This window comes from Glycine max, chromosome 1, assembly GCF_000004515.6.
Source record: "Glycine max cultivar Williams 82 chromosome 1, Glycine_max_v4.0, whole genome shotgun sequence".
NCBI classification, from domain to species: domain Eukaryota; kingdom Viridiplantae; phylum Streptophyta; class Magnoliopsida; order Fabales; family Fabaceae; genus Glycine; species Glycine max.
This window is the reverse complement of record NC_016088.4, coordinates 2,948,400-3,020,222: the sequence shown is the minus strand read 5'-3', so window position 1 is coordinate 3,020,222 and position 71,823 is coordinate 2,948,400. Positions and strand designations below refer to the sequence as shown.

The following is a 71,823-nucleotide window of genomic DNA, read 5'->3' as shown; positions in this document are numbered from 1 at the left end:
GGTCATCATTTCTCTGTTGGAGCACACAGTAGTCAGGAATTTTCCCCCCCCAAGGAATTCACATCTTAAATGCTTGGTTCAATTCATGTTTGTTACACTGTCAAAGTTAATTGACCCACTCCTCCTAACGTTGTGCTATGTTGCTTCCGATGGACTTCTGTGTATTTTTTACCTTTCAACATGCTGCATTGTTTCTTGATTGTTTTTATTATTCTCCAACTACTTTAAGCTTATTAAAAGCAAATGTAAGACTTATCATGATGAAATGAAGTATGACTACAAGATGTTTTCCCTACTGGTGACTTTTTTGCAACATGAACAACAAAAATTGTCATAATACTGTTCTTGCTTGGAAAAAATGTTGGAAATCTTAGTTGTAAAATTTAATTTGGTATTATGCAAAATACTTGATTAGTGTTCTAGAAGATAAAATTTGATAGAGAACAGTGCCGCTTGTGGTATAACTATATGTAATTCAGAACATAAGGATCACCTTCTTTGAAGGGGAGAGGCCAGCGGAGAAGTACACATTGGCTAATTGTGTGCATTTTATATTTGAACTCAAAATATAATTATAAATCTACTCCCCCTATCTGCTCTAAGCATATGTTGTATTCCTGTACCAATATATCATGCACTCTATACTTGTTTGTGTGTTTTTGTATGCGTATTCAGTAAATTTTCGTTATTCGGCAGAACATTATGATCCAGAGGTGCGTCTTGGTCATTTAAAAAGGTTCTCATTCAAAGAGCTTCGAGCTGCAACAGACCATTTCAACTCGAAGAACATTCTAGGAAGAGGTGGCTTTGGAATAGTTTACAAGGCATGCTTGAATGATGGGTCTGTTGTGGCTGTCAAAAGGTTAAAGGACTATAATGCAGCTGGTGGTGAGATCCAATTTCAGACAGAAGTTGAGACCATAAGTTTGGCTGTCCACCGGAATCTTCTGCGGCTTTCGGGGTTTTGCAGTACTCAGCATGAAAGACTCCTTGTTTATCCCTATATGTCTAATGGCAGTGTAGCCTCTAGATTAAAAGGTTAGCTCATTGAACTTCTCATTAAGCTGCTCATGATTGAGGTTGATATTTATACTCTAAATCCTCAAGATCATTTTAAACTCTACCTTATTTGTCTTTGGTTTTGGATTTATATACCAGATCATATTCATGGTCGGCCAGCTTTAGATTGGACGAGGCGAAAGAGAATAGCTTTAGGTACTGCAAGAGGGTTGGTTTACTTGCATGAGCAATGTGACCCTAAAATTATTCACCGTGATGTCAAAGCAGCCAACATATTGCTAGATGAAGACTTTGAAGCTGTTGTTGGTGATTTTGGTTTAGCTAAGCTTTTGGATCATAGAGATTCACATGTGACCACTGCTGTGCGTGGCACGGTTGGCCACATTGCTCCAGAGTACCTATCCACAGGCCAATCATCAGAAAAAACTGATGTGTTTGGGTTCGGAATCTTGCTGCTTGAACTGATCACAGGCCATAAGGCTCTAGATTTTGGGCGAGCAGCAAACCAGAAAGGTGTAATGCTTGATTGGGTAAGCTCTCCAGACTTTCACTTTTTTCAACATGTCTTTTCTCCTTTGGTTAGCATATCAAGCTTTTTACAAGTTCTAGCAATATTTTTATTTCCAAAACTTACAATGAATGATTTGTTGGCACTAAGAACAACTTTCTTCTTATATGCAAAACTTGTCTTCCTTGAATTTTATGGAAAGAGAGTACTAGAGTAATTTCTCTTCTTAACAGGAGCTGGTATTAATAAAACAGTTTTTTTAACATTAACTAGGTCTGATTCTTAGCAACTAAAATTGGAAGGTTTTTATTAAATAACATTTATATTATACTTTTGTATTTGTTATGTAATAAATGATTTCTTTAACATTTATATTACTCCCTCTATCCCAAAATGACTGCAGTTTTAATCTTTGAATTTTTTTTTCAAATTGATTGCTGTTCTCACTTTTCAATGAGATATTCAAATATTTATTCCAATTTTATCTTGTAATAAATAGTGCCGTCTTGAAAGATTTAATAATACATTTATTGAAATGAAGAGAGAGAATAAGGACATTTTAGTAAAATTATTCCCTAATAAATGTTAATTCTCTTGAAATACTTGTTTTCTTGATCTATGTGGAAAAACCTTAAACATGAGTCATTTTGGGGAATTTGGCTTCTCTGCTGTCCCTGCTGCCCCCATCAAAATAACAATGCATAACTGTATTAATATTTAATGGTGATATTTAATTTTAAAAATCATGAAAACTGTACGATTTTGAAGGAACAGAGACAACATGGGAAGGAACAGTAGAGAAGCCAAATCCCATTTTGGGATGGTGGGAGTATACTTTTGTATATGTTATGTAATAAATGATTTCTGATTTCTTTCCCAATAAAACCTTACATTTTTAGCTTAACTGGTAATCTTGAATTCGAATTCTAGGGAATACAACAGGATTAAAAAAATTCCGTTGGAAGATTTTTGTTGTCCTCAGTAATCCTAAATTGACTTGAGCCCCGGATAGGGTGGGTTAAACCTCCAAAAAAATCATAAGGGTTGAATGATTGATGATAACAAAAATGTTTAAACTTCAAAGAATTGGCCACTTCAGCTGCAATTTAGTTTTTCTTGCTCTAGTAATTGGTTCTAAGATTAATTTTCTCTCTTCAATCACCATTCTCTTTTTCAATGTGAATCAAACAACTTTCAGGTTAAGAAGCTCCACCAGGATGGAAGATTGAGTCAAATGGTAGACAAAGATCTAAAGGGCAACTTTGATCTGATTGAATTAGAAGAAATGGTTCAGGTTGCACTCTTGTGTACACAATTCAATCCTTCACACCGCCCCAAGATGTCAGAAGTATTAAAGATGTTGGAAGGGGACGGCTTAGCTGAGAGATGGGAGGCCTCACAGAGGATTGAAACACCAAGGTTTCGGTCTTGTGAGCCTCAAAGATATTCAGATTTAATAGAGGAATCTTCACTCATAGTTGAAGCCATGGAGCTTTCTGGCCCTAGGTGACAAGCATCTTGGTTTTCCACTATAGCTCCTTGTTTAAAAGGTGTAGTTTACATGTTAAAAATGACAGTGTCATTAGTGTCAATAGCTATGTAATGCTCGTATTCATCTGTAAAAAGAAAAAAAAGGAAAGTCATGTATAAGTATCTTCTTTGTTGGAATGTTGATTTAGTTGCTTCAGAAATTTTTTGAATCAATGTTAGAAAATTGTATGTAGTTGCACTTAACATGTTCTTGCTGTTGGTTTTGGTGGCTAAGCAATGTCATAGAGCCAGTTGAGTAAAATTTTCTTTAGCTCATCTTCATCCTAAACTCTAATATATATTTCATTGGTAGGTTACCATAAGACTTGTGGCATGCCTTTGGAATAATCAACTTGTAAAAAAAAGGAAAAGACAAATGCAAGTGAGGAATGATGAGGAAATTATAATAGGTGTTAAATTTAAAATACTGTTTAACTTGAGAAAAAAGAAAGAAAAAAAATCTGTTACAAGGGGACTTATTTGTGCTACTTTTTAATTTGCAACTTATAATTTGTCGAAATTAAATTACGTAATTCATGGCTTTTTACAATCTTTACTTATTTTTTTATACTGTTTTAGGTTAAGGGGGAAACTCTATTATCTTCATAAAGTAGCTCAATAAGGCATCGAATATATAAAAGTCGATATTAAAGATTGACAGGCGTTACAAATGTGAAACTTTAATTTTGTTAGAAGAATTACTCTATTAAAGCATTTATAGTATACCTAAATTTTGTCCTTGCTATAATTAATTGCTAAAATTTATTTTTAAAATTATTCAATATTATTTTAAAATAAATTTAAATTTAGGAGGAAAAAAACTATATTTTCATCATCTAAGTTTAATTTAGTTTCCAACCTTTTTTTAATATTTTTAATTTACTTTTAATCTTAAGTTTCCATTCCAACTATTTATTTATTAGACAATTTTGTTCATTGAATTTCAACATGTTATTTGAACTAAGGTTCATTCTTACACCAAGGAAGGTCCAATAATTCAATGGATTAAACTCGATTGACAACACATTAAATTTATGAAAATATCGTGTTTGATTTTTTAAGAGCCAAAAATTCTAATTACAGTTTTCATTCTTCTTTTTCATCATTCTTTGTCTTCTTCCCATATCACCACCATTGTTTCTCTTTTTTCTCACTGTTGCCGCTACAATTGTGGAACCTCCATCTACCCTTATTCTTGCTAGATTTGTCATTTGAATGCTATTTTTGTCAAATTTTGTCTAACCCTAAACTCCTTTTTCGATCATCATGAAACATGTGAACCTCCTTAATCATAACTATGCTGAACCACCAACCTCCATGCAACTTGATTGTCTTCCCTTGTGCTAAACCAACCTACGCACTCAAATAGATTCCTAACCCAACTCAACCACTAAACAACCTTAATCAATAAATAACATAAGCACCATAAACATGTGCCTCCACACGCTCTATGCCCCATTCATTTATGCCCAAACAGAACCTTCATCACTTAGCTTGAAACCATCACCCAAATCTTAATTCTTAAACAGCATAACTGCAAAGGGCATTATTTAATAATGGTTTACGGATGAGGTTATGTGGGGGTGAAAAATGAAAGGCGGCAGTAACAATTGGAAAATGGAAACAAGGAACTTTAATAAATAAATAATTAAGAGTATGTTTAGATAAATTTCTCCAAAGATACTTATAGGAGAAAAAAATAAAAAGAAAAAATTAAATAAACTTTTCTATAAGTAAAATTAGTTCATACATAAATTAATATATAGAAATTCTCATATTAGTATTTTTAAAAGTCAAACTTTAACTTCTATACAAACTAGTTTGAGTTTATGGAAAAATGTATTTCATAACTTTTTTTCAACAAGTATTTTTAAAAAATTTTATCCAAACATGTACTCATTAGTCTGCTTAATGATCTAAGTTCAAGTAGTTTGTATGACCTTTTTATGTAAACTTTATTGCTATTATTGAAAGAAAAAAAAAACAACGTTTTGCGACTCAATTAATCGTGTTAAACAATATATATCTCTGCTAGCTTGAAAGACAAAGGTAACACTGAGGAAAACATTGAAGAAAAATAAATAAATTAGAGGATAAAAATGACATCTAAATCAAACTTAGTTGACGAAAATACTATTTTTGTTATATTTAAATTAAGGAAAAATCGATTTTAAAATATTCAGTCTAAGATAATCTAAGTTTTAATACAAGTTAATTAAATAATTTATTTATAATTAATAATTAGACTTTAACTGTATACATAAACGAAGAAAATACAAATCAGTAGATCTGGCCGAGTAACTAGCATATTGTATAGGATGGGCTAACAATTTATAAATTGAAAGGCAACTGTTACGGGCACTATTGGGTACTTTTTGCCCATATTCTAAATCTGCCCCCTCAAAAATTGTACAAGAAAATATGTTTTTTTTTTTATCACGGGTGAAAAAAATGCACAACAGAGGTATATTTTTGTTGTGTAAGTGCATAATGAAAACATATTTTTTTATTGCATACACATTTTTATAACGAAAACACATTTTGTTGTTAACTATCCATGTATAATGAAAACATGTTTCGGTTGTACAATGCTCTCAAACAAAATGAAAATATTTTTTTGTTGTATACCTGCACAATGGGAATATGTTTTCGTTTTATAAGTTATTTTTGCAAAAAATAAAATAAAAATAATGGAACCATGTTTTTGTTGTTATTTTTGTCTATCAACCACAATTTATGCTAAATTGTTATCGACCTCATTAAAAGACTTGTAACACATTATGCATGGCGTGCAACAATTACCAAACACAATTAGCAAAGTTTATAATCCATGTTAACTGAATAAAAACATTAGCTAGAGTTTTATCAAGTGTCAAAATGAATACACATAACAATACTTAATACAAGAGGAGTTAACTAAAACAACTAATCCTTAGTGATCTCTACTACATGTTGAGATCCTATAGTTGAATGAAACATCAATGAGTTAAATTCTTGTATGCGTTACAGGTACGGTCTCTGTCATGAACGAGCTTCACATGTGTAGTAGTGATTCTCTTTAACAAATCCAATTATAACAAGGCGTTGTTGTGTCACAGATGGTGTCGAACTCCCAAGCGAAGAAAAGTCCAATTTTGGAGCATAGATAAGGGGACCAAGAAAACATTATATTGACTAATAATGGCATCATCCATGTTATAAGTGATTATCCTCTTGTCAACAGATGCTATTAGGCCGGGTTGGACATACAAAAAATATAACAATTTAACCAATCTGTCCTGTGTGCCAAACGACTTAACGTATTAAGAATTCCATGTTTGAAGTTCCAGAATCAAGTCCTATCAAACTAGAGTCCATGATTCCTCATTCTAACCTAGTCAGGTTGCAATTGTTTTGTAACCACAATTTCCATTAGGTCTCACGTCAATAATTTTTACAATGAATTGTTGCAACGGATCGAGAAATTCATTCATATAAGAGATTTTTTGTCCATTTTTTGTTATTGACATCTTTGCGAGCCACACTTAAAGTTCCCAAATTACCAACCAATGTGTTCATTTCATCAACTTGCTCCGACATTGAAGGTGCACATTTAGTAGATTTCACAAACTTCGGTGCACTCTTTGTTCTTATTTTTTTTGGAGGGGGACACATTAAAGTGGTATTCAGAATCCAAGTTCATGGACCTTATTCTTCAATGTCATTTTCTTGTCCACGTCAAGTTGTGAAAATCTCTTTAACAATGTATCAATCTCAGGTTAGAGGAGGGGGGGGGGGGGGTCAATGTCCAACCCATTGTTAGGATCTTCAGGCATTTTATTTGATTGATTTGTATGCATTTAATTTAATAGATTGGGACAATAAAAATTATTTTGGCTATCATCATACATGTTTCCAAAAGCCAAGGCATTATAACTTTTTCAGAAAAAGAATGTATTCCAATCCATGTATTCTCTACAAAGTACCATTCATGAAAAATCAAAATTACAAAAAATAAAACATAATGAAATCATGATTTCGTTGTGCGTCTGGAATTTGATACACAATAGAATCAAGATTTTGTTGTTGTCTAAAATTCCAAATACACAATGAAATCATAATTCTGTTGTGTTCTGGAAAATAAAAAAACAAAATCATGTTTTTTTGTGTTAAAAAAGATAGTAGAAATATGATTCCATTGTGTTAAAAAAATTACCACGTTGGGTGGTCTAAGGGAGATGAAAGAGAAGAGAAGAGTTGGAGAAGTGATGAAGAAATGAGAAGTGAGAGAGGAAGGGAGAAGGGTTAGGGGTGTAGGTAAAAGGAAGGAAGGTAGAATGGTAAAATTGATATGGCTGGTAGTGCTAATAACAATTTAGGAAGTGAGAATAGTTGTTCATAATTGAAATTATACTTGGTCCAGTATGACATGTCTCAGGTTGGACCTCATTTGAAGCAAGTTTGTTTGAATTTATTTGACATCTCTAATTACAATAGTTGATTGCTATTTTCACCTCTCTTTTTCTTTAAAAAATGCCCTTATTCTAAAGAGTAACATGCATTTCACAACATTGAATTCAACTCAAATTATCGAAAAATATAAAACCCAACTCTAGTTGTGATTGAATTGCGATGTGTTTCATCTTAGGAACAAAGATGGAACCATTGCCTTGAGTGTAGCTTAGGTTTAAATCAATATCTAGCATCTTGTGCTTCATGTTCAATGAGTTGTCTTAAAAAAAGATAGAGAACCCGATGATATGTTTGATCAACAAAACGTTGGAAGTGAAGGTGCTAGCAGAGACCAAGAAGTCGACAAATAGGTTTCATATTGTGGTGTGACAATTTTCTGACACACTTGTCCTCTTCTAATATTTCAAATAAGTATTCAATTGCAAAATGTGTGATTATAGTCTCTTAAATTTCAATTGCTAATTGGGTCTCCAAGTTATCTCAATTGAATGACTTTAGTCCTTCCGGTATCACAATTTTTTTATTTAAAAAATAAACAATTCTAATGTACAACTATAAAATTTAAAGACTAAAAATTGCACAAATATAATACTTGAGACTCAATTGGTATAATTGATATCTAAAGGACTGAAATCACATACTTAAAATATTTGACTAAATCCACTAGGCATATTTAAAACATGAGGAACTAAAATATCACAATTATAATATTTAAGAAATCAAAATTATAATTAAGCCTAAATATAAAATATTATTGATAAATTCTTAAAATGATACATTCATGCATTTTTTTTAGTCAAAAGGGGCTAAAGTCCAAGATCATACATTCATCCATACTACATAGTAACACTTCACCCCCCCTTAAAACTGAACCCTCGACTAATGGGTGAAATGGCACTATAAAGCATAAACTAGGCTAAAATGTATTGATATGACTTTACATAGGCTGTTAACCGTTAAGATGATACTTATGTGACAAAAAATTAAATAATGTGAAAAATACAAAATGTCATACTGAGACTTGAACCCATAACCTTTATGTCATTTGTTTTCTTAGTTGATAATATTCATTATATATCACTATATCACGAGTTATTAATTTTTTTATATAATGATTAAAATTTATAAATCAAAATTATGGATCAAACATTATAGCAGGATTAAAAGTGCATTTTAACCTATAAATTGTATCCCCTCCGGTCTATATAAGAAAAAAAATCATTCATGCTAATTAAGAAAATTAGTTAATTATATTTAATTGTACAATTTTCAATTAAAATTAAATTTTCTCTCAACTTATCATTCATTGAAACTTGATATTAAAAATAGAAATGAGTCATTGAACTAAAACCTAATTAAATGAAAAATATTTTAAAAATAATAACATTAAATAAAATAAAAAAATAAAATTAGTTGAAAATTTTTTATATTTAATTTTTCTTCTTCTTACATTTCATATAACAGTAATAAAGGGTAAGTTAGCATGTGCGGCCACACCAGTGTGTTCATGCTCCGGTCCCCAAACCAAAAATCTTAACGCTCATTGCTCCCACATGTACCACGTGTCGTCTCCACATTGCATACACTTCGTCGGTGCTACATTGCTCACCATCATCACCACATGGCCTCCCTCGATTTTTTGGTACCCTTTCGCTGACGCCACGTCTCACATACTTCGTCGTGTCGGTGTCGGCGTCAGCACTATTTGCTATACATTCTTTGCTGGCGGGGCCTTTTCCGTATTGACGAAACTACCCCTCAATTCTCAACCTGACGAAACTTACCATTTTGTGGGCAAAGAAACAACTTAATGTGAACTTTATTATCCACTAAATTGATTAAAAGAGTAAATCAATGCCCCGTAGGGTAAGGTTTCAATTTTGCAAAGTTGCTTTCCAATGCACTTGCCTAAACAAATATGGCATTTATTTATATCATCAATTCATCATGATTATAATTGTTTGGAGTGTAATAGACCTCGAATTGCATGTGGTACCTGTCTTGAATTGGATAAAAAAAGAATTGCATGAGGTAGCAATTATCATTAACGTCATTCTTCAGCACCAACTTATGTAATTTAATTTTTTTTTTGGTAATGAACCTATGCAATGTGATTATTAGAGAATGGAAAAAATAGAAATTTTTTTTTTATAAGAGATTAAGCATTTTTTTAGAGTACCATAATATTAATATGAAACATGTATTAATTTTATTAATTAAATTTATATTAGTAAGACCAACGACTTGTTGGTAATATTAGTTTATACAATTTTTTCATTGGTTCTATCAAATTGAAACCAAATATAAGGGACAGAAATGAAATTTCAAAACAATGTAACTAAATTTGTGCTGCCTTTCTCCGTCGGGTATTGGATAACTGTTGCGTTGAGATTTGAATTTAAATAAACCTAATTCATGCCCATTCCGTTGAAGGTAAGGAGAAGACAGGAAAGCAATTAATCAGTTTAAAAACCCTTTCATTCCTAATTTTCTAATTATAGACGCCATTTCCTAAAATTTAGAATCAAATCTATAAACATTTTAGTTCCCTAAATTCTATTTTAAATCACTTTCAGTTAAATTCAGTCGACCTCATTGTCACATTTTAATTTTGCTTTTCAACGTGAAATTAACGGTGTAATATTAGTTTTCTTGAGAAAAACACACCGAAAACGAAAATGTAGAACATAATAATGCACGATGACGAATGGACACTTCAAATGTCTTGTCTTCAACGTATAATTAAGAGCGTTGTTTAAAAATCTGTTGCAAAATTATTTTTGGTTTTACCAATAAATCAAAACTATTTATTTTTATCAATTTCACGTTCAAACACATGTCATAATTTGAACTGCAATATTCTTACACTTCATATTCACATTACACCCATACAAAGGTGCACACTCAGATTTCACAATAATCTCTTTCTCTCTGTCCATGCCCACGTTCAGTGAAACTGTGAAACCCCTTTTTCCCTTATCACATCTCAGCTCAGTTTTCATTCAAAACAAACACTGATCTGTGAAGTGTGAACCACAAAGCACGTTTTGTTCTATGCCTTGGCTTTGTTCACCATGGACTCTTCTAAGAGACTTACATTTTCGGAACCCTTTATGTCACAGGGGAGAAAGGTGATTTCTGGGTTCAGTTTGGGCGTTGGAGTTTCTCTCCTTTTCCTCACTCTTATCTTGCTCAACAGCACTTCCCTCTCCGTTCCCAAGGTTCAAGTGTTTCTCCAAGGATCCGATTCCAATTCCACTTCTTCGTTCTCGTGGCGTTTTCCCTTCACAACCGCTCTTTCTTCCAACGGTTCCGTGAGTTCTCTGCATAGGGTTGACGTGAGGGTGTCGTCAAGTGAGGGTTCGGAGAAAACCCTTTTGGGAAATCTCACTGGGGATCAGAAAAACGCAAGCTTGTATGATGGGCATGAGGAAGATGAACATTGTTGTTCTTTGAAGAATGTTACTTTGGCAGGGAAGGAAAATGCGCACGTGGGAAATTCGTCATGCAATGGTGATGGTGTGGGAAAGTGTGAAGATGGGTTGTTGTTTAAGGAAAGTAATAATGATAGTGTTAGTGTTGGTGGTTTGCTTGGGGAATGTGACATCTTTGATGGGAAATGGGTGAGGGATGAATTCAAGCCTTACTATCCATTGGGGTCTTGTCCAAATGTTGATAGGGATTTTGATTGCCATCTTAATGGAAGGCCTGATAGTGATTATGTCAAGTGGAAATGGCAGCCAAATGGGTGTGACATTCCAAGGTATGGTGATGCTTCTTGCTGTTTTTCGTTAACAATTGAGAAATGTTGTTAATTTAGAATAAAAAAAAAACATGTGAAAAAGGCAATTTGTATGTGTTTTTGTGTTAGTGTGAATATGGAGTGAGGGAGGCTCAATGTGATTGTAATGATAAATTGAAAGAAGAATGAAAGCTTGCTGGTGAACAATTAGTATAAAGGATATATAACACAAGTGACATTTCCTGTGTATAAATAATTGTAAGTTACATTTCCTGCGTATAAATGGAAGTTAGTTACATAACAGAAGCTTTGTCTTCCATATTATAAATGCTTGTTGGAGTTATAAAGACGGTAAATGTAAAGAGAAGGGAATGGGGTGACAGGAAAGAAGGGATAGAAAGGAAAAAGTTACATTTCATGTGTATGGACTTCTTTTTTTTTTTTATTGAGGGATAAAGGGAGAGGTAAAAGATTATAGGTGTGAAGTCGTGAAATGGTACTTTGGTCCCTGGACATTTACCTCATTAAAATGATGTGTGCAATTCTGTCTTTATATTACAAAGTCATTTCACATTACTCTGGACAAGAGGAGTAAGTTAAACAAGAAGTTTGTTATATAAGGGACAAAATTGTGAGGTACATTGTCAAGGACCACAATGCTTGTTTACTCGTGTAAAATTAAAATTTAATCTTTCTAAAAAATAAAATTAAGTAGCTCAACTTATAGGTAACATATATCTGACAATATTTTAAATTGAAAGAAAAGCTATTCCCCTTAATTACCCACCATTTGAAGGGGAACAAAAAGTTAGCTTGGGGGAGAATTGTTTCTCATACTCTCCCTTCTAAAACTCTCTTTTGAAATATTAATCATGTTCAGTTGGTTTAGGATTAAATGATTTAACAGGTCGGATTATGGGATCTAGTGATCTACATACAGACAATATGTAGTAATCTGCAATCAGAGTCTATGAAAACCAGGCAGGGGAGGGGGGTGATTAGGGATCTTTACAACCTAGTTTCTTTTTCATACTTTTGGGGTAGTTCAGTTTCTTAACCTTAGTTTTGGTTTACAGTCACTTCAATTATCAAACCTATGACAGCCATTTTAAACTACAATATATCAATGCTTGTTGCTTATGTTTGTTAATTACTGTTGTCATCTCAGTTTGAATGCAACTGATTTTCTGGAAAAGTTGCGAGGGCAGAAGCTGGTTTTTGTGGGGGATTCACTGAACAGAAACATGTGGGAGTCCATGGTGTGTATCCTACGTCAAAGTGTCAAGGACAAGAAACGTGTTTTTGAAATTTCAGGAAAAACAGAATTTAAGAAGAAAGGTGTCTATGCTTTTAGATTTGAGGCAAGTTTCTGGTACATCCATGAGATTTTCCTTAGTATATATCTTGTAATGATATCTCATTGATTTTTTTTGGCTATATTTATAGGATTATAATTGTTCAGTAGATTTTGTTAGTTCACCATTCATTGTTCAAGAGTCAACTTTCAAAGGCATAAATGGGTCCTTTGAGACATTAAGATTGGATTTGATGGACCAGACAAGTACCACCTATCATGATGCTGATATCATAGTCTTCAATACAGGCCATTGGTGGACCCACGAGAAAACATCGAGGGGGTGAGTTCAGCCTTTTTTTTTTTTTTGTCACATTGCCTTCACATTGTCTATGGTTCTATGCTTCAAAGTGGCCTTGAAATCTGTAGATTAGAATGGTGCTACTTGAAGATGAATTACAGAATTTAGCATGATATTTGATACCACATGCTTACTATTTTCATGTGAGACTGCTTTTCCAATCAAAATTTTAATCTATTGTTTTCTACACACCTCTAATTTTGTGCCTTATAGTGCTTACTGTTTGTAAATTATAACAGAATTTTGGCATGATATCTAATTAAAGCTCTTGCATACCATGCTTCCAACTTTGTCACTTGAGATTTCTTTTTTAGCCAAGATGTTAATCTCTCTTGTCATCTTAACTCTATATATTTTCAGCCACATAGTGCTTATTTGTTATCCTCATAAGCAATAAGTAAAGGTTTTTGATTTTTCTGTCATCCAATACTGTTACAGAGAAGACTATTATCAAGTAGGCAACCATGTATACCCCAGACTCAAAGTTCTGGATGCATATACAAGGGCATTGACCACTTGGGCTAGATGGGTTGACAAAAATATTGATGCCAACCGAACTCAGGTTTTCTTCAGAGGATACTCAGTAACCCATTTCAGGTATTGGTCTTTTACATGGCTGCTAAATGTTAAGAGTCTGGACTTGCTATTGTTTGCCTCCCTTACATTACATAGGCTCCAAAATTAGTTGAAGTAACTTTATGGCTGGAAATTTATGTGTTGGTATTCAGATCTAGGCATGCAAACTGGCTAAATTCCTATCTTTTTGCTATGACTATCACTGTGTTCACTCACCCTCCTGCAAGTCTTTTTTACATATTAATGAACATGTCTTTTGTTGGAAGGATGGGACAGTGGAACCATGTGGTAATATACATTTACTTCTGAACATTGCACAAGATCCATTTATACATTTCCAAAAACTACAGATATAATCAAAAAGTTCTTAACTAGTTATTATGATCCTCTTTACCTACTTGAATATTTTTTTTTTACTGGATGAAAACTTCTTTAGCTATTTTATCTAGAGAAATGCTATTTTTACAACAATTCATACGACAAATTGTACTACTAAGAGAGAGAAATATGAGATGCAATAAATGATGCAATAAATAATTTGTTCTACAGAATGTTGTATGATTTATTGTATGAATGACACAACTCTTTTATCTATATTATTGTGATGACTGATTTAATACCTCAGCACAATTTTTTCAGCAAAATCATATTGTTTATGCTAGTTTGTCTTAAATATTTGATATTGTATCGTTGTCAACAAAAAAAATTAGATGGCCGATTCCAGAATATCATTTACTCTTGAAATTGTATTTATTGTTTTCTTTTTTACCATGGTCCAGATTAGTATTGGTGTACATTATCAATGTACTGTCATATTAATAGAATGCTTGATACACGTTAACTCAACATATCAATAAAATTAACCAACCACTTATAATTTGACCTAACCACAAGCAATAATGCAGACTCCAGTGTCCTAGTTGGTGATCTCAATTGTACTATACATTATTAATTATTAATATGAATGTATGATATGCTGATTCATATTCATCTGGTATGCCTTGACCAATATATTCTAATGCTGCCTGACATGGTTTCAGGGGTGGGCAATGGAATTCAGGCGGAAAGTGCCACAAAGAAACTGAGCCAATATCTAATGGAAAGCACTTACGCAAGTATCCCTCAAAAATGAGGGCTTTTGAGCATGTGGTCATCCCAAAGATGAAAACCCCAGTGATATATATGAACATTAGTAGGCTTACAGATTACAGAAAAGATGGGCATCCTTCTATATACAGAATGGAGTACAAGACAGCAGAAGAACGGACCGCTGCTGAACAACACCAAGATTGCAGTCATTGGTGTTTGCCTGGAGTACCTGATACTTGGAATGAATTACTGTATGTTTCTCTCTTGAAATATGGTAAAGGCCATTGGAAAAGCTGAGCAAAACTCCACACCCGATTTCTGATTCTTTATACATATTCAACAAATGTATATTCATTGATTTCCCACATCTAGATGTCCATCTCAAAGGGTCTCTTGAGTTTAGTTTGTGCTGATATGATTGACTAGAGTGACAAGTTTATGTGTATGTTTCTGTATACATCTACTGGTAGTACAATTGTTATAATGAATGAATACCACGAAAGCTGTAAAATTTGTAGATTGAAAGCTTGACTTGATTCTTTGCCTTGATTAGTTAAAGAAAATGAAGGATCAAACTTGTGAAGGTGATTCCTTATGATGCTTGGGGCGAGGGGAAGTAGTAAATGGCACAAAATAAAATATGTTTTTTAAAATGAATGGGCTATCCATTTATCTGTTTTAAACCTTCAATCTTCTGCCTGCTGCAATGGTATTGCGAACGTGCTTCCATTGTGGTGTTAGTGTAAGCATGAGATGGAATGATTGGCACCTTTTTAACTTAGCCATTGATTTAACCAATACTTGATATTTCTCGTTAAGCCAAGAAATAAAGCAGAATAGACATCTGCTACTGCTACTATCAGTAACTTTAAATGCGTGTTTGGGTTCTCATTTAAAAGTTTGTTAAACGGATATTCACACTTTTCAATGTAAAAAATGAAGTGTGTTTGATTTATTGGTTTTATGACTTTCAAAGCATGTCAATGGAGAAGTATGTCTCTAACGGATTGAACTCAACAGACGTTTGAAGGTTGTACGTCAACACAAACATACCCGTAGAAATATCTCTTTTGACTAGATGAATGGAAGGTAAACCTTTAAATGTTTCTTATAATGACACAACCAGAAACGTGGTCTTGGTTGAAATGGTTTTGACTATAGACTGGAATAAATTTTAAGCTAGCATGGTTTATCATATATACTAAAAATCAATAATGGATATGTGTAAGAGTATTCTCTTAGAAATAAATGTACTTTTAACACGACTCACTTGTATATATTAGGTGTCTTAGTCTATGTACACCGTTCCTACGTAAGAAGTTCATTTCTCTTTTATATCACTTTTGGGACATGAAATATTTGTTTGTTAGGAAGCCTTTTTTATGAAGAGGATAAACTAGTTTTCCATTGAGTCCCCAGAGCAACTTCAAATGTTAGTAAAATCAGAAATGTAGCAGTATAAAGGGAAAGGGTGAGGGGTCGTGGGGCATGATCATTATTCATTCTATTAACCTTAGAAAGAAGACTCTGAAGCTTTTCTATTAAAGTTCAATAGAATACAATCCTAAACTTTGAGGGACTAGAATTGTACTATTCTTTTATTCCTCATAAGGTTATAACTAACAACACAAACAAGCATGGAAAAGGGAACACAGACATGAAGGGAAGGGAGTGATCACAAATTACCTACCTACTCATCTGCAGAAACTGATCAGAGAGAAAGGAATTCTAGTCAGCTGCAAATTGAGTAATTTGGACAGCAAAAGTTGGTAACTTCTCAAAGGAAGGCCAACTTTGTTTTATTACATTCTACAGCAAGAAGAACTACATAGATGAGCAATAGATAGCCATAGAGACCCCAATGGAGTCCATTGCCTTTTCGTGACTTGCCGGTTTGCCAGGCTGTAGCCAAAGCCTCTCCTCCTTTGGAGAATGCATATCTGCTTCTGCCACTCAAGAGAGAATGTTAGAACACATCCCTTGTTGATTAGAGAAGCCAAAGCTAAGCCAAAACAAACTGTTTTAAGTGGAGGAGTGTGAGTGGTGAGGACCCTCTCACACCCCTTTATCTCCATGCTTCTTCAAGAACCATGGATGGATGTTTGCCAACAAAGCTCCATATTTGCTCACCAGATTCAGGACTTGATAGATTGGTTTAGAGGGTGTGTCCAAAGGGCTCTACACAGAAAAACTAGTGGAGAAGTTAGCCTCTGACCATTGTTTTAAATAGTTGATGATTGAGAACTAAGAAGTGCTATCATCATCTTTTCATTATCCATTTGCTTATTACTTTTTCATTTTAAAAAACCATCAAAAGTTGAAACTCAAGAAAGAAATTTGTACTGTGCTCACTAAAATAATTAAATGGATTAAAAAAAACATTTATTTGGTTTATTGAATCTAAACCTTAACCTAATTACCGGCCTAACTTTTTCTTGAATCTTAAATCTAACTCTAACCAGCATAGACCTGACCTAATTGTATCTTACACACTTATTTTTCTTCTACTGGTTTACATGGGAATGAAGTTTTGAGATCCCTGACCTAATTTGATTATCTCATTCTGTTTTTCTACTATTTAAGCAGTACTTAGTTTATAATATATTCATATTAAATTTGGGACTTGTATATTGTCCTCGCCAAATTTCAGCTTATTTTTTTACCGCATACATACATACACTACACTACATATTATATTAGCTCACCACAGGCATTTGAGGGAATTTAAAGATCAAATAATGTCCGTAGAACATATCTAATCTAATTGAAATACAAAGGATATGAATGTCAAAGTGTCGATATAAACTTTAAAACATGGGCACCCACACTTTACTTTTTCATTCGTGCTTGACTTTTGATAGAAGGAGGCTCTTATTGCAGCAGTGAATCCACTTGCTGAGACTCAAAGCCCACTTTGCTTTCAAAAATAGTTTTATATATTCTTAATGAACCAATTAAATAACCCTCTCCAAGATATTAAACACGTTTACACTTTCTGTTTGAAATAATTAGAAATATGTTACGAGGATTTGCTAAAAGAATTTAACATCGATGATAAATTATTTTAAATTCCTTACTCTCCACTAATTTCGTTCTCTCTCACCAGCCATGCCAGCAAACCACTTTGTCTTCTTCTTTTTAATTATATATCATAATGTTTCAAAAAATACCATGATTTTGATTTCAGAGCTAAAAATAATCTGGGCCGCGTATGTAGCCATACTGTACTGTTTAGCTTAGTTGTTAATTGATCCCTATCATGTGTCTTCTTTTCATAATATCTAGGGGCCAATTCAACTTTCCTTTTGAAATTAAAGAGTGATTAGTCATCACATCATCAAGAAGTGAAGCTCTCTATTTTATATATTAAAAAAAAAAAGTAGCAGTCAATACAATAGCTTGAACTTATATCCAACAGTCATTTTTCTTTCCCTAGCCGGCTTTATAGATTAATCAAAATTCCTCTAACACTCTTTAATGAATTTTACTAAACATGGCAGTGATCTCCTTCTCAGATATGCACACAATCATAGCAGCAAGACAATCCATTCAAGCTTTTGGTTTGCCTCTTCTTCAAGCAATAAAACAAAATATTTTTTATGGCTTTTAAGTCCCCTTTTGGAATCTCTCTATGCTGTTTATTTATTACTGTTGGTAGCCACTTATTGTTTGTACATGTCATCAGCATTGCCTATTATATTACACTGGATGAGATCACAATTCACAGCTTGTTTTATGAACTTTTCTTTGTGGCCATTGGTATGAAACAACAAACCCATTTAATTAACCTAGTCAAAGAAGGGTTAAAAATCAAATTAGTCAATAAGATAAAGGGAAGAACTAAATTATGAGAAATGAATTCTATTTTTGCTGAAAAGTAAGTTGGATCCTTGTTGTTTTCTTCATAGATCATAAAAGAATATAAACTACAACCAGGTGGAACTGTTTATGGTTTCAATCTTTGCATAATGCAGTAATATTTTAAGTGGTATTTGTTGATAGTTTCAGTATGTCATTAACCCTATCTAGCAGTATTAGAAGTGTCTCCCGATTCTACAACTTTTACTAAAAAATCATAATAGAAACTATCATTATTGCCCACCACTTTCAAATGGACAAACCACGACCAACGGAAAATGTAAGTATCTCAAAGTTGGCTCCAATTTGTAATCAAGTTTTGGGTCCCTTATAATCCAAAATTTCCAAATTTTACTGACTTCAGTTCAATTTACATTCAAACTTGGATGACTCACCAAGCAGTCATCATCGTAGTAATTATAAATGTTGCCATCCACTTTCCACATGGCATGGGAAGTTGTAGGACAAGTGACTTTTCCATGATGTGGTTTCAATTTGGAATCAAACTTATGGGGCCCTTGTTCTCATTATTTTCGGTCCAAGATCAAGACTACTTTACCGTGTACTTGTATATTCCGGGTGTGATATTCTTCTACAATTCTTATATGTGGCAACCCCCACTAGATCTTTGGTCAAAGATAAACCATTGCAGGTACTAGGTAGCCTTCAACATTCTTTACTCCAGCTTTATTTAGGAGGTGACACTATTCCAATTTCCAACAGTGCCAAATCTATATTGCCATAATCTTGGTTGCCCCTATCTTATAATATAACATTTATACCTTTTCTTAAATGGCCCTTCATATATTACATGTGGTAAAGAGAAGATTCCCAAATTTCTGAAAGTCATTTGCAGGTATCTGTAACCCCTAAGATCTCAAAAAGAGCAAAATAGAGATTTTAAAAAGAGTAACAGCGATGAACCTGAATTAGGCTTTTTTTTTTATACCAAGTCGATTACTAATTGAAAGTAAAAAATTAATCTTTTAATATATGAAAATTTATTTATGAGATTAATATCTTCTAATAAATATTTTTTTATATACATCGACTCAGAAATAAAATTTCTAATATTTAAGCAACATAATTATTTATCAATCGGATTATATCGCTTTATGTTAGTTAGTAGATGAGGCACTTGAGTTTTGAATTGCGAACCTTCATCAATAACAATCTTATTTATTAAAAGAAAAAAAAAACAGATGTTAACAAAAGTAGAAAGTAATTACTAAAGAAAGACGCATTTATTGTATGAAAAATGTAAATGTCATTTAATATTTATTATTTTTAGTAATTAAAATGATGTATTTCGTATGTTTTAATCTCTATATCTTTAAGATCATGATTAAAAAAAAGTATATCGGGTTTAGTAGCACCTCTCCAAAACCAGCCATTCATCTTCGGTTTTGGACACCCAGAAATTTCGAGAAAGTCTTTTGCTTTTGAGTGTAGTTGCCAGTTGGAAACTTGTTATATAAGTTAAATAAAAGTTACAGTCAAATTTTGGAAGGCATGTTAATTTTTTGAGAAAAATTTAAATTATATTAAACTCAAAATGATACAACAATAAACGGGACATATTTGGTTTCGGTTACTAGAGAAAATAAAAAATCTCTCTAATATAAGAAGATTTATATCAAAATGTTAAAATAAATGTAACAAGTAAGCTTGTCTAATTATTACACAATTAGAACGTGCATTTAAGTTAAGACGCTTGTCTAATTATTACACAATTAGAACGTGCATTTAAGTTAAGGTAACAATCCCAAAGTATGCACGGAGGGTACCACACCTTGGTTGCTTCTCATAGAGTTTCAATTTCAACTCTTTTCCTTAAGAACGTGGATACCATTACGGTAAAAATCGAATGAATCTCAGAAGAAAAAGGCATATTTTTCTTAACAAGTCCGTCTTCTCTACATTGGAAATCTGGCAAATCAAGAAAATAAAAAAGTTTAGTGCCTTAGTGACGATTTTTATAATGCACTTTAAGGTGTTTATGGATTTAATTCACTTAATCAAGATAATAATTTAAACTAAATCAATTTGAATTGATTGAATTATTTAGTTTATTTTACTTCAAACTCAAATTAATTGCAATGAATTTGGTTCTCATATTTTTCTTTTTCCAACCCAATTAAACTGATCTTCCTTTTTATTTTCTTTTTAAACTTTGAAATTTATGTATTTTAATCTATGGTATTTAGATCCTTCTTCTATTTTCCCTTTTCTTTTATTTTAATCATCTTGTATAATAATAATAAGTATTTTTTATTATATTTAATAATAATTTTTTTAATAATGATATTATGGATAAAGATAATAATAAAATGCATAAATTTAAAATTATAGAAAAATTATGCATAAATTAAAAGTAATATTAATGCTTGAAATTTATTGAATTAATTGTTGTCTAGAATTATTAAAGAAAAAACCTTTTTATAGTCAATAGTTTTATTAAATTTGAAATTTTGTATAATAAATGATTTTTTTCTGCTTCATATGTAATAAATGTAGTATAAGAAATAAATTATAAAAAAATATCCTAGTTATAAGAAATATATTATTACTTTTAAATATATTAATTGATAGTTTCTTTTTATATGATTGATTCAATGTGAAGTCTACTAATTACATATCACTCATTATCCATGAATGTATGTGAATACATTTATTGAGTTATTAAAAATATAAATTTTATGAGTATTTTTGAAATAAAATTTAAATTTATGATGATATTAATTAAAATTAACTATTTTTATTGTTCTTAATAAATTAAGCATTTTTTTGTTATATATATAACTGAAAATAATATGCGAGAATGAAAATCTAAAATTATAATAATTTATATTTTAGTCTAATGAAATATAATTAGCTAAGAAAAACAAACTCGTAATTCTAATGATTTTGAATTTAAATCAAAATCAAAATTATATGTCAACACTCGTATTACAGTTCATTCATCAATAGAAGAAAGTAATTAAAACATACTAGGATCAACTTAGTAGTGAGAGATTTGAGTAGTTTACATAAAGTTGAAGTTGTAACTAAAATACTAGTAGTATCATTATACACAAGAAAAAAAATGATTATTTAAAATAGTTAAATTTCTACAACAACTTATTAAGACCCATTTAGTGTTTTGTTAAGATAATTTTTAATTAAAACACTTGTTTGAATTTTTTTATCATAAATAAAGTAATTAAAAAGCCTTAAAATAATTATTTTATTATTTTTCAATAAGAAAAAGCAATACATTAATGCTATATTTGATAGAACTACATGAAAAATTACTTGAAAGTTGAAAAGCTAACCGATAGCTAAAAGTTAATTGAAAATTAAAAAATTATCTTATTGAATCATAAGTGTTTGATAATATTATTTATTGAAATAGTTAGAAAATATAAAATTACATAAAGAAAAAATAACAATAAAATTTTACCTTAAATAGAAAAGATTGAAAAGGAAATATAATAAAAATTCAAGGAAAAAAATAAATATAACAAACTAAAAATTAGAGATTAACATTTTAAAAAACACTAGTTGAAGTAAATTTCAAAAAATAATATTTTAAGTTAACGTTTCAAAAAACCCTAGAAACTATTAAAAAAAATCAATTATCAAATAACCAAACAAATTTTTCAATTAATAAAAAAAATTAAAAACTTGTTAAAATAACTTCCTTAACACACTCTAAATAGAAAAGTGACAGAGTACAACCTTTTATTTTATAATTATGTAACAACTAATACAAATACAATGTACATTTACGACTGAAAATGTACATGGATTTTAGTTTATGCCATATAGCTTTTGGACTTTGTCGTGGTTATGGATTAGAACTTGCATATGATGCACTTGACTGGCCCGTGGTAGCATGAGATTGAGAGCCCAAAGATTTAGATACCTCATAGCTAAAGTGGGAAGCTTTCCAATTTTTCGTTCATTCATAGACACATACACAGAATTGAAGCAATCCACCAACATTCAATTCAATATTTGAGGGCTGAGACCAAACGAGGCCTTATTAGGCCTTAATAGGCTAACACTTTCCAACGCGATTATGCAATTTGATGATCAATGATGGTTATTACGTATCAGGGGTTGACAAACAAGGTCCAACCAAGGATTTTTTACTTGAGCTTTTCCTAAGCTTCCACCATGAGAGGTTAACATAGAAACAGTGATAATCCTTCATGATATGCCATCTATCTTCTAGATCATTATAGGATTGAAAACTCTAAAATTGGACCTTGTAATGAGTTTTTTTCGCAGTACCTTAATTTTTCTTTTTGTCATTTTATTATTTAGGTTTTAGAATTTAGATGTTCGTATTATGGTGTTCATAAGTCTTGAATCAGCTATTTGATTTTGTTATTGCTAAGCTCACGTGACTTTCTTGTGATAGCTTTCAAAGCTACTTTATTGTTCTTTCATTCTTTATCTGTTTCCATAATTTGGGTTTACCTCTTTTTTTCTTTTCTCATGCTTTAGTTTAATACAAAATCACAACCAAATCACAATCTGTATTAGATGATACATATTAAAATGTTTCTAACTGTCAAATTTCTATGTTGTATGTTCAAACGATATTATGAAATTTTAAGGGTGTGTTTGGTTTGTATTTTTATTTTTTGTTTTTATTTTTTGAAAATTGTTTTTATTTTTAAAATATTAGAATTCTGAAAACATGTTTGGTTTGACTTCTTATTTTCTGCTTTTAAGAAAAAAAACATGAAAAATACGTTTTCAAAAGGAAATGTAATTTTATTCCTTGTCACCGCGTTTTTATTTGACCCAAAATGAGGTTCCTGATTTTAACTGAAAACACTGAAAAATGAAATTTTATTGTTTACCATTTTGGTTTGTTTGGGAAAATATTATTTTTTACCGTCTTGGTTTGTTTGGAAAAATATTTTCACTGGACATAAAAACAGAAATCTAACCAAATATATTTTCATCACCATTTTCTATTTCCAGTGAAAATAAAAACAGAAAAAAATCAAACCAAACACCTCTTAACATTTTTTTTTTAGTAATATGACTTTACATTTTTAATTAAATACTCTTCAACAGTTCTTTTCTTTTCTGTGACTCTCAATATTTTCCATTTCTCTCTTCTATTTATTTTTAACTTTAATCACACGCTTTTTATTCTATCTCTTCTTTCTTCATTTTTGTCTGCTAGATATGTTGTGGCAGAAGAGAGTCACATTTGTGTTTTTTTATTATTATTTTAGAAACTTATTATCGTTTATAATTTGTATTAATTGGATATTTTGATGACAATGTTTTATAATATATGAGAAATTGCATTTCATACTATTTTTATAAACAATAATTATACTTAAAATAAATCTATGTAAGATAAATAAATTTCACAAATATGTGCAAAATATTAAATTAATTTATGTATACAACTAATGAGGAAACAAATAAAATAGTTCACACATAAAATATGTATATAAATCAAATGGAAAATAAAGGCAGAGTAGAGACAACAATCATTATTGTGAGAGAAATCTGCTTCAACAACAACGAGACTAGAGAAAAGTAGTAGCCAGCTAACCAACAATTAAAAGTAGGATCATAATGAATCTAATTGAACTTATAAGTTTGATTGATTTAAATTTTATGTTAATTTAAATAAGAATTGAGTATTTAAGTTAAACTGGTCTAAAGAGAGTGACTCAATTTTTATTTAACTTGTATTTTAGCATATTGAATGAATATTCATTTTCATATAATTTAAATTTATAATAGCTAAATATTTTAATATAAAAATTAATTATAATTTGAATTCATAATAAATAATTTTTAAATATAAAAAATACATTTTAGATTTCAATAAATAATTTTAATTGTAATGTTAAACTATTTTTTACTATTGTATGTTTCTTTAGAAATTTAATTTAGAGATAGAGATAAAAGATGATAAATTAAATGGGAAAGACAAATAAGAATGTCAAGTATATAGATAATGATAAAACTACGATAGTTTAAAAAGATTGAGAAAAAAAATTGGCTGTGGGATTGTGGGTGAAATTAGACAACCAAAGGAGAGAAGAGATCTGATGAGACAGTCCAAGTTATATATTTAATTTATATTATAAGATTATAAATTAGATAATAGATACTACATCAATTATTAAAGTCAAAGAACTTAACCTCAATTACCATAATTTTTTTTTAAATTATATTTTTATTATAAATTTGAAGAAAATATGTAGCTATATGAAAAATTATAATTTTTTATCTTTTATAAAATATTATTTTGATTTTTATAAGCATCTTCTCTTAAAATAATAAAAATGAAAAATATATGCTAACATGGTGATGACCCATTCCAATCCAACTCGATTTAAATCAAATTAATTTAATTCAAGCCAGTTAAATTTCTTTTATAAAGTCAATCTAACCCAAAGCAATCAATATTTTAGAAATTATTTTCTACGATTGAACAGTTGAAGAACCTCCCCTATTCCATAACATTCAGCAGTGAAAATACACGTTCCAATCAAGTCCATTATGTTCTTTGGAAAACCAATGACATGCAAGGTGTCACAAACAAACTCTCAACTGAGCTTATCATCATAAGCTTTTTTTTTTTAAAAAAAAAAAAAAAATCAAGTTCTATAGTCATCCACCCTTTCTTAACCTTCTTACCTAGCTCTCATGGAGTGGAAAAGTTCTAGCTAGGGCTATCATGATGATATTATTCCTGCCTTGTTTGTTTGCAACAAGATTGAATTGGATAGGATTAACAAGATAATCCATAACACCCTTAAATTTGGTCAAAATATAGGTATTGAAATGTCCTTACATGTATACCTCCCATCTTCACTATATATTGTCATAAAGTGAGAGTATTAAGATTTGTAGATCTTGATCACATCAACCACTTAGTACTATTCCAGATTTCCAGTGCTATATATTGGTACTTTTTAATATCATTTTGCTTTCACAAGGGGAAAAAGAACATAGGTATAATTAATTGATTTATGATAAACAATTGACCTTTCCCTCGATTGCATACGATTCTCGTTAAGTTGTATCCAGGTTGTACCATTCATGTGATTAAAAGAAAATTGTACCCATTCATCTATCTTGTATTCTAAAAACGTAAAATATTTTTTTAAAAGGGAAATTGAGCATCATTTAACGGTCACTCTCAAACTACATAACGAATTCATCATGTAAAAGCACTTCAACCAATATTAGGTACTCCTTGAGCTTCTCATCATTTTCTTGTGATTCCTTTTTGACGACCCTCCAAATCCAAACCCCAAGAAGACAATGACAATAATTTACAAAACCATAATGCACATGTTCTCGTTGTTGCGCTTTAGTTGGACAAAATTCTAAACGTATCAATTAAATTAACGGAAAGTTTAAAAGTTCAGAGCCTACAACCCCAAACAATCGTTTTCCTAAAGTCAAGCACATAGTTTGGAATTTTCATAACGTGCAATTGGGATAGTTACTCAACACAATTGTTGAACTAAGTAGCTATGACATAGAGTTCCCATTCAATTAGTGGGCTAATGTGCCAACCATAGCTTATCATGTCAAATTGTTTAACCAATTAATGCTATGCACCACAAGCACCCTTGTCGGCTACATAATCTTGATGAGGTACATTGAAAATTTAAACTTTACACGAACGATCTTTTTTGGCTCTTTATAGATGTACGTAGTATAATTCTGCTATGAGCATCCTAGTGAAAAAGCATCTTAATTATAGAACAAAGTTTTCTAAAGCAACTAATAAGAGAGATTTAGACCTCATTTTCATTGCTAGCTGGTATTTTTTGGAAGCGACCAGGTTTTTTTTTTCTTTTTTGCTTTTGGATTTGGCTTTAGAGTTTGACTTTTGTTGATGATAAGTTTCTTTACTCACTCACACTGAACTGTTTCAGGTTGGGGTTTATGAATCTTTTCATTTTTGACGAATGTAATCTCTTGCTATCTATTAATTAGAAAGATTATGATAATGAATGATCTTTGACCACTAATCGGGGTACTGTTATAAACACATGTGGCTAAATTATTCTTTAAATCATATAATGCATCTATATTTAAAAGAAATTGTGAATTATATATAGGTATGCATGAAGAAAATGAAAACTGAGAGTATATATGCTCATCATTTAATTATAAATTAAGTTTCTTTGGCAATTATATATGTATGCGTATATACCTAAAATAATAAAACTATAAAGATTAACTATTTTGAACACTACTTAATTATAAAATGTTTCCATAATTTTTTTATATAAAATGTCATGTAAAGTTTTGTAAACCCGCATTGATTAGTAGAAGAAAAAAGAGTGTGAGAATATTGTTATTTTAAAAAGTTATTAGTGTTCACCGAGTATTAAAAGTAAGAAGATTGTAAGTAGAATTATAAATATTAGGTTTAAATATGTTTAAACTTCTTGATAATGAGTAAATTTTGTTTTGAGTTTTTAATAAAAAAATTATTGGTTAAAATTCTCGATATATCGAAACTTTTATTTTAAGTTTTTGTCATTAATTAAATGATAACGTGTTATCTTTAAATTGATTTTTCCAATATTATTAATAGTTCTAATAATGTCACACCATCAGTTACCTAACGACAAAACCTTAAAAAAATTTAATATATCATAAACTCAAAATAACAAATTTTTTTATTAGAGATCCAAAACAAAATTTGGTCATTTAATAAAAACTTTAAACATATTTAAACCTAAATATAACCTCCGGATATTAAAATATAAGGCTAAATAGTAATTTTGGCCCCTACGATTTCAAATCCGCGATTTTGATTTTTTTTATTTTTAAATTAAGACATTTAGCTCTTTTATTTTTTTAAAATAAGCAATTTTGATTGTTTTGTCAGTTGATTATCTAAAGTCAAACACTAACTATGATGTGACATATTAGTGTTGATGTGAAATAATTTATATATTAATTTATGAAATTTAATTATAAAATTGTAAAATTAAAATAAAAACATTTAAATTATTCAAAATAAAAATATATAAAATGATATAAAATTAAATTAAAAATATTTATATACTAAATATTTTTTTAATTTATAAATTTTATAATTTGAAAAAATTAATAGCTCTTGATTAAAGATATATACAAAATAATATTTATAAAATCTCCTTTAATAAAAGATTATGAATCTAACTTCTATTATACGCTACGTTAAAGTCAATGTTTAACTTTGAATGAATGATCAACTAATGATCAAATGACGAAAGGATTAAAATTATGAAAAATAAAAAAATTAAATGTCTTGATTTAAAAATAAGGAGACCAAAATTATGGATATAAAATTATAGGAGATTAAAATTGTAATTGAGACTAAAAATATAAATAATAAATATTTATAACTAGTAGAAGTTGTATTGATGATTCTTTTGTTCTCTTACATACGAAAATATATCATTAAATTGACTTGCAAATTATCGACCATTATTTTAATCCATCCTAAAAGGGAATACAACAAAGGTGAATAAACTAAAAGAGAGTAGAAAGTAAGAGCAAATCATATGTAAAATAGGTTATCCAAAAGGGACCAAAGTCAAAAGATTTCTCTTTTGTGGAAATAGAAGACAAAAATCAGCAATTGAACACATCGTTGAGCCGTTAAACAATCGGGATTGCGGACTTTGGACCACATTGTGTGAATACATACACTTATATTAACAAAGAGAGTTAATATTTTAACACCCTATCTCAATGCTACTCATCCCATGCCTTTTTTTTAATAGAAAAATAGTGAAGACAGAAATTAACTTAAGTTTCTCCTCCTCGTCCTTTTTTTTTTGTCACGAAACAGAAGATATAAAGATAATGTAAAAAAGGGAGTGTGAAAGTTTTTTTTTTTTTTTTTTTAAATTTAAAGTATGATCACATTGATAACAGTGGCACTTGTATTCAATTTAAGTACCAAAAGCATGCGGCATTTATATTTAATTTGAGTGGTCAAAATAAGCAAGAGTTAGGGAGAAAAATCCATATGAGAAAAAAATAGCAACTTCCGTTATCAATTTATCCATAAAAAAACAAAGAAGGTTGAAAAATTGGTGGGCGATGAAAGGGAAACTATGCACGTGCACTAGGACGCTGCAGAAATAAAAGCTGCCCATCCTTCTCTTTTCGTATGTACTAGCACGATACCTGTATTTTCGCACTAAATTACCTAAAAAAAATTGCACTTGTCAGACAAAAAAACTGCACAAATTAATGAAATAATCCTACCAATACATTTGTTTAAATAAAACATTATACTATTTTTGTATGTAAATCTTTTATTACATACTAATATGAATAAACTAAAGAAAATTTGTTTATCTTTGTCATTAAGCGTTCCATTGCATCTAAATAGTAAAGAAAATTTGGCTGTGAATGAAACATCGGTTTGCGTGTTGTGAAAAGTAAAAACAAACACACACACACACTAATTAATCAAGGAATATAAAAATAGTATATAAATATTGGTCAATACACATATTATTCAGTGCTGGGGGAAAATGGAGGATCAAAGCCATAAGAATGTGAGCAAATATCTGCCAAGCACTTCGAAAAAGTTTCATGCTGAAGACAAGTGAGCTATTTGCAATCAGATTAGGATTCTCCATTGTCCATGATAACTTATTAAAATGGGGATCCTCGTTCTTTGGAATTTGGCACCAACATTAATAAATTATAGCTATATTCCACCGCCCCAAATCCTCAGTTCAATTCATGTTGAAGTTTACTATTTTTTAATTATTATTTATTTATGGTATCCTTTAGTTTGGACCTAAAAATTATTTTTTTAAAAAAATAAAATTTATTTAAGATATTGATATTTTTAACTTATATTTTTCATACATAAAAGTTCGTGAAGTTATCAAAATAAATCATCTGACCCAACCAATAGTTAAAAGCATAAAAATGACCCAACTCGACCTAATTTTAATATGATCACTGATTTGTTGTCCAGTGTAGTCTGTGAAATCAGGAAAAATTGGTTCATTTTCTTTTTTGCATTAATTTATATGTATTTTATAGAAAAAATATCAAGTTGGATAGATTTGATAGATTTTGACTCAACATTTCTTTAGCTCAGTGTCTGACCTATTTGGTCTATCACTTCAATTTCTCTCATGCCATAAATGAAAAGTCAAGTCATATGTGATCCATTGGGTTAAATTTTTTTTACCTCAATAGAAACCTAGAAATTAAATCTCACGTTTGTCAATTATATTACTGTGATTGTTATGTAGGTAAGAAGTTAACTATATAATAAAACATAGATCCCCATACTCTTCCGAAACAACTTCAGTCAAGAACTGTGCCCCCATTCCTGTGTCTGAAGCTTTTCATTTTCTCATGTCTCTCACCAAATTGCCTCACCTGTTTGTAACATTCCACAAAACAACAAACTTTTGCCAATTAACTTCTGAATAGAAGTGACGATTGGTTTCAAGTGCAGACAGTAGAACTATATATACAAGTTGAACCATGAAATGGACGGCAAGATCAAGCAAATTAGCCACAAACTAATAGCATATATGCAGTACTTCTTGTCCCCTTCACAGGTACGTACGCTGTTTTATATATTCAAGAGGCCGTGTGTTGGGGTTCAATTTTTCTGTCCCCTGAACGTATTCAATTTGATTTAAAGAAAGCTCTTTTGTTATTCATAAATCTTTTAATACTGTTTGCGTAAATTTTTATAAACTGCATAAATTATAGATGTGATTATATTTGAAATCAAGTGAGAGGGTGAATGCGAATATGTGAATTCAAATAGAAGAGAAAAAATAAGTTTAAGTTATTCGCTAAATTTATTTCTTTTCTTTTTATAAAAATATAATCAAATAATAATAGGTATAACAAAAAAAACAGATAAATTCATATCAGCCCATTTTAAAGTCTAGGAACCAGAACCATTATGACTTTATGACTATGTTCGAAAACTATTTCTACTCATGTCGAATGAAAAAAATTCTACATTTCAAAACAAAAGCATCAAAACAACTACTATGTTGCTTTTTTGTTGCGTCTAAGTTCACTGCCTACACGAACACAATATAATTAATGGTGATTGACCATAAGTGTGTTTGTTTTATCGGTTGAGATGCGGTGATACCAAATCTAACACACATCCATCGCAAAAACAAGAAATGTGATGTTTTTTATTTTTTAAATTAAGGTTGACGTAAAGTATGTTGGAACCGACAATCTAAATGCACATGTACACTATAGTGAAATAGGATTTGTCTTTATGTACAAGGTGTGACATAAATAAATTATGCACTAAAATATATTTTTTATTCATGCAAATATTAAAATATTTAAAATTTATTCCAGCAAAATTTTGAGTATTTTTTTAATGTAAATGAATGATATTTTAATTTAAAGTTAGATTTGAGAGATTTGATAATATCATGTCGTTATTACGTGTCAATTTTAAAGATCTGAGTCATTGACACTAACATGTAGGATCGAATTTTTTGGAAGAAATATCACATATTTATATCGAAGATGAAAAAACATATTTAAAATTTGATAAGGACGAATTTTAAATATTTTAATATTTATAACAACAAAAACATATTTTAACTTAAATTATAACTTTAGGAATTTTAAACATATTTCTAATTTGCTTTAAAAAAAGATTGTGGAAGATTTCTTTTCAAGGTAGTGGTCATTTATCACAATTGTAGATTCAATTACAGATAATTTAATTCTCATGTTATACATAATTACAAATAGTGGTACACATCTTTATTATACGTCACGACGAGCATCACCATCAACCACTGTCATTCTCCTCCAGTCACCACCCACCATTGCCACAGGCTGCCATCAGGCACCAACGTGACCAACCCTCTTCCTTCTTCCCTTCTTCCTTTTCTTCCCCAAATCAACTGGAAGAGTCTATTAGGCAGTGCTATGCAGCATAAACTAGCTAGCTTCGTAATTTTCAATTTGTAAACATTAATTGATGAAATTGAAGTTAAGGAGTGATCTATAATGCAAATAAAGCTTGTTTTCTTTCTTGTTTCTTTGGCCAGAATCGTTCTTGTAGCATTTGGAGTTTGAAATTGCAGTGTGTCTAGCAAATAATTAAGTACAGTATATTTGGTACATGTACAAATGAATGAACACTTTGATAGTGGCCCACCCCAGAAGTTGTCATACAAATAATATTTTGTCTAAATCTTATTCATTTATATTAATTTGTTAAATAAAGTTTAAGTTTTAAAGTTGCCCCCACCCCCTCATTTAGTTTTGGATCCGCCCCTGGATCAGACTTTTTTTTATTTTAGGAAATAAGATAATACATTACTATGACCTAGTATTAAAGCTTATATGTTGAGAGAGACTTTTATATTGTAATAGAAATGGATTGAGGCTAACTAAATCTCAAAAACCAATTTAGAGAGAGAGAGAGTTGACCAACCTTCATATATAAGAAGCATTGTGATCATATTCCTAACCAAGAACATCTTAATACACATACATTCGTGCAAAATTTACAAAGCACATACGAATATACGATAGCTAACGATTTAACCAAAGTTAGATTTAGAAGGATATGATATACTGTGTTAATTATTATAAATCTACAAAATTGAATAAAAGGATACATTGTGACATTAAATAGTAAACACATAATGGATTTTTATGATAACTAGTAGTGTGTTTGGATTTCTGTTCCAACACCTCAAACGTCCTTTCATTTCAATGCATACAGAGAGAAACTTTTCCATTTGGATACATTGGAACGTGTTCGGACAGTTATTCAAACATATTTTAGTATGTTGTAATTTAAAGAATAATTTATATGCATTTTTCTGAGACAATAATGTAAACAAATTTTACATAACATTACCTATAAATTAAATTTCCAACAAAATGTAATTGTTAATGTCATGCAACAAATTTAAGTTTGGAGTAAAAAAAAAGTGTTGGTCCAACCTTAGGGGTCCAATGTTGGAAAGAGGCTTGCAGGGTTCACCTGCTGCTTTGTAGCCTCTGGTTTTCGCATCTTGGAAATGTACTTACTATACTTCCAGGTCGTTCCACACGTAAACTTTGTCCCACCATTTTCCTTTGTTACAAAAGACTCAATTATGATGAATGTTGTACATGATAAAGCCATTTTTAAGTCAATGAAAAATACATTTTCTTAAAAATGTAAATATTCTGTATATAAGTTTGATGATCTTGGATAATTAAACTTGGGATCCAAGACGGATGGGATGATAAAACTTTTGTCTGACTTGATGGAAAGACATGATTAAATTATCAATGAATTTTTATAATGATTGTTTATTTATTATATTAAAATCAATTGAGAATTTAAATATATTGTTCATATAAAAAATTTACTATGTTAATCAATTAAAAATATTTTAGATATGATTTTAAAATATGTATTATAAAAATTGAAAATATTACCTTACATAACAAATTATGGTTAAATTTTATATTATCAAATTGTTATATTGTTTTAATTAAATTCTTAATTGTAATATTCATGACCTTCTTAAATAACGATTTGATCCCTATAATAAAATATCCTATCTTTTGTTCAAGTTTTTTTTTTTTTTGAAAAATTATTGTTAACCTCTCAAGTTACAACATTAGTTAATGACATACCAATTAAGGATGACAATGGAAAATGTATTGGAGGGTACCCACGAATTTTAATGGGCACGGGCAGTGTTTTAAGAATCACATCAGATCTGGTGGTGTGACCGAAACCTACATCGGTTTGGTTTGTTAAGAGGGTAGAAAATGTATTAGAATTAGTGTGATTTGGTTGAATTGAGATGAATTTAGTTGAATCAAACGTAGATCTTTAGTGGAACTGAGTATTATCTTTTTGAAAAAATAAAAAAATGATTTTTTTAATTTTTTTTTGAACTTATGATTATTTTTAAGACATTGAATGTTTATGTGTGGAACTTAGTTATGGGCTTTTGACATAAATATTAGTTGTTATTTGAAATATTAAGTATTTTATAATGAAAATCATTTTAAATTTAGAGAGTTGAATGATTAAATTATGTTACTTACTTATTTTTTTTATATTTTGTAATAGATACAGTTACTGATGGATCCAATAATTTTTTGTCGTAGGGGCAATAAATAGTTTTAATATTTTTGCAAAAAAAAATATCACCACCTATCACAAAATATGTAATATCATGACAAAAAAAAAATCAAAATACTTATATTTTTACAAATTACAATTATCTTTTATACATTTTCATATTTTGAAAATATTTTATAATTTTTTTATTGTTAATACTATAAAAAATTAAAGGGATAAAGAAATAAGATTAGTATCAATTTATTCTCTAATGGTGCATACAAGATCAAACAGGTTCAACTAGTGAAATAGTAATAATAATAATAATTGACCCACAAGAAAAAAAGACTAATCAGGCTCACTTACAAAGCACTCATGCATTAAGCTTAGGATTTTCAAAGAGTGTGTAAAACCTACACACTTCCATTCTCAAAGCTTATGCAAATTATGCGTTCCAAATCTCAACTCAAAGTCTCCTTTTCAAATTAACTGATTTCCACCACACCAATAGCATTTGACATTTCTTCAACAAAAAAAACAAATATCATTTAGCATTAATCATAGAAAGGTGAAATAAAACCATAAAGAGTGTAATCAAAACATAATTAAACAAGCTAAAGGTTTAGAATATTGATTAAATAATTACAACTACCAAATGAATGAAAATAACAACTTAGCATAATAAGGAGACACGGAAGAAGCCTTTGAAGCTCAAAATTAAAACTCCATACCATTCTTGGAGTGAATCTTCATTGAAAATTCCATAAGTACAACACTCTCTCGCACTAAGACCACATATGATAGAGAAAACGCAAGGAATTTGGTGAAACATCGCAATAAATCACAAAAGCTAGAATAATTGAAAAATCCAAAAAAAAATATATTGTAAAATTAAATGATTCAAAATGCCTATTTATATGTTGTTAGAGATGAGTCGTTGCCTAATCATATATCATTACATCACTAGGCACTGGCACTCTTATTCCCATAATGGGACACTGTATATGTTCATTACCAAACATCTTGAAAACTGAAATTGGTTATAACAATTACGATAATTAGAAACAATTGTCACTCCTCACTGGGCATGGAGAGCAAGCTAGGTGTCTCATTGTTTTTGCAAAAGAGATTGCCAGTAGGTGGTGGAGGTTCTAACCTTATCTTCCTGGCCAAAGTGTAAGAGTAGGGATTATTCTTTCTAACACAACTGAGATTAGCAAAACAAAATATTAAAACTAACTTGCTCCTTAAAGATAAGGGGAGCCACTTATTGACTAGGCTAATCCATTAAAACTGACTTATTCCTAAAATATAGGAAATCAACTTATATACTAAATCCTATTTTAAAAATTGAAACAGGAACTATCAAGGGAAATATTATCTTATTATGTTGTAAGGATATAGGGTAACTTTTCTTGAAGTCACTACTAAAAATATCCTATTTTACGACGCACATTCTACGTCGGTCATTCAGTAGCCGACGTAGTAGTCAACGCGGTGGCATTTACGTAATTATATACGATTTTTAAACGGTACATTTCGTAAACGACGACGTTTGAATTTAACCCCGGCTTTGTACGTTTGGTTCAACTTATCGAAGACGGTGCTTTTGAAGACACCGTCGTAGAAATAAAAGTATACAAAGACGGTGTTGCTTATACACCGTCGTAAATTTCGTACTATATATACTCGTGTTTCCATATTGATTCAACACTTCATCTCCTGTCTTCGAAAATTCTACGACGAAAACCTAAAACCTAGCGCCGTTCCCTGACATCGCCGTTCCCACTCGATCTCTTTTGTGCCCACCCTCACATCGCCGTTCCCTGACCTCCGTCGTGCCCACCGTAGCTACCTGTTGTTCCCACCACCGCCATAGCCGAAGTCGTGCTCTTTGGAGTGGTGTCGCGACCTTGCTACTGTCAAGGTAAGGATGTCGAAGTACTCAGAGTTCTTGTTTGCTGATATATATGTGTTATAGTATTAGGGGTTTACTTAAGTAAGACTTTTAAAATGTGATTATTAATGTGTTGAGTTGCCGTAACAATGTCATCGTTGAATATGCCAAAAGGATTATCTAGTCTTGATATATATAGTCTCAGATTAATGGTTTCAGCCATGATACATATTGAGTTTTATCTAGTCTTTATTGTGAATTGAAAAACTCAACTACGTATCACGTAGAGATTGACTAAAACTGTAGATACATAGATCATATCATAATTTCTACCAGACAATAGTATAATTTTCAAAATGAAGAGCTTCCGGTGAACATGAATGTAGCCACTATGAACAGTAGAAGTTGAAAACAATTTCAGTTCTTTTTGGTTGAAATTCATGTGTGTCCTATTATTTTGGAAATGAAACTCACCAAATGAGATGGGAAATTTAGTAGTAAGTATGTGAATTTCACCCAATAGAAGATAGTGTGTTAGAAAGAGTGTTACTAAGTATATCAGTAACATTTGTTTAAAAACCAATCTTAATCCACAGATTGAGAGGTATACATGAGACTATACTCCAGATAAACATTCCATAACCAAAATAACCGAAAGATATAGCATTTTAGTGGTTCAGCCATTTTAGCAAACATGTATCAAGCAGGAACAAGAAAAAAAGGAAACAACACAGAAAACCAAAACTTTAAAAATCAACACCAATGTAACTCAGATCAAGATATTAATAATAAAAGAAACTCTTGGCTCATAAAACATACATTAGTCTTAAGAAATTCAATACTTTGTATTCTCTGAATTAGTCTATTAGTCTCTTCTCTTGGTGCCTCTTAGTCTACCTTTTTTGTCCTATGATGTGTCTCTGCAAAATGATAGTGTGTGATAGTAGAAGAATAACATGTGTTTTGCTTATTTTTATTGTGTCCTTCTTTTGTTGGTAAAGTATGTTTTTCCTCCCTTGTTTTATTTTTATTTCCATTTTAATTCTCTAAATAATACTTTTTGCTATTTTTAGCCCATTATCAAATGTTTCACATTGTTTTTAGTCTATAACGTTAATGGTATATCTTTGTATTTTTTAAACATATTTTTTTAGTACTTACAAAATAGTATATGAAATGAATACTAGTGATAAGGTTTAGAATGCGTAATTGAGAGTGAGATCCTTATCTTCTAAGTTGACAATTAATTTCGTTACATTTTTTCAGAGGAAGTTATATCGATTGGAAGAGTTACTCAAGAAGTTTTTGAACGTATTGCTGCCACAAGCATAAGGACTGAACCAGCTTTTGAATCTATTGCTGCCACAACCACAAGGTACTTTTTGTTTATTAAATATACTTTGTGCGTTTAGAAATGATTAAAAATATAAAATTTTGTTATGGGTTCTTATTGGTTGGTAACTTTGTGTATCTTAGTTTTTTTTGTTGATTGGTAAGTTGGTATTAAATGCATGCGTGTCAATTTTGATTGATGCTTTGCCAAGTGATTCAGCAATCTTACTGCCAATACAGTAAGATGTAGACTGAATGGTTACCATGGGTTCATTCAGCAATCTTACTGCCAATACAGTAAGTTGGTATTAAATGCATCCATGTCAATTTTGATTGATGCCCTTTCACCTCACCAAACTCAACACTTTTTCCTTTTGTGCTCTTCTCATTTATGTCTACTTTCTTCATCAAATCTTGTATGGTGATTTGGAGGTTTCTCAACTCCTGTGCATCACAATGAAGTCTTTCTAAAATCTTGCTTTGGTTCCCTATTTCTCCATTCTTTGTGAAAGGAAAAATCTAACTATTTCATATTTCTCCATTAGGGGTACAAATAATTTGAAATGTAGAAGAAACTAAAGACCTTCTCTTTTAGTAGTGATTAAGTCAAATTGAATACATATATTATAAGTGGAAAAATTCTTGCTTAAAGTATTTAACCCACTTCCATATACTTAATACTTGAATTTTAAGACTATTAGTTACTCCATACACTTGATTGATAAAAATGTCTGTAAATAAACCTCTAAAATGAATAGAAGTTCTTTGAAGTATCAAGCACACCAAAATATACTATACCTCTTCCTTTCTTTTTTGTTAGTTTTTCCCTCACTCTTTGGCAGACTCCACATGCTCCTAGAGAGAGGCCCAAGCCAAATACCCACCCACGTTATTGTGTCTGCATACAAGTGCTATGAAATGACCACAGCATATCTGGCTCATCTCTGACCCACGCATTCACACACCTCACTTCCCTCCTTTTTCTTTATGTTCTTGGCAAAAAGTTTGTCTCTTTTTTCTCCGCTTCCCTAACACCTTAGACCCTTCACCTTTATAACGAACATTATTCAGACATGACAAAGGCTCGACAATACAACACATCCTTTTACATCTATTTATGCCACTTGACCCGATGGGTATATAGGTGAGTTTGACATTAATTATGAGAACTGGATTTTTTTTCTATCTTTCCTTCTCATGTATTATGTTTGCCAAATGAAAATTTTCCTCTGCAAGGGTTTTACTTTGTTATTTTTTCAATGTGCTGCGTAAGGTTGCATATTTATGTTCTCATTAATTAGAAGCAAAGAACAATTGCAACCTATAAAAAACTGCATTTTTATTCATTTACTCCACCCTCCCCCATCATTTCCACTATCATTTCCCTTTTTTTTTTCATACCAAGAATTTAATGTGAACAATATAAATACATGTACATTTTTCTTTTACTGGAACTGGTTTCACACAGCCCTTGATAAGTCCAGAACTGGTTTCTTATGTATTTTAACAACTCTTATCTGTGTCATGCACTCAGATTTTGACACCCCAAATTCCACCCTTTTTTTCTTACGTAATGTAATTAAAAAAATAATCATACATTTTTTTATGATTAAAAATAATTGTAGGTGAATCATTTTTCATTTTAAATACATCATCAATATTTTTTTGCTATCACATTATAAATTTTATTATATTTATATTTTTTATTTCTTTTTTATTTTCTCTCTAAGTGTAGGATAATATATGGAGTATTTATGAAACATTTTCTTAAAAAAAAAAGTTTTCACTGTGAGTTTTTTATTCTTCCGACCCAATTTTTTCAACACTTGCCTTGCCATCTTCATATATATAGACCCCATAACTCCTCTCTCACACACTCTTTAGGCTCCTTTATAGCTGTTTTGTTCCCTCTGCAAGAGAAAAAAGCAAAAAATTAAACATAGAAAATAAAGATATTCCTCTGGTCAGTTTAAAGAAAGAAAAACATCTCTTCTTGGGTCACTCAAATTTTTCTCTCTTCTCTGTGCATCATCACTTTGGAATTGCTTGGTTTCCACTTCTTTTTGTTCCTTCTGCTTCTGCAGGAGATTGACACACACTCACACACATATATATATTCTCTCTTCCTCTATTATGTGAAAGCCCAACATCATCCAGTTTTATGCAATTTTTCTGCTTTTGTATCTCTTTCCTCCATTCAAGGTCATGGACATTCTCTTCTGTTTTCACATGCATACACCTGTAATACATGTAATGTAACACACATAAGCATGATGAAATTTGCATGACCAAGTCTAAAGCAAGTTCTAGTCAATGCACTAGTGTTATCAAATTGTCATCCTCATTAGCATCTTCTCTGCCCAGAAGGCCAATTTCTACTTATATTTCAAATTATTTGTACCCCTAAAAGAGAAGGTCTTTAGTTTCTTCTACATTCTTTGTGAAAGGAAAAATCTAATTATGTCATATTTCTCCATTCCTGTTCAGCGAGTCTATGGTAATTGCTAAACATATATATTTCCAATGAGTGTTTTTTTTGTTGTCAAGCCAATAAGTACTTGGTTTGTATTCCATGGACCGTCCTTACCTATGGCCAAAATAAAGCTATTTTTACAAATTGTGTTGCTTTGCTGCTGCTTGAAGATAACCTTGAGGTCTTTCCACCAAGGAGAGTCTAAACTGCAGTTCCTATGAGAAATCAAATCCCTCCAACCACCATATCTACACAATAGAATTGTGGCCCACAACTGATTCTGATTATTTGCCAACTCCCACCCCCATTTAGCAAGCAAAGCCTCGTTGAATTTAATCAAATCTTTGATCCCTAACCCACCTTTACTCTTAGGTAGGCAGACTATGTCCCACCTCACCCAAGGAATCTTAATGGAGTCTTGGAGGCTGCCCCATCAAAAATTCCTTTGTATAGATGTAATCTTTTGCACCACAAGCTTAGGAATCTTGAAGAAGGATAGCAAATAAATGGGTAAGGCTGTTAAGACTGAATTAATGAGGGTTATTCTACCCCCCATTGATAGATTTCTTTGCTTCCATTTTGTAAGTTTAGCCTCGCATTTGCTAATAATGGGCTGCCACACAGACCTATTTTTAGAGCTGACCCCTACAGGAATTCCAAGGTAAGACAATGGAATATCCATTTGACTACAATTGAGAGAAGATGCTGCCTCCCTACACCAGTCCTCGGATTTGCCCAAACACCCAAATTTTCTCTTATTGTAGTTTATCTTAAGACCAGAGACCAATTCAAAGCTTTTCAGGATACACTTTAGAATTTTCCCCGTATCTTCTCCACCCTGCTACCTAACCCATGCTACAAAAGTCCAGCCCCCACACTCCCAAGCTAAGTACAGAAACCTAGTGTTACATTGGAAGAACATTGATTAAAGTGAAGTGTAAAATCTGGAACATTGGAGTTGAGCCATGACCAAAGTAAAAGCAGAGCATCATCCAAATGCTAGCTGTAATTTGTAGATGCCAAGATATGATGTTGTGATATCAGATTCAATAAAGGAAAGCAAAATCTAAGTACATGTCAAATGAAACAGGGCAAGGGCATAGAGATTCCATCCAAATGCTAGGACAATAATTTCTACAATACAAATCAGATCATATTGGAACATTTCCATTTCAAAATTTACACTAATTGTTTTTTTGGAGCCATTTCTTAATTATATATTCCTGTCTTGCAATGATGATTTCAGCTTTATATAGCTAGAAAGAATATGATGTAGTGAAGACCTTCTTCCATCATTTGAGATTTATATATGACTGTTGGAACTCTGTCTTCACTGCTTTCTTTAGTAAATGCCTTGCAATTTAATTCTGTATCATATCAAGTTGATTGCCACAAATTATTTTCTACATATTACACAAATGTTTGTCATAGAAGCGGTTGATTGACCAAAGTGTTATTATTTTTCAGGCTGAATCAGGCACCAAAGAATCACCAAAGAACTCCTTTCATTATTTGCAGGTGTGTTTATTGTTTCTAGTAACAGTTTAAAATATGTTTTTGAAATTCCACAAATCACAAACATGTATGATGCCTGAAAGCATGTATTCGTTTAATGCCTTCATATTCATGCCGTGTAATTGTTCTTTTGAGCTGTCTAGTATGATGTTTATTATGTACATAGCTGCCAATATCATACAATTACGAGAGTACCATAGGTACTATAGGAACAAGTATAAATTAACCCCAATTGTGGTTGAATTTGAGGATTGTATTGTGGACCAGCTACACCCCATAACTTAATTACATGTATGCTGCACCTCTTGGAAGAGGTGTCAACATTTACCCTTCCTTTGTTGTTTTTTTTGCAAGGCAAAAAGCAAATATATTATGTATAAAATTCAGTACTAGGTGTACTGAAATATTCTACAATAAATCTCTTCATCTCCGCCTTTTTATGTCCTTACCCGACCACCCCCAGAACATGTATTGCAAGGTGTTCAAATTTCTGGAGTCCCGTTGCATGCACACCATGTCATTGACCGCTGGAAGATGGCTAATGGAGTTGTCGTTCATGAGACAACCTGGTGTTGACCTCCACATGCAACTGCTACATATGGATGGTGTAGTCCCTGGTGTAGTCCTTCTCTGCACATTTTAACAAAGACCAAGTGTGGAACAAGGTATCATCGATAACCTTTTCAGGATCAAACGGGTGGTTCTTGAAAATCATAGCATTTCTATGATGCCAGACGAAGAAGGATAGAGCTAACCACACAAATTTCCATCTGTTGTTTATACTAGCTTTGTTGTTCCATTGAGTGAATTGCAAAAAGTGGTTCTTTGGGTCTGTGGAAAAAGGACCCACTCTATTAACCCATCTCAAAGGCTCCCACCAAAGTCTCCTTGTCATTGTAGAGTTGCAAATAACATGTATGTGACCAGAATGAATCTCATCTACAAAGTCAGCTGCCATTTGTATTTCATAGTCAAAAAAGTCCCTTCTCCAAGATAACTTCCATTCCCATCTGCCGTCCACAAATTCTCCCATAGAATTAATTAGAAAATTCTGCTGTTTACTTATTACATATAATTGGGGATACTTTCGTTGGATATTACAGTTGTCCTGCAGCCATAAATCGTTCCGCAAACTAATATTGGACCCCGTACCCAGCCTCCACTTTAAATTATCATTAAAGCAGTTATTGTGTTGCTGCTGAAAGATACTCTTTAAATCCTGCCACCATTAGGAAGTGAAATTTCTTCTACCACCAGAAATCAACTACTTTGGCATAGATTATTTTTCCCAAATTCAGCTGATTTGATTTTATAAATGTTTAAAAAATGATGTTGAATTTCAATTGCACCACTTTCGTCATTAAATTTTGATGTTGTCGTTTGTGCAGTTTTTCTTCATTTTTTCTTATAAGCATTGGTAATAGAGGCCAACAAACTGAAAAATGCCGAATCCCTTGAAACAGCCATGCACCAATTTTCTTGTTAGCATTGCTGGTCCAACTAACTGCAATTGCTAATGTGTTTTCCACTGCAGCGTTTTGTACAAAAGGTGCAGTTCTGGTGTGTTTTCTACTGCAATTGGTGCTCTATGCTTGTGATGCATGTCAAGTAACCCCTAAGCCACTAACGTTTGACATAGAAGGTGTAACATGGATCGAAGTTGGATGAACGCATCACGTATAACTGAAGAGTACGAGAATGGTGTTGAAGAGTTTTTGCTGTTTGCTCAAAGTAAAGCGCAACCTATGTGGGGAAAATTTTTTTGTCCATGTGTGAAGTGTGGAAATGGGAGGCGCCAAACAATTGATGACATAAGAACTCATCTTATTTGTGAGGGAATAATTCGTAGCTACACAAAGTGGATATGGCATGGGGAATCCCTCGATACAGCTGACATGTCACAGGCTGACGATGTTACTACAGACAGCGGAAATCCTATAGAAGAAATGATTCGTGATCTTGGGCAAGAGGGGTTTGAAGAGGCACATGCAGCGTTGTATGACAACATAGAAGTTGATTCAAAAATGCCTTTGTATTCCGGCTGCATATCTTTCACAAAATTGTCAGCTGTGTTAGCTCTGGTTAACTTGAAGGCTCGATTTGGGTGGAGTGACAAGAGTTTTAGTGAGTTGCTGATGTTGTTGACAAACATGCTTCCTGCTGATAACATCTTGCCAAAGAATCACTACCAAGCAAAGAAGATTTTATGTCCAGTTGGGATGCAGTACGAAAAAATTCATGCATGTTGTAATGACTGCATTTTGTACAGAGATGATTTTGCTGAACTAGATTACTGTCCTGTGTGTGGGGTTTCTCGGTACAGACCGACCAACGGAGATTCTACTGTACTAGTCTCAGACGCCGACCGCCGTCCAGCAAAGGTGTGTTGGTATCTCCCAATAATACCAAGGTTTAAACGGTTGTTTGCTAATGGGGAAGATGCAAAGAACCTTATATGGCATGCAAATACTAGAAAATCAGATGGATTGATGCGACATCCTGCAGATAGCCCGCAATGGAAGGCAATTGATCGTCTGTATCCTGAATTTGGGGCCGAGCCTAGAAATTTAAGGCTTGGTCTTGCAACGGACGGAATGAACCCATTTGGAACCTTAACTACTAACCATAGCTCGTGGCCCGTTTTGCTGTTCATTTATAATCTCCCTCCGTGGTTGTGCATGAAGCGAAAGTATGTTATGCTGAGTATGATGATAGCTGGTCCAAGACAACCAGGTAATGATATTGACGTATATCTAAGACCGTTAATTGACGATTTGCGGAAATTGTGGGATGAAGGGGTTGATGTATGGGACGCAAATTTGCAGCATGCTTTCAAGTTGCGTGCAATGGTTTTTTGTACCATCAATGACTTTCCAGCCTACGGAAATTTAAGTGGATATAGTGTCAAAGGACATCACGCATGTCCTATATGTGAGCAGAATACTAGTTTCCGCCAACTTAAACATGGAAAGAAGACTGTGTATACTAGGCATCGAAGATTTCTCAAACAGTATCATCCGTATCGACGCTTGAAGAAGGCATTCGATGGAAGTCAAGAACATGAAACCGCGCCAAATCCATTAACTGGTGATGAAGTATATCAGCGGGTCAAGGATGTCGTAAATATGTTCGGCAAGTCCCAAAAAAAACCATCATCCACTTCAAACATGTGGAAAAAGAAGTCTATTTTCTTTGATCTTCCGTACTGGTCCGATCATCATGTTAGGCATTGTATAGACGTCATGCATGTCGAGAAAAATGTTTGTGATTCTTTAATTGGGACCCTCCTAAACATTAAAGGCAAGACAAAGGATGGTTTCAAGTGTCGTCAAGACTTGGTTGACATGGGTATACGTCAAGTGTTGCATCCTATCTCAAAAGGTAACAGGACATATCTGCCCCCAGCCTGTTACACAATGTCAACAGCTGAAAAGAGAAGTTTTTGTGAATGCTTGCGTAATATCAAAGTCCCACAAGGCTACTCTTCAAACATCAAGAGTCTTGTGTCTGTGAATGAGCTTAAGTTGGTTGGCTTGAAATCACATGATTGTCATGTGTTAATGCAACAACTTTTGCCTGTTGCAATCCGCGGAACATTGCCTGAGAAGGTCCGTGTTGCAATCAGTCGCTTGTGTTTCATTTTTAATGCTATATGTGCCAAGGTCATTGACCCTAAACAGTTGGATGCTTTGGAAGATGAGGTTGTCGTTGTCCTTTGTCAAATGGAGATGTTTTTCCCTCCTTCATTTTTTGACATTATGGTACACTTAGTTGTTCATCTGGTAAGGGAAATAAGGTGTTGTGGTCCTACGTATTTTAGATGGATGTATCCAGTTGAGCGGTACATGAAGGTCTTAAAGGGTTATACGAAGAATCGACATCGACCAGAGGCCTCAATAGTGGAAAGATACGTTGCTGAAGAATGCATTGAGTTTGCCTCACAGTACATTGACTCATTGAAACCTGTCGGTGTTCCTGCATCCCGGCATGACCAGCCAATAGCCGGCAAGGGTACTCGTGGATACAATGTTGTGACAATGACTAGACATGACGTGTCACAAGCACATTTGTATATATTAAACAACACAACAGAGGTGTTTCCGTACATAGAGGCTCACAAAAAACATGTTAGAGATAGTCACCCCAAAATGAACATGATGAGGGTATTGCAAGAGCACAACAAAACTTTCATAAATTGGTTTAGACAAACAATACTTGCGGATAAAAGTGTTTCCAGACGACTCACATTGTTAGCCATTGGCCCAAATTTGAATGTCCCTACATGGAAGGGGTATGACATTAACAATTATTCATTCTACACAAAGTCCCAAGATGATAAAAGTTCGGTACAAAACAGTGGGGTCTGTGTTGATGCTGATTCGGAGCACTTTTCCAGTACATCGGATAACAACCCCATTCGAGCATCCATGTCTTACTTTGGTGTCATTCAAGAAATTTGGGAGGTTGATTATACATCATTTAGAGTGCCTGTTTTTAAGTGTCAGTGGGTGAACGGGACAACAGGTGTGTTTCAAGATCCATTGGGATTTACTTTGGTAGACCTTAGTAAGGTGGCATATATAGACGAACCTTTCATTATGGCAGCACAAGCCAGACAAGTTTTCTATGTACAAGATCCATGTAATTCAAGTTTGTCTGTGGCTCTGCAAGGAAGACCAAGTGGAATGAATTACCATAATGATGAGTCAACCCTTGACATTGGTCAAATGTCTAGTTTTTCAAAACAATTGCCTTCAATGAATGAAGCTGATGAAGTGGATGATGGACATGCAAATCGTGTAGATCATGATGAAGGTCTATGGGAAAACATCCCTACAGGCTGAGTGCGAAAGTAATGCTTTGTTTAATGTGTAAATATAATGATTATGTTAGTATTACGCCTTTGCTTTTGTTAATGTCTAAATGTAATCGTTAATATTAATTGTGTATTTTATTTACAGGATCATGGCCACAGATCCGACGTCTCCTCCGCAGTCCGATGGTCAATCAGAGGCGACTTCCAAGAGGAGTAGAACAACGACACGGCTGAGAACATTGACATTAAGAACCGTGGATCAGCCCAGACCGGCTGTTTATGTGGATCCCGCTACCGGGAGAGCATCCGGACCGATGCGTGAAAAGTTCCACAGCTACCTAGGCGTAGTGGCGCGAGAAAAGGTTCCCATTATCCACAATAATTGGAAAGACGTACCTGAAACGCTAAAGGAGATTGTGTGGAATGACATTCTAGTAAGTCCTTCATACCAATTACAATATTTGAATTAAGAATCAATTTTTCTGTTAAAAACATAATTGACTATAACAAATAGTTGTCCTTTATAATGTCTACATGTGTTTCATGCCCTTTATTTTAAATGACTTGTCCTTTATTTGAATAGTTAATCACTATCCTAGACTTCTATATTTGTAAAGAACAGCACAAGGGCAGTTTTTATTTTAAACATGAATATTAGTTAGTTAGATGAGGTTGAGAACAAATATTGTCAGATCAAAGTTAGAGACCAGAACAAATCATGTGTATAATAAGTTCACAAATTTAAATTGATAACTTAAACAAATGAAAATTGGCATGGGTTTTGTGTTAGGGAGCAGGGGTAGTATTTTTATCCTTAAATACTTAATAGGGTAATGCATATTATTTTTTATGCTACTGTAAACATCCCAAATTTCCTAAAACTATGACAATAGCTGCCTACCCACTTGCACCGCCAAATAAAGCATTGCTTTCCAATCCACATAATCCAGTGGCCCTCCAAATATTATGATTAATAGGAACTTCTTTTCTTTTTGTTTTTTACAAACACTTAGAATTATACAAACTCAGTTAACACTTAATAGCATTTTTATCACTCCATGTAATTTTAAGCTTGGCAAAAGTTCCTTGTATCTTGAATTCATTAGTCTGCTTCAAGTAAATTATGCCAATCTGCTTCAGTAATTTAAGGATATGTTTTTGTTATCTGAGTCAAGGAAGCTAAAGTTTGCAAAACAAAAGTTTACTTCAGATCTTCTCTGGCTTCAAATGGTATAAGAGAACTTAGAGAACAAACATGAAATTAATCAAATAACAATTATTGAAAGGGCCTTCCTAAAATATTTCCCAAACAAGACTTCTTTGGCCTCTTCGAAGACATTATTTGGGTCAGCAAAGAAACAAATCCTTGTTTTATTATTTCTACTTTCTATACAATATTTCAAAGGTCATTGATATTGTTTGAGAACACAAACTTCAAATTTTCAGGTGTCTCTACCTGCAATAGAAACATACAACATATTCATGTATACAACTCTAGTGTCTTATCTAAGCTCGAGTCCACACCACATCATGGAGTTGCTTGCTGATTGATTTAACAGTTACTTGGTCATCCTCACCATATAGAATCCAGAAAGATTAGTCAAACCTAACTTCTGGTATATGAAATTTAGTATTGAACAGAATGTTAGAAACTAAAATCTTCATAGGGTGCAGAAGTTTATCAGTCTTATTTACAGTTTTCAGCCCTGTATTTACTGTTCCAATAGAACTTAAATCTTGCAGTTGCTGGGGTGGGGTAGGACAATTTTTAGCATGCTAAAAATTCATGTCTACCAGTTTGTGGTGGGGACATCACAAAATCATCTGCAGAATCCTTGGAAGCAGCATCTTTGTACGAGCAGGCAGCAATTATTTCCTTGTTTATTGTGCCATGCACAATGTCAACAACTTTAACATAAAAGAGATGAAGAGGTAAGTTACAATTGCAAGTCTTAAGTTATTTCCTTGTTTAAATCACACCAAGCTTAATATTGTTAGGCTTCTTCCTTGTGTCAACTTGTCAAAAGGTGCCCTCTTACGAACAAAGAGGATAGGCTTACAGGCATAAGTGTCCCTCACCTGAGAAGTGCTTCACAGGCAAATGCTCTTCCAGTCATTGGAGTCAATCTTGTAGAAAGCATAATACTCCTCCTTTGTGATCTCCTAAGGCTCTGTCATCCAAATGGCCTTATGCTTGTTCACCAACGAGCATTCATGTGACACTTCCTTGCTGAGGAAAAAAAAATGTGACACTTCCTTAATCTTCTTTAAATTACTTTCTTCCTTCTCGTTCTCTTCGTCAACATCCTCCACCTAAGTACATTAAAAAATTAGATATTGAAGTCAAATTGTAATTCAAAAAATACCAAAAAAAATAAATAAACGTTTTGAAGTACTTATTTAGATGGTATTCCTTATGGTTCAAGTAGCAATAACGATGACAATTGTATGCATGTTTTGTTTGATATTGATTTCATTTTTTGCATAAAACAAAGAGGGGAACGAACAACAATTTGAAAGTTGTACATTCAGGAACTAAAGAATTCAAAATAGCTAGTAATAAGAGGGATTTGTTTTTGGGATTTTCTGAGCACCAATAGCGGGTACGCTAGAAGCTTGCACTTGAGGAGGGAAGGATGTTTGCAGATAATGAACAACTTTCTTAACTACTTGTCCTTCAGACTTTCCTGGTTCTTCTTGTTAATATGTACATCACAATAGTATAAGCTATGGCGTAAAAACATGGTCTATATTGACTTCTAAGATTGTTAGGGGTCAAAAAGACCATGTCCATAAGCCATAGCCTTATACTATTTATATTTACATATTACCAAAAGAAACAGTCAAATCTGAACGGCAAATAGTTAAGAAAGTTGTTCATTAGCTGCCAATATGCTTCCCTCCTCAAGTGCAAGCTTCTAGCGTACCCGCTATTGGTGCTCAGAAAATCCCAAAAACAAATCCCTCTTATTACTAGCTATTTTGAATTCTTTAGTTCCTGAATGTACAACCTTCAAATTGTTGCTCGTTCCCGTATTTGTTTTTTGCAAAAAAGAAAATTAATCTGAAACAATTCAGGCTGAATTGTTATCGTTATTATTACTCGAACCATAAGGAATAACAGCTAAACAAGTAATTTAAAATGTAACTTTTAAATTATGTGGTATTTTTTTAATTACAATTTTACTTCAATATCTAATTTTGTTAATCTACTTAGGTCGTTTTTTAAATATAAATATGAATTTAAAGGTGATCTACTGATAATATAAAGTACTTGCTAATCACAAATTATGATACGTATCATTTTAAATTTTAACTTAATTTTATAAATATTAATAAATTTATAATAACACAATTTTTAACATGTGCTGCAGTGATTCCTTTGACTTCACTATAATCTCCCTGACATAATTAAGAATTAGAATTAGACCTGGGCTGCAGTGATTCATTTGACTTCACTATAATCTCCCTTCTCAAGCCTTTGATTGTCTATGTTAACTTCTTTGCCTCTGATACTGTATAACTCTTCAACATGCCATTGCAACAATTATTTTACCAGGCACATACATTTTTAATTACAATTCCTTTAATTTGTATAAGGATACAAAAATAAAACACGTGTAGCTGAATGGAAAATAAAAAATGAAGGAAGCATGAGACTGTCAAAATATTATGTTTATACATAATATGTTTATATATGATAGCATGAGACTGTCAAAATAAGTAAAGGAAGCATGTACTTTAATGTATTATTTTTTTAAATCATTAGGCCTTAGTCTTAGCTTGTTTTCATTTGGCTTTATGGCTACTGCATAAGGAATGAGCCACAGTCATATGAGTTCTTTGTCTGATTTGACAGTAGAGGATATGAACATATATATGGGTGCTTTATTGTGATATTATTCAATATATCAGTTTTTTTAATGTTCTGCCACTGCTATATCTAGTAGTATCTATTTTCATATCTAGGATGCCTTGAGGGTGTATTCTGATTTGGGGTTCAGTCGCAACTTGATGGACTTCATGGTTACCACTAAGGAGCCTGAATTTGTTAGAGATGTTGATGGGACGGAACATAGTTCTAATTCAGCTGAACAAGTATCTGGTAGCTCCAGCAGGTTTGGGAGTGGAAGATATTCCACATTTTAGGTCAGAGTGAGACTACTTCGAAACAGGATGGGGTTTCTGCTTCGAATTCAAAGAATTTTAATTCTGTTGCTACTAAGCTTATCTGGTTTGAAGTTAATTGCTGAGACATTTGATTGGAGTCATGATGCCTAGGCTTGTGAACTTTCCTTGCTTGCAAAATGTGTAGATTTGTTGTTAGTGCATTATTTGTGGATTTCAAATTCATTTTTAGGAAGTTTTTGGATTGAAGGGCACATTGCTTCTTGGTTGAATAACCTGTTTGTACATAGCTGAAATCAAATTTTCAATACTAGCACTACTGGTCCTTTTTTTTGCAATTCTATTAGCAGCTTTTGGTTTTTTTATGTGTCAATTTCTTGGCTTATTTTACCTAAGATTTTGAATTAATTTAAGACATGTTTCTTCGGAGATAATTAGGCACCAAACGTAAATACCTCTTACAGCATACATTCAGACCTTTTTTGTCGCCTTGTGAGAGATAAATACCTCTTCATATTTTATTAAATTTGTAATAAAAGGTAGGTATTCTTCTATTTTAAACACTTTGACTATATTTTGTTTCTTCTTCTATCACATCATATAGTTTATTATATTTATATTTTTTAACCATGTATCTAATTATTTAATTAGATGTTAGGTGTTAAATAGGTGGTATGATGTCCACAAATTAATTATAATGCATAGTTGGTAATTTGTGATAACAACATCAGCATAAAGGTAATTTGTGATTGAACCATGAAATTCTAGCACCCAAATTTTGGAAAACAGCAAATACTATCTGCATAGTTGGAAGATGAATTCACTAATCACCTGCACCGACTTTTCTTTTGTTTTATTAGTGAATAATCTGCGTATGCCATAAGTTTTGATTATTACTCTGTTGTTTTAACTACTGTACAGAAAACATGAGAAATCAATGTTTTAGTAATGATTTCAAATTACTTAAGAATTATCAATAACATCATTGATAAAAACTCAAATTGTGCGAAGGCTGAAGCATGTTCTTAACAAACCATGAAAAGAAGTTTTTCTAGGAATTCATACTTTAAGGCAATAACTGTTATTAGTGAGTGTCACAATATTTTTTTTCATTTATTATTTGTTCAATTTGGATATTAAATTTGATGGCTGTAACTGCATGGTAAACTTACATTATATGCTGATTGGATGCTTTTGCTTTACTTGGGGTATTATGGCAGAACATTGTCATTAAATTGTTGATTGCTAGTATTGTATAATGATATACATTTGGCTGCCTTTTTCCACAAATTTTGACACCTGGTTATGTAGGCAAAGTTTGATATCGCAGAAGCTACGAAGGTGAAGACGAAGGTTATGTCAACAGTAGCGACGAGATGGCGGCAATTTAAGTCCACATTGACTAGCAAATTTGTGTTTGCTAAGACTGAAGGTCAACAAACACAGGATGTTGTGACAAAATATGGACTAGATCCTGAAGCGTGGAAACAATTTGAAGAAACCCGCCTGACACCTAACTGGGAGGTTAGTTGAATCTGTTTATGGTAACTTCAAATGAATATTTTTTTGCCAATTTGATTATTTTAATTTCAAAAAAATCTCCACAATTATGTATGTCACATTACAGGGTATTAGGAAACGAGCACAATCAATTCAAAAACACAACGACTGCCCTCACGTACTTTCACGTGGGGGATATGATTTGCTTGAGAAGAAATTGTTAGACCAGAAACGAAAAAGGATACAAGAGGAAGCATTGTTGAGTGAAAATCCAGCAAGTGTTGATGAACCCCCATCCCCAATAAAAAGGCATGTTAAGTGGAAGGTTGCTCGGACCAGGGCTGTTGGCAATATGACATCTGACTCTGCACAGGAAATTGCAGATAAAATAGTAAGTTCACCAATATGTTGCAATGTTCATATGTTTAAGTATTTTGTAATGAAAATGACTGCACGTTGTGTATTTTTCTGTCACTTGTTTTGTGTAGGACTCCTTAGAAGAGCAGGTAACGCAGGGTTCGTTTGTACCCCATGGTCGGCAAGACATACTGAACACTGCCATTGGACGACCTGACCATGGGGGTCGCGTTTGGGCAGCAGGCTCAGGTGTCACTATTACTCAGTACTACGGAAGGGCATCAAGGACATGCAGCAGCTCGTCCACGTCCATCAGCCAACAACAACTAGATGAAGTTGTTGCAAGGCTTAGGGAAGACATGACTGGCCAGATTAGGGAAGAATTGAGGAGTCAAATTAAGGAAGAATTGAGGACTCAGCTAGAAGAGGAAAATAAAAGGACCTTGGAAATAATGACCAATGCATTGAAAGAGGCTATTAAAAAAGAGTTGTCAAATAAAGGATCCCAAGAGGCACTCCAAATTCAGCCGGACATACAACAACTAGGTGCGCGTGTCAGCACACAGGGAAGTAATGCTGTTACCAATGCGCAGGCTTCACAAGAACAGGATGCTGATGCCATACCATTGATGGGACTGTTTGTGCAGCGTAACGATGGTACACAAAGGTTTGTAGAAATATTACCTTACTTACAATTGAATCGGAGTTTTGTTTTTTCTTGCAGCTGTAATTGTTGGGTTTGGTTTGTGTTTTGTTCATGGTTTAGTTTTTGTTTTATATGCACTAAAAAAAGCTTTGTTTATGGTTCATTTAAGGTTGGTGGCCATGGGGAAAATAATGGAGGGGGATTCAATCATACACACAGTGGCATATGCAGATGATGTTGTCAGGGTAAGTGTAGAAACAGTTATTGATCCTGAGGCTGAGGTCCCCTATGCCACCTCAGAAATACAATATGTGAAGCAGGCCGTCAATACATTTGTAGCTTGGCCCACACACCTTGTGAAAGCTGTATTAGATGAGGTAACATGTTTCATTTGACATACGTAAAGTAAAACATTCATAGATTACAGTACAAATACTCACCCACTTTCATTAACCATGTAGCATCCACAACGTATTCCACACAACGAGGATGCACATGTGCCGAAGCCGGCTAATGTGAACGCAGATGATCCGTTGCGTGAATTGATGAAGTACAGTTTCGATCTTTAGGACAAGCCACTTCAAATCAGCTTTGATGGGAGCTTTCTTGGAATTGTAGATGCATCTACATCGATATTCATCACATATTCAGATGTTATTGAAATAATAGCAGGAGACAAAAGTCTGAACATATCTGTCATACAATTATGGTTAATGTAAGTGAATTCCTTCATATAACTCATTCCTCATTCATTCAATATCATGATCCACTACAATACTTTCAAATCATGTGAATAGGTATATTCATGAGTGGAGTCAGATATTCAGTCAAGGTTTCATGTATGCATTCCTTGAGCCACAGTCGTTGGTTTGTTCAAAGGATAGACGCAGCGAATGCGAACAATATCTTGAAAGATGGCTTAAGGAATCTGACCGAGAGGTGTACATTGGACCTTACTTCCATCAGTAAGTGCTATTTAACAAACATACTTCAAATGATGTTTGGGTGTATACGTATCTAATGTGAATGACATGCAGGGAACATTGGCAACTCATAATTTTGTGTCCTAGGCAACATGTTGTTGTTTGGTTCTGTTCTTTGCGTAGGAAACCTGATATGCATATCAAAGCTACAATTAATAGGTTATCTCATACCATATAACTTTTTGCAAGCCTTCTTTAGTGGTCATTATTGATTGACATTTTGTTGTATATGCGTTGATGTGGTTTTTTAAAAGCAGTGTAATGACAAAATTGAAGAAGACCTTGTCTCCTGAAACTAAGGCAGTTGCACCAAAGTGGATTGAAGTAAAGGTAAGTCAGCTATGTACCATGTGTTAGTGTTGTCTAGTTAAGTCATGAACTTATGTAATGTATACGATGTTCAAATGTTTTCCATATGTAGAGTCACGTTCAAACCGGCTGTTATGAATGTGGATATTACATAATGCATTGGATCTGGAACATCATAGCCAGCGACATAAAGAGTGATTGGTCCATGGTATGCATAAACTTCAATACAATTGGAACTGAATTTTTATATTTGCAGTACTAACTTACAATTATGAATACTTGCAGTGGTTTGCTAATGACACACCGTTGGACATCGGCATCATCACCACAATTCGAAAGAAATGGGCAACATTTTTTTTAAAGACAGCAATAAGTCAAAACGGCTAATGATGGCGTTGGAGTATTTTTTTCCCTGTATTTGAGACAATTGTTATGTTATTTGACACAGCGGCTATTTTATTTTCGGTCATGCTACTAATATTCTATTCTTAGTATTATCTTCTCAATTTCATATAATTGTAGTAATATATTGTCTTTACCCCCTTCTACTGCATTGCATCTGCATTTGATTACCACAGCAACAATTTAGTGCAGCTATAGTACCACCAAGCTTGCCACTGCAGCAGTTAAGTGAACAAATGAAGTGTCCACAGTCATTGGATGGTTGCTTGGTAGAGGTACATGCTAATAACTAATAAGATTTCCTGTGCAGGGTATCATTGTTTTTGCATGACTGATGGCTACCTTGGGGCTGGAGATTTTGGTTGAATCTGCCTCAAGTGTTATTTTGAAGGTAATGGAGATAATCTTTTGTTGTTGTTTGTTTATTATATACCTAAATTTGGGTTGAAGACTAGTTATTCAACATGTGGATTATCTACCATAATAAGTGATTTTATCATTTGAGCAGATGATATTATCATTTGACCTTGCTTTTGCTTGGATTCCGCTCCTAAAGTTCAGTAGCAGCAAAGTGACTAGCAGCACAAGCATTGAAGAGGTGTGTTTCCTCCTTGTTTGTGGATTCATGAACTATAACTTAATACATGAAACTGAAAAATGTTCTAGTTATAAAATTTGATTAGCTAGGCTTACATGAATTGTTGAATTGATCAGCTAGGCATACATTATATCAACTGTTAGTGTCATTTTTTCAGTCTAATAATATTTTGGTTGATATTATCATTATTATGATTAAAGAGATTGCAGGGATTCCAAGGGAAGGGGACCAGGGGATGAAAAATATGATTAAAGACAGTTCTTGAGGAGTTTGTCACATGCTCAGGTAATTAGTGCTAAAGCAGTTGGGTGAAATTCTCATATTTTGAATGCTGCATGCAATTAATATCGTCATTTGATGAAATGCAGAATCTTCCTGACTGGTTTAGTGCATGTTTCATTGATTGCATAAGATGTAAAATATTATTAATCAAGAGGAGTCTTGCTTAATTGACTTCAGTGTTGAGCGTGTTGCATTTGTCTTATGTACTAGTTCATTCATTTATTTAATTTTAGTTGACAACTTCTGGAATGGTGATATCAAAATATAACCTATGAAAGAGGATAATCTTCTCAGCTAATTGTTGAGTGGTTTATTTTTTTGTTTTGTCTTTTATGTTGCATTTGATGACTTTGTTTCTTTTCTTGTAGGGAAGTGGAAGATTTTGCACGAAGGTTAAATTCTGCTTGGCCTGAAAGGATGCAAATTTGATCTTTGGCCCAACACAGAAGACTAGTAACAATTTCTATGAATAGCAATGGTTCAACGCAGTTGTATATAGGTATGTTCTATCTATCTTCTCAATATTCGCGGTGAACCCTACTTGCTGCCTTGTTTTCTATCAGAAGCATCATTAAATTTTGTTGACATGCACATGACTGGAATCAACTAGTTATAAGTTACTTCATCACTCTCATGCATTTCATTCATCACATACAACACTTAAATGCTTTAATATGGGCAATTAATATGGGTGCCGGTCTAATTAAGACTGAGGGGTGAGAAAGAGACAATTAATATGGGTGCCGGTCTACTTGCAATTGGTTCTTGTGCAATTGGTCTATGCAGTGATGAACATTACTTAAATGCTTGCAATAGAATCTGGAATGAGCCCTCTTGTCGTTGTTGCTTATCGACAACTCTTTGCTACTGTGTCCATTGCTCCATTTGCTTATAGGCTCGAGTGGTAATTATATATATATATACCCTATCTGGTTTTGTTTTATTTTCATATATATAAACAATGCATGCATGAAAGGCTTTGATGAACTTTGAACCACCTATAACATTCTCACTGTGAGTGTCACCGTCGATATCCCTTTTCTTTTGGTTCATGCATGATTGTGTTATTTATCCTTTAAATGTATTTATATATGTTTGCTGTATATAAATGTAGCTTTTTTTTTGAAATTTGAATGGTATAACCCAAATTTTGTGAGCAGGCAAAATACTTCAACGACGGTCCTTATGAAAACCCGTCTTTATAGCCTTATTTACCAACAACGACGGGTGCTCCAGCCACCGTCGTTGAAACCTCAAACAACAATGACGGTGTACACACCACCGACGTTGACATACTACCAAACAACGTCGGTGGTGAGCCCGCCACCGATGTTGACAGGAAACAAAACAACGACGGGTCTTGTGAACCCGACGTTGAAATGGACCAAAACAACGACGGTGGTGCGCCCGCCACCGATGTTGACAGGAAACAAAACAACGACGGGTCTTGCGAACCCGACGTTGAAATGGACCAAAACAACGACGGGTTGTCTAATATGTGCGTCGTTGAATCCTTTTTTATAACGTCTGTTCTTTTATAGCCACTGACGTTGTATTCTTGCATTACAAAGACGGGTCCTATGATGACCGATGTCGTTGTTGTCGACATACAACGACATCTGGAACAAAGACGGTGTGGGGCCCGTCGTAGATACCGGTTTTCAACCGATGTAGAAGCTTCTTTTTGTAGTTGTGAGTCGCGATATACTTATTTCTAAGTAAATTGTAATGTTCTTAATTCTAAGTAAAAGCGTTGATCCAAGTCGACAATTGGTGAATTGAGTTAATTTTCTCCATGATTGTTTCTTGTTATACAAATCGGGTCTCAAGTCTAATCCAAAACAACTATTGTAGTATTAAGTTATAATCTAAGTCTTATTGCCTTTGATTTTGTCTCTATTACCCATCTTCTTTTTTTTTTTTTTTTTTCCATTACGACATAAAATATGATGTAGTCACTCCTAAAATTTCTGGTCCCCCTTGGAATAGATTTGATGCAAAATAAAATAAACAAGCAGCGGATAAGCATATATAGTTAAGTTCTACTTGTTTAATTAGTGAATCTCTTAATCAACTTGTGATCCGATCGTCAGCCATCATGTCGACCCCAATTCGAAAAAAGCACACACTAGAAGTTTTGTGCACTCTTTGGTGATTGCCAAATATTTAAAAATACAATATGATAAAATAAAATCTTGAAACTTCCTTACCTCAGCGGGAAGATAATGGAACTGCTTTATTGTGTAAGTATATGTTGTGAGAGAATATAAATGATTCTAAGAAATTTGTTAAACTTAGGCAGTTTGTTCGTGTTTTTAGAATTATTTTTATGGAAGTTAATTATATTTAAAAAAATGCTAGAATTTTGTAAGTTTAATTTTTTTAAAAGTAAAAATTCTAACACCTTTTAAACAATAAATCATAATTTTTTTAAAATTTTTTGAAAGTATGTGATAAAAGAAACTTTTAAGCTTAGAATAATTAAATGAATCCTTAATTTAATTTTTTTGTTTTTCATTTTTCAAGATATATGCAATATCTTGGATGAGGTTGAAGAGCAAGTAGAAGATTTACGATATATATGCCAAGGTGCCTTCCTTCTTTCCTTTTTCTTTTTAGGTCTTTTCATGTCAATTTGTTTACTTAAAAATTAAGAGTGCAATTCTTCGAATGAATGAATATAATCCTTTTATGAACAACTGAGTAAAGATTCCTCTATTTTATTCACAAAATAAACGAACAAAGGAATCGAAGATTCGTTTATATTAGTTAATGCGGGAATTTGAATTCAATTTTATGGTATACTTAAATGAGTTTGATTGTATTCCTTTTACGAATTTTGAAGGTGTTATTTAATTTAGTTACCAAACTCTCGTGCATTTGTTAGTTTTGATTATGGGTCGTGCAAGCCTGACTAGCTTACATTTCGTACGTTTTGGTGAATAAGAAATGTGATACAAAAATTTACATTAAATCAAAATAAGTATTCAACATTGTATTTGACACAGATATTATTTCAACACAAAAATTGAGACCCTGATGGGGCATTAGCTTTGTTCTGTTCATAAAATGCTTTTATAGTCAGTGCTGAAACTTCAGCTATAGGACATTAGAACTTTCGTTTACATAAAACTATTTGTAAATTAAGTTTTCGGGAAAATTAATCATATAATTAATTTATAATAAAATTACACCTGTTTGAATAGAAAATATATAAAATATTTGGTACAATTTTTTTTACATAATATTTGGTACAATTAACTGCTACAATGTTCTAATTCTTCTCACGAGTTAAATCATTTAGCTTATCATGCACTTATAATATAGAAAACATGAATAGAAAAAATATAAAAAAATTAGCTATTTTGGTCCTTAGAAAATAGTGTAATTTCAATTTTTTGTTTTTTTTTTATAATTTTTTTGGTATTGAATAAGAGATCATGGATGTTTCTTAATTCATTAATCAAAATTAATCTTATTTATGATGCCTAATTGTTGTTATCCTAAAAAATCTAATTTTTTTTATACATATAAAAAATAAAACAAAAATTCTTTTGGTAAATAAATCATTTTGATCCTTTTTGTAATTTTTTTAAGCCAGAAGCACAACTAACATATAAAATGATTAATACTATTTCAAATTTAAAATAGAGAAACAAATAAAAATAAAATAGCTTTATAAATTTATAACAAAAAAGGAAGGAATATTTTACATTTTGAGCTTTGAAAATGAGTGGCACGAACTATTGGGTCTTAATTCTTACCATGTAAATATGCATTTTCACATTTAATTTTGAAAGCATAGGACAGGTGTTGACAAGTGACCATTCATACACAAAAGGAGAGGAGGGGGTGAGGTCTAGAGACTAGTATGTAATATTGGTTGGCCTAGACAACCCAAACCATGTATCCATCATTTTCCTTATCATTTTAAAATAATAATATCACTACTTCTTTCTTTGGTGGTATTATAATTATTCTTATATAAATTAAGAAAAATTAACAAATAAATAAATAAAATATTAATTTTAAAAAATTTATCTTATAATTATTAATTTATTATTTTTAGTCCAATCATTAATATCATAAAAGATATAAATAAAAAATAATTAATATTATATTAAAAATTAAAATAATAACTATTTTAGAATATTTTTTTCTTATACCATAATTATAATATGACTGAAGGATGAAGTATTATTCACATGAATAAAAAAATATTCAAAGCAAAGAAAGAGTGTATGAATCAAAGCACTTGACCTACTTCAACTCCATTCCCAGTCTCCTCTTTCCTCAAAGTCCAAACTCTAGTAATTTCAAAACCAAAGTAAAATCTTATAAAAGATAAATTAATAATTACTTAATTAGTGTCACGTTGGAAAAGTTAAATTTTTGTTATACAATTAGATATTTTTTAAATATGGTCGTTCATCATCATCTTTGTTAGGACGATGTGAGTGAGTGCGGCGAGTGGTTGATTTTGTGAATTAAAATAATAATAAAAATAATAAAATGTTACTAATAATAATATTATTATTATTATGTATTTTTTGTGTTCATTATTTCCTTCTCCTTGAAAACTGACTAGCTGTTCTGGCAGTGGGAACAGAAGCAGGAAAAAGTTCCAGAAATTCTGGTAAGGAACGAAGAAAAGCAAAGCAAACGCAGCGTTTTTCGTTTCTTTTCGTGTCGCTGCTGGTTATGGATGGAATGTACGGAGTGCCGCCGGAGTACGCCGACAAGGCCCTCATGACGCCGGAGAATCTGATTTTCCCGCCGGACTACCACCACGCCTTCCTCTCCGCCGGCCGGATTCCGCTGTTCGGATCCGACGAGCTCTTCTCTTCCGCCGACGGAATTCACAGGCAGCAGGACGAAGATGACGTGGCAACCACCACCGTCATGAAGGCCAAAATCGCCTCTCATCCTCAGTACTCTCGCCTCCTCCAAGCTTACATCGACTGCCAGAAGGTGCATAACAAACTCGTTGAAATTAGTTGCAACTTGTAACTGTTTCTCGGAGGAAGAAAGAAAGAAAAAACGGTTATAACAAACTTTTTTTTCTGCTACGGCTGCTGCTGTTGCAGGTTGGGGCGCCTCCGGAAATAGCGCGTTTGTTGGAGGAAATCCGGCGAGAAAACGACCTATGCAAGAGCGACGTCGTTTCTTCTTCCACGTGCTTTGGAGCCGATCCCGAGCTTGACGAGTTCATGGTCCCCCCTTCTTTCTCTCTGCGCGCACACGCGCGCACATACACACATATATATATATATATATATATATATATATATATATTATTACAACTTTTGTCAAGATTGTGTTTCTGATTATTCATTTTTTTTTTTTGGTTCAGGAAACCTACTGTGACATGCTGGTGAAGTATAAATCCGACTTGGCTCGCCCTTTTGAGGAAGCAACCACCTTCCTCAACAAGATCGAAATGCAGCTCAGCCATCTCTGCACTGGCGCTTCCGTTTCGAACGTTTCTGGTTTGTTCTTCTTCTCATTCTCTTCAGTGTCTTGCTAGCTGTAAGCTCTCGTTAACTGCTAGTGCTATTATAATTTCGGAACTCGATGTTCGTTCATTGATATCTGTGCTTCTTTTTACAAAGAGGAACAAAACGAAGTAGTTTTAATAAAGGTTGTGAAGCTGTTTTAGTAATAGCAACCTTAGCTAGCACATCAAGCGCGTGGATGAACCCACAAAATCTTATTTTAGTTTAACCAGTGATCTAGTCCGAGCTCAGAGTATATGCAGCTCGGGTTTTGGGTCTTCAGTAGTGATAGTACTCTTAGTTGGCACATTGATGACACATGTATCAACCAACAAAAAGTTCGGGTTTTGAGTATACGTGTTTCAAACTTGTGATTTGGACCCAAAATAGAAGTACTCTTGTTTAAGTCGGATGGAGCAATGAGCAATGTTTATGTTTGGTTGCTTTCCTTGATCTGCCTGGTCCTTATCTCTTGGTTGTTTAACCATTGGCTGAGAACATGCATGAATAAACTTCACAGAAATAGGCTTATAAGTTAGCAGCAAATATGTGCTTGCGAGAATGAGATTGAGACATGACACAGTTTTTTTTACGAAGGGGCACAACTGCACAAGGAAAAGAGTGTACTAGAAAGAAAAGAAAAAAAGGAAAGGGAAACCCTAACACTTCTCTCTCTTTCCTATGCATTGGTGTTTATGCATGACTGTGCTGCTGCTGGCTTCTCGCTGTTAATGTATGTAACTTTCTTTGTGTGCTTTCACTGTGAGACTGTAATCCATGGCTTCTTTCGTCATAGGAGGAGAAAAAAGTTTGGTTGTTGGGTCATTCCGGGGTAGTATATAATGCTGTTTGAGCCTTTCGCCTTTTTCAGTTCCTTCTTTATACGGGTCTTCGAATTAATTGCTAGCTTCTATGGACTTGTGTGGTTTGTTTTGTTTGGCCTTAGAGTTGTTCTCTCCGCACGCTTTTCTTAGTTTTTTTTTTCCTTTCTCTTTTTTTTACAATCCCATTTTTTCTTTTATAATTTTCCTGCTCGTGAATGTCAAGTTTGACGAGTAATGGTCTTCTGCATTTGGCTCTTCAATTTTGACATTGCAGATGTTCTTAAATGACATCTCAAATAGTGGCCTCGATTTAATACACTGACCAAACACAATATATGATTGTTGGGTTTTCAAACACCCTTGAGTTTAAATGGGCCTTCTTGCTTATCTAATCTGCCACCGATCAAATGTTTTTTCTTACTACTATTGCTTTGGTCTTTTGACGCCCCTTCCAGCTCCCCAATATGTATAGGCTTGTAACTGCATGCGTATTTTGAACAAGTTTCTGTTTGAAAATCTTCCACAGAAAATTCATTAGAGTAATGCTTATGCCCGCTGTTGTGGTCGATGTTGGTATATTTTGGTTCTCTAATTGTTAGAGAACATTTCTCCTGATAAAAGGTTTGTTTTCTTTTTGCTTCCCTAGCTATAGCTATTCAACTCTAAGAAACAAATGCTGGTAGTGAATATTTTGAAGATCGTGGTTTTACTTGCTTTGACACCTAAATTTTATTTGCAAGGATTATTTTTTGTTAGATATTAAATTCAAATTGTTATATGATAATCATTTGTCAAACTTATGTTCTTTTATTTATCATGAACATTAGAGACTAAAAAGGTATACGCTCAGGCTTAAATTATTTTATTGTGGAATATAGCAGAAATGCTATCTATAATTTGTAGTATCGGAAACTAGAAATTAAATGGCATAGTAGTATATAATATGTGTCGTGATTCATATGTGTGAATTAGTGATTCGGCATATGCAAGTTTTGAAGGTACCCTTCATTAATAGAGATGGACTACTTTCTTCTTTCTTCCTAGCACACATGAAACTTACATGTTTCGAGGACTTTTATGATAATAACGTAATTTAAATATTATAATCTTCTAATGTAGCCCATTTTGGATTAGATGTACACATGATCTGACAGTAATAGCATGCAATGATTCTGCTTTCATACTTTATTAATGTATCGAGTTCCAATAGAGCACAGGTGATGCATGTTGTCATGAGATAAAAAATGCTCATTGGGAATTGTCTAGGGGGCTGATAGTCTGTCTGAAGCTAAAGTAATGTCAGATTTTTTATAAAAAAATCGGAATTTAGTTGCTTTGGGTTATCTTGTTGGTTAGTAAAGTTAGAAAGAAGGAGCTCAACATTATTGAAGTTAGATTATCCTCCTGTTCATGCTTTGGTTCAAGAAAATTAATTTTGCGAAATAAGGTTTTAATCTAAAGGACTCAGCTGATTATAATTAAATTGATGTTTTACTTCTCTTTAAGTTCTTTCAGATCTTGTTCTCATTTTCTGTTCAATCCGTGATTATGTTTCTTTATATAATATTTTACCCTATGTTGAACTTGAACATGGGCATCCTCATCCCTCTTCAGAAGCATGTGTCGAATATTTATATTTATTTTGGGGTTGTCAACTTTGTTATTATAGAATTTTATTTTGGTTACTGAATTTTATTCACGCCAGAAGATCAGTTACAATCCCCATAACGTTTTGCTAATTGTGGAGGCTGGAGTGCAGTGGATTCTAATACCATATTTTGATCTTTTTTTAATGTTAAAAAGGGTGGTCATTGGTTATCAGGTTGGTTAAGGTTGGAAAATATTATTATTTATGCCTGAAAGTACAGATTACCTTTTCAGTTATGTTTTAATTTGTAAATGGCTTTGTTTGCATCCTTAATTTGGTGGACTCTATTTCATTATGCTTTTTGCCAACCTATATTCCTTTAGTGAATGCCTCAAAAGCAAAGTTGACAGGATGTGAAATTCTTTGCTTCAAAACTTCTTCTCTCTACTTTTTTTTATTTTTTTTTATTTTTCTTGTCCTCAGTACTGCAATCACTATGTCAAATTGGATTTTGTATTTGTTAGAAGCAAGTTTTCAGGTTCTTGGATTGACATGAACTTTCTATGTGTCAAACTTATGTTTATTCTTTGCATATTAGTGCAGCATTGTTGGCTTTTTTTTTTTGATAAGTCAAATTCTTATTGGAAAGGAGTATAAAAGGTGCTCCCACGTCCCACCCATTTACAAATAGAAATGACAACATGAACATGAGATATCTCCAGGATACTTTACAATGAGATAATTCCTAAACTCTCTGGTGGCCTAGGCAAAGATAAAAAAACAGCTCATTTGGTTTAAATACCAGCCCACAAAGAGAAAGAAGCACCTGAAAGGCTGAAAGTTTTGACTTGATCCAACTCCAGCTTCTAACTTTGGATAGTTCCCCCCACTTTGTTCCAATCCGTTATATAATTCTTGAAAACAATTTCATTCCTATGTAGTCAAAATGCAACCACAGTAATTGCCAGGAATGTCTCAAGTTCTTTCTATGTTGTTGACATCTATCATGGTTGATTATGCTATGTTTTTTAATATATGTCATTTCCAGATCATCCTAAACGACTTGAATATCTAGTGTGATTCCTAAGTGATCTATTAGTTTACTCAATTAGGTTTCTAAATGGGCTTGAACATTGTGATATTTTGCTCTCTGATTTGTGTTTTTTTGGGCATACGGTTGATGAATGTTTGAATTGCTTATTTATGATCATGTTATTGAAGTGTGTAATGAACTTTTTTTATCTGACTGAAGGCATTAGTAAATTGCTAAGAAAATCTATTACCTCCAGTCTTTATAGATAAAGTCATCTCTTTAGATTAAGAAATAGAAAATAAAGATTAGTTATTTACTCATGCTCTCCGTCTTATTTTATGATCTTTTACAAATCACAACTGATGAATCATGAATGTGTTATATAATAAGGATAAAACTACTTAATAACTGTTCCGTGTTCATTATTTATGTTATAGTGGAGAAAAGTTCCGGTCCTCAATGATCAGGTAAGTCTATGGCATGCTACATAGAGGTATAAAATGGTGAGTGCATCGGATGTTAGGGAATTGGAGTATTGAAATCCTAACATCACACTTTAGTATGGAATGAGTCTTGCATGATTTTCGTCAACTAAAAAGTGTATTGGAGGGCATTGTTCATTTTGGAAATTTTGTGAAATAAAGTAATTTTATTTCACGTGTTAATTATAATTTTATTACTTCCAAAACCACTAGTAGTGCTATCATGTATGTATTTGTATTGGACCGGGTTTAGTGGCTTGTGTGTTTTGACTTTTTAAGTCCAATCATAAGTATAGCGTCTCCCTGTTTTGTGTCTACGTAGTGCAACATTGTCTTTTTATGATTTAATTTGCTTCCTATGTTAACATTTATTTATTCCGAGGGATTAAAGTTAAAGAGTTAGTTAAACCCTAGAGGATTTGGTTCTTGGCTGGTGCCTAAGTTACAATGATGCAGAAATCATAAGCAAAATATCATGCTGCTGGATAGGTGGTATCTATTACACGAAGGGCTATTATGGCTTCCTTTTGATGTTTACATATAAAACACATATTATACATTTTTGTGGTGGTTCCGGGGGGACTTAAGTTCTCGAATCTCCAAAATAATTTGGACTTTTCATCTGTATGCTATGGTTTCTTTCTTTCTTTCCAAATCTTAGGATTTTATAGTTCTACATATAAGCATCGAGAATCTGAGGGAAAGTTGGAAGCTGGTGTTTCAGGTTCTGATGAAATATTAATTAGGACCTTTTAGAACAATCCCGTGTGCAGCGGGTAATCAAAGAGTTATAGCTTTCACATGCACTCCCGCAGAATTCGCTGTGATTTTTGCTACAGCTTTTTTTTTTTTTTTTCTTTGAAGAGAGAACGTTCATGTGACTCATGTCATTGCCATGATGTATGTAATATGTATATACCTTCCTCACTGCTCTTGCCCCTGCGTGTCTTAGTGCTTGTCATTGCCATTTTCCGATATTTTGTTCTCTTGTGCTCCATTGTGGGCCTCTGCCATTGACCCTTTGGTCATTTGCATGATGCGTAATACTTGTCGATCCAGTTTAAAGCTGAGACTTTGTTAATTCTCTTGTTAGTACTTAGCAGTGTGTTCCTTGGGAGGTTTTTTTATTAATCAAGGATATTCTCAATCTGATAGTAGTAGGGCCACAATTTTTTTTCTAGTAAAGATCACTTAACTAAGTCTTTTTCTTACACATAGGAGAGTCGAATCTTAATATACTTAAAGAAATTCTGCAATCTACCAATGTCTTCTTGGTATTGGGCTTTTGTTTTGGGCAAGTGTTTTTGCATTCAAGCAATAGGAAGGTCTTAATTATTACACAAATGTAATGTATGAATAGAAAGGCCAAATAAATCTAATTTAGTTGTTTGAATACGACGTGAGTTTTTGTAACTCTTTTTTAATTTGTATGAATAAAAAAATTGTATGAATAGAGAGAAAAGATTAAAGATGTGAAGGGTTATGAAATGGGTAATTAAGGAGACTGAAGTGTAATAACTGGGGCTGTGATGATAGAGATGGGGTTTTGATGATGCCGTACGGTGTGCCTTGTTGGAAACTTTGAGTTTCTCTTTGGTTAGGGTCATAGTGAGTGACAATGGATGGAACCAGGCACTGACACTGATGTTTTTCTTTTTTTCTTTATACTTTCTTTTATTTCTTTCCAACTTAGGTCTGCTCTGATCTGGTCTGGTGTGTATACAGTGTACTCTTATGCGATGGTCAAATCCTTGTCGGATTGAGTGGGTGTCAGAAGCAATTTGTGGGTGGGTGCTCGTGGGCTACTAACCCTGTACTTAACCATTATTCGATCACCTTTGAGATATCCTGCTCAGAAATCATGAGTGACAAAAGTTTCTCTCAGGATTAATTTAAATTTATGTTCAGGTCTTCAGGATGAAAATGATATAATAAATTAATGATAGAATAAGTTCTGTTTTATAAGGTTTTAACTTTTTTTTTTAAGGTTTGGATTTGACTTATTTGGTATAAGGTTTGATTTGAAATTTTTAAAAAGTCCAGTATTTTTTAATGCTAATTAAAAAAATGTTTTGTAATAAAGTTTTTAAACAATTAGAAACTCACTTAAGTAGGTTAATAGATGGTGTAAATCAATAGACTCCGTATTTTATTTAACAGATCCATAAATATATAAATTCAAAATATTGTCGTAAGATTTTATTATACTAATATTATTATTTATTTAAATATGACAATTTGTGAGGTTTAAAATGAATCTTTTGGGACGCTAAGTATCCCAAAGTTCAATGGGTTACACGCTGCTTACTCGGTCTGAGTATTTTTTTTTCTTTCACAAGATTTAAATATAGATTTAGATTCTTGTCATTTGGACCAACATACCTTGATTAAAAGGTTTTTTAAATGACAACACACTCACTTAAGAATTGACTTAAGCTTGAAGTAAGTTATTAAGTTCTGACGAGGGATTTGACCTATTATTACTTAGTTTATATTGATAGTATTATAAAATAAAACCTTATACTTTAGTTTATATCAAATACCAAATTATTATAAAATAAAACGTTTTATGCACCTTGGTTTATATTGATATTATAAGTATAGAATAAAACCTTGTGCCTTTTGTTATCAAATTTCATTTTAAACTTGCATGCTGTTATGTTACTTTTTGAGTTGAAATTACAGTGTACAAATTTTACATTATCAATTAATTAAAAATTATTGCTAATATAACTTTTAAGATATTTATTATAAAAGTTAATAACATTTATCATAAGTAAAAATTTATAATAGGATGATACAGGAAAAATGTTCTACAATGTTAATTTATGTACTATTTACTCTATTTGTCATACGTATACATAAAAAAAATTCAAATTCATATAGTATTTTACATTTTTTGTAACTTATTTGTATTTTACAACAAGCAATGTAACTTTGTATTATTGTAAGATTAATCTGAAGTCGAATTACTTGAATGATTTTGATTTTGCTATTATTTTGCTAGATGATGGGGGGGTGTCTTCGGACGAAGATTTGAGCACCGGAGATGGTGATGCTCAAGATGGCCAATTAAAGGGTGAAGATCGTGAGCTCAAAGATAGGCTTTTACGTAAGTTTGGGAGTCACATCGGTACTTTGAAACTCGAGTTTTCAAAGAAGAAAAAGAAGGGTAAGCTTCCGAAGGAAGCAAGACAAACATTGCTTCAATGGTGGAATGTTCACTACAAATGGCCTTACCCTACGGTAAATACTTCAATTCTTGTGTTTTATTTTCCCCTGCAAATTGGTGAATCTAATTCTTATATATGTTATTGAGATATATTACGTACAACAATTTATATATCATTTTTTATTTGTGTTTATCTCTCTTCTATCAATATGACATGTAATAAAAATGTGATAGCCATGAAAAAAATGTACTAAAAAATTGTTGGATGAATTATTTTACAGATAATATTTTTTTTATATTATTAAACTTGTATTTTGTTTTACTTGATCATGTATAGGAAGCTGATAAGATTGAACTGGCTAAGTCAACAGGGCTAGACCAGAAGCAAATTAACAATTGGTTTATAAACCAAAGAAAACGACATTGGAAACCATCCGAGAATATGCAGTTTTCTATGATGGAAAATCTTAACGGACGGTTCCTTGCTGATGAATGAGGTGCATGTACATGATATTCTCAAATGTATATCCCGATTAATTATTGCTTGTATTTTTTTTTTTTTGTAAATTCTGAATTAAAAGCAGATTACTGACAGTAAAATGCTTATTACTTTCCCATGAAGGAAAAGGGAAATGATCATAATACTATTCTTGATAATAACCACTGACATTGTGAATGAACGCTTATACTTTGGTTCAAAGTCCTACACCCATATTAGCTCATTGCTGTTGCATTAATTAATTTGTCACTTTGCATTTATCGGTGTATCAATAGATAGTTTTTGGTTAACTGGATTTTTGTGGATATCCATAAATATAGAGTAAATTATCCTCGTATCTTTTTGTGTTTTTTTTTTAAAAATTGACCGATACTTTTTCTTTTTTTATCTATTAATATAATTAATTAACGTTAATTGAAATATATGAACAAATAAAATTTTTCTAACATCTTTGTTATACTCATTTTCTATATTTTTCTCAAATTGTATCGGATGTTTTTTTTTCATTACTTTTATCTTTTTTCTGTTAATGTTAATTAATGTCTATTGAAATATGTCGTAATAATCTTTCTTTAATATTTCACTCTTATTGGATAGTTGTTAATAGAAGAAGATGTAGCTTTTGATTGAGATATTATATTAAACACTTAGTCATTAAAAATAAATATTTTAAAAAAAGAAGTTAAAAACACAAATGTAAACAAATGATCATATTCAATCAATATGTGTACTAATAATATGGATTCAAGTCCAATTAGAAAAAAAATATAAATATAAAAAACAAAAATGTTAAAATATTTTTAGGTTAATGGTGTTATGTCTTTTATGAAGTTAAAAAGAAAAGATGAAAATATTTTAGACATAAACTTTCATGAGAAAAGTTATCTTCTCTTAAATCATTAAACGACATTTAGGAAGAAGGAAGTTGTAATGTGAATTAAATAATTAAGAGATTTTTTGTAAGATGAAAAAAAGAAAGATGTCTGATATAATAATAAAAAAAAGAAAATACTAATATAATTTACTCATATTAATATTGGTATTCTTTTAATGTTTGAAAAGCATATTATGCGTGAAAGCAATTTTATGTAGAAAAACATGAAAAATGTACCAAGAAAAGTATTAATACTTTTAAATGTTTATAAGTGGACCAGAAATTAAACTGCAAGGTTACTTTGCAGCAAGTCAATTATTGCATATGAAGTGATTCTCTAGACATACTGATTCTAATTAATGATGACTGACACGATTTGTTTTTTTTTTTTTTTTAAATAATCGTACATTCATAAATTTTAGTCTAACTGTAAGAATCTGGTTTATATTCTGTAAAATTGCATCTAAACAAAATGTTATCTAATCCTATAAGTTTATTTTTTTTAGTGAAACAAACTCATTATATCATGAATCAGATAAATCAATACAAGAAGGATTGAAATCAAACATTTGTGGACAAACATAAGATCTCGATGCTCTAGCCAAGCTATGAGCAACTTGATTGGCTTGCTTACTTACAAACTGTATACTACAGTTATGAATATCAGAAATTTGTGTATTACAGATTTTTAAGATGCAACCCGCTTCAAAATTATCAAACTGTTGTGCCTTGAACGCATCAGAAATGGCCTTGCAATCTGTCTCTATAACAATGTTTCCCAACTGCTGTTCTTTAATCCCATTAAGAGCAAAAAGGAAAGCCACAGCTTCAGCCTCTTGTGGAGTTGGTTGACCATGGAACCAAGAAGTTGCAGCAACAGCAAACATGCCTTCTTCTTCATGGATACAAGCAGCAACACCAAACTTGTTTTCTTCATGGAAAAGAACAGCGTCAATATTACACTTCATGTAGTTTATGGGTGGCTTCGACCACTTTGAGTTGCGGTGGGGAGAATGAGATGTAGCTGTATTTGGCCTTTTATGTTGAGTCTTCCATTCTTGAAGATGTTTGAAAACTTGCTGCAAGGACAATCCGACAGGCTTTGAAACTCCTTCCCAAAGCTTCTCGTTCCTTCTACGCCATAAGCACCAAAGTACAGTAACGATTTCCTCTACTTTGCTGGTACTGAACTTTCCCAGTATGTAGAAAATAATACTATGCATGTCTTCCAAAGAATCAAATGCATGTTGAAGGGTATGCCACAAAGAAGCTTCCATCCACACTTGTTGAACGTGAGTACATCCTAGAATAAAATGTCAATCATTTTCAATACAGCTGTCACAGTGTGGGCATGTGATTGGGCATTGAACACCCTTTGTGGACAACCTCTGCCTAGTTGGGAAACATCCTCTAGCTATTCTCCATATAAAAACTTTCATTTTTGCAGGGATATTCAGATTCCATATAGCCATCCAATTTTTGCAGCATCATTTTGAGTAAAAATATTATGAATAAGTGCAACACTCCATGAATTCAAAATGGGATCCAATAAGTCACTTACTGTCATATTTTCTAGACCCGTAGGAAGAGCTGTTTGGGCATATAACTATCTTTAGAACAAATTCATGGATCTTTTCAAATGGTTATTGACTTTCTGATGTGATCTTTATTAAGAGCAGATCACTTGATACAGGTAACAGAGTTTTGAGTTGACGTCATTTCCAGATAGGGAAGATAAGTCAGAATAGAGGCCACAATGATTACCTTGATAAGTCCGAAGTTGGTTCAGCGAGGAACCCAAAGAGAAATTCTCACAAAATTTTATTAAATGCCAAAAGTGCTTCTATTTAAAATGAAATCCATACATAAAAAAAATAAAAATAGACATGGGCCTTCAAATCAGTTTGAACCAAAATTATAACGAAAAATAATTATAAATAAATAAAAGAAACATATTTGGCCTGGGCCTTCAAATTAGTCTGAGCCTTCAGCAATAACTAATATTCTTAGTAATGCCTCTATCTCTGGGTCTTCATCATTTTCCACTTGAACCTTGTTAAGTATGTCTGCTACCATTTGTTGAAGGGTATCCACTGACTGCTTGGTCTTACTCCTGATCATAGGTCCCTGTATTTGGACAGTTTTAGGATTCTCATCGCTTTCCATCACCAAGTCTCCATCTACTACCTTCTTTGACCACCACTCGTGAAGTGTGGATGCCACGCCATGTATAGCTTGAGTTATGTCCAACAGATGAACCCAAGAAAATCTCCTCTTGGAAAATATTTAGCTTTGTAAACTCGAGTAACCATAGTATCTTGGTCAGAAACAAATTTTCAACCTTGCTTCCATAACATAGTCATATTAAAAGCAAATCCCCATACTCCATGTTCCTTCCTCATTGCTAATCGATCCTAGTTAATCCAATTTATTCTATTGCTTGTAACTTTATTAGATTCCCACCAAAAAGAGTTCATCATAGTCCGCATCTCATCCTGAAGAGAGGAAGGTAGAAAAAAAACACCCATACAATAGGAAGGAATTGCATGGGCTACTACGTTGATAAGGATGTCCCGACTAGCTTTTGAAAGGTGTTTCCTTATCCAATTGTGAATTTTCTTCCAAATTTTATCTCTCGAAGTGCCAAAGATTGATTTCTTTCTTCTCCCTATCATGGATGGCATACCAAGGTATTATCTTGTGCCTAAACATCCTGAAACTCCTAACCTTGTTGCAATGTGTTGCTTGAGTTGGTGAGATGTATTTATGCTGAAAAAGATTTCTAATTTCTACAAATTTATTGAAAGTCCTGATGTTGCTTCAAAAACACCAAGAATGGAGTGTAATGTATCAGCTTCCTTCTTAACTGTCTTGCAAAATAGAAAATAGTCGTCAACAAAAAATAAGTGTGTGACGAAAGGAGCTTCTCTACACACTTTGATATGATGTAACTTGTAACACCCCAACGAATCACACCAAAAAGAGAGGGATCCAAAGGATGTGCAGGTATGAGACTGTATAATTGATGATTATTTAAAGGAATTAATTGGTACTACATATACCAACATGATGCATCTACTTTTCGGTAGTCTATCAC

General features: G+C 32.6%; 9 protein-coding genes across 9 annotated transcripts in view; 7 read left to right on the top strand and 2 right to left on the bottom strand.

The window, feature by feature from the left end:
• The window catches only part of LOC100806943 (protein NSP-INTERACTING KINASE 3), a 6,329-nt gene extending 3,009 nt beyond the window's left edge, over positions 1-3,320 (top strand). Inside the window, exons 9-11 of the mRNA XM_003517605.5 lie at positions 697-1,038; positions 1,159-1,550; positions 2,727-3,320. Of these exons, the coding sequence (XP_003517653.1) occupies positions 697-1,038; positions 1,159-1,550; positions 2,727-3,038 (1,046 nt within the window). The 3' untranslated portion in view covers positions 3,039-3,320. The remainder of the gene's footprint in view (positions 1-696; positions 1,039-1,158; positions 1,551-2,726) is intronic.
• A 6,939-nt stretch (positions 3,321-10,259) lies between these two features.
• On the top strand, positions 10,260-15,097 carry LOC100804622 (protein trichome birefringence-like 2). The gene is made up of 5 exons (XM_003517672.5): positions 10,260-11,273; positions 12,421-12,613; positions 12,699-12,889; positions 13,346-13,504; positions 14,524-15,097. Exons 1-5 carry the CDS (start codon positions 10,585-10,587, stop codon positions 14,867-14,869), a joined length of 1,578 nt encoding a protein of 525 aa, XP_003517720.1. The 5' UTR covers positions 10,260-10,584; the 3' UTR covers positions 14,870-15,097.
• Positions 15,098-16,047: 950 nt separating this feature from the next.
• On the bottom strand, positions 16,048-16,834 carry N-36A (early nodulin-36A). The gene has a single exon (NM_001250707.2). The coding sequence runs from the start codon at positions 16,645-16,647 to the stop codon at positions 16,375-16,377; it is 273 nt and encodes a 90-aa protein (NP_001237636.1). The 5' UTR covers positions 16,648-16,834; the 3' UTR covers positions 16,048-16,374.
• A 19,061-nt stretch (positions 16,835-35,895) lies between these two features.
• Positions 35,896-51,869, top strand: LOC106799415 (uncharacterized). The gene is made up of 7 exons (XM_041017843.1): positions 35,896-36,793; positions 40,691-40,741; positions 45,700-45,988; positions 50,994-51,206; positions 51,310-51,573; positions 51,671-51,788; positions 51,817-51,869. Exons 3-7 carry the CDS (start codon positions 45,704-45,706, stop codon positions 51,867-51,869), a joined length of 933 nt encoding a protein of 310 aa, XP_040873777.1. The 5' UTR covers positions 35,896-36,793; positions 40,691-40,741; positions 45,700-45,703.
• LOC102670431 (uncharacterized) lies at positions 42,388-45,582 on the top strand. The gene has a single exon (XM_026129624.2). The coding sequence runs from the start codon at positions 42,388-42,390 to the stop codon at positions 45,580-45,582; it is 3,195 nt and encodes a 1,064-aa protein (XP_025985409.2).
• LOC106799414 (probable inactive protein kinase DDB_G0270444) lies at positions 51,825-52,693 on the top strand. Its single transcript, XM_041004915.1, has 2 exons — positions 51,825-52,206; positions 52,355-52,693. The coding sequence occupies exons 1-2, from the start codon at positions 51,899-51,901 to the stop codon at positions 52,578-52,580; spliced, it is 534 nt and encodes a 177-aa protein (XP_040860849.1). The 5' UTR covers positions 51,825-51,898; the 3' UTR covers positions 52,581-52,693.
• A 115-nt stretch (positions 52,694-52,808) lies between these two features.
• On the top strand, positions 52,809-54,421 carry LOC102659909 (uncharacterized). Its single transcript, XM_041004910.1, has 6 exons — positions 52,809-52,900; positions 52,983-53,150; positions 53,223-53,327; positions 53,426-53,498; positions 53,590-53,685; positions 53,763-54,421. Coding segments are annotated over exons 1-6 (546 nt in total). The 5' UTR covers positions 52,809-52,898; the 3' UTR covers positions 53,865-54,421.
• Positions 54,422-59,310: 4,889 nt separating this feature from the next.
• Positions 59,311-68,053, top strand: LOC100794719 (homeobox protein knotted-1-like 6). Its single transcript, XM_003517583.5, has 5 exons — positions 59,311-59,730; positions 59,847-59,972; positions 60,113-60,248; positions 67,189-67,427; positions 67,691-68,053. The coding sequence occupies exons 1-5, from the start codon at positions 59,461-59,463 to the stop codon at positions 67,847-67,849; spliced, it is 930 nt and encodes a 309-aa protein (XP_003517631.1). The 5' UTR covers positions 59,311-59,460; the 3' UTR covers positions 67,850-68,053.
• A 1,197-nt stretch (positions 68,054-69,250) lies between these two features.
• LOC106799413 (uncharacterized) lies at positions 69,251-69,949 on the bottom strand. Its single transcript, XM_014777712.1, has one exon. The coding sequence runs from the start codon at positions 69,947-69,949 to the stop codon at positions 69,251-69,253; it is 699 nt and encodes a 232-aa protein (XP_014633198.1).
• Positions 69,950-71,823: the final 1,874 nt, after the last annotated feature.

What these genes read in the sequence shown, in the direction of transcription:
- N-36A (NM_001250707.2), bottom strand. Translation starts at nt 16,647, where the DNA reads ATGGAGATAAAGGGGTGTGAGAGGGTCCTCACCACTCACACTCCTCCA.
- LOC102670431 (XM_026129624.2), top strand. Translation starts at nt 42,388, where the DNA reads ATGGATCGAAGTTGGATGAACGCATCACGTATAACTGAAGAGTACGAG.
- LOC106799413 (XM_014777712.1), bottom strand. Translation starts at nt 69,949, where the DNA reads ATGCATAGTATTATTTTCTACATACTGGGAAAGTTCAGTACCAGCAAA.
- LOC100804622 (XM_003517672.5), top strand. Translation starts at nt 10,585, where the DNA reads ATGGACTCTTCTAAGAGACTTACATTTTCGGAACCCTTTATGTCACAG. An exon ending in TCTATGCTTTTAGATTTGAG is followed by an intron (nt 12,614 to 12,698) that starts GCAAGTTTCTGG and finishes CTATATTTATAG; the next exon opens with GATTATAATTGTTCAGTAGA. An exon ending in TACTCAGTAACCCATTTCAG is followed by an intron (nt 13,505 to 14,523) that starts GTATTGGTCTTT and finishes ACATGGTTTCAG; the next exon opens with GGGTGGGCAATGGAATTCAG.
- LOC106799415 (XM_041017843.1), top strand. Translation starts at nt 45,704, where the DNA reads ATGGCCACAGATCCGACGTCTCCTCCGCAGTCCGATGGTCAATCAGAG. An exon ending in AGGAAATTGCAGATAAAATA is followed by an intron (nt 51,574 to 51,670) that starts GTAAGTTCACCA and finishes TGTTTTGTGTAG; the next exon opens with GACTCCTTAGAAGAGCAGGT. An exon ending in CGTTTGGGCAGCAGGCTCAG is followed by an intron (nt 51,789 to 51,816) that starts GTGTCACTATTA and finishes GTACTACGGAAG; the next exon opens with GGCATCAAGGACATGCAGCA.
- LOC102659909 (XM_041004910.1), top strand. An exon ending in ATCAAAGCTACAATTAATAG is followed by an intron (nt 53,328 to 53,425) that starts GTTATCTCATAC and finishes TTTTAAAAGCAG; the next exon opens with TGTAATGACAAAATTGAAGA. An exon ending in TAAAGAGTGATTGGTCCATG is followed by an intron (nt 53,686 to 53,762) that starts GTATGCATAAAC and finishes GAATACTTGCAG; the next exon opens with TGGTTTGCTAATGACACACC.
- LOC106799414 (XM_041004915.1), top strand. Translation starts at nt 51,899, where the DNA reads ATGACTGGCCAGATTAGGGAAGAATTGAGGAGTCAAATTAAGGAAGAA. An exon ending in CGTAACGATGGTACACAAAG is followed by an intron (nt 52,207 to 52,354) that starts GTTTGTAGAAAT and finishes GGTTCATTTAAG; the next exon opens with GTTGGTGGCCATGGGGAAAA.
- LOC100794719 (XM_003517583.5), top strand. Translation starts at nt 59,461, where the DNA reads ATGGATGGAATGTACGGAGTGCCGCCGGAGTACGCCGACAAGGCCCTC. An exon ending in CTTACATCGACTGCCAGAAG is followed by an intron (nt 59,731 to 59,846) that starts GTGCATAACAAA and finishes CTGCTGTTGCAG; the next exon opens with GTTGGGGCGCCTCCGGAAAT. An exon ending in ACAAATGGCCTTACCCTACG is followed by an intron (nt 67,428 to 67,690) that starts GTAAATACTTCA and finishes GATCATGTATAG; the next exon opens with GAAGCTGATAAGATTGAACT.